Source organism: Balaenoptera ricei, chromosome 7 (genome assembly GCF_028023285.1).
Source record: "Balaenoptera ricei isolate mBalRic1 chromosome 7, mBalRic1.hap2, whole genome shotgun sequence".
Lineage (NCBI taxonomy): Eukaryota > Metazoa > Chordata > Mammalia > Artiodactyla > Balaenopteridae > Balaenoptera > Balaenoptera ricei.
The window spans coordinates 27011441-27083529 of record NC_082645.1 but is presented as its reverse complement, the minus strand read 5'-3'; positions in this window follow the sequence as shown (position 1 = coordinate 27083529).

Sequence of the window (72089 nt, the reverse complement as noted above, 5' to 3'; positions counted from 1 at the left end):
TATCACTTAGAGAGGGAATGTAAAAACCGCTACACTTGAACTGAATTACAAAACAGAACAGCGTCACACGTTTAGAAGACACACTATGGCTGCTTAACGGGAAAGGTGAGGTGGGTGATGCATAAAACAAGGGTTTCAAATTAGCTCAGATACCGTTCCATAAACCCAATATGTAATAGACAAGACCTACTCCTTGCTCAGTGAACTGGACTCAACACCCCCTGTTCACCGCCCAAGAATATATCTGACTAGTAAGAATCTTAAAACCAATGTATTGATATCCCTCTGTAAGTGAGACAAGTGGGTGTAAAGCGGCATAAACACAGCAGTGAAAAGCAGCTAAACCCCATTATAAAAATCAATTACTTTTAAAAACCCGTGAAACAAAGACAGTGAAAGAGAGAGAAATTCTTACAAAATTCGTTCAGGGGCTGTGATGCCACCTGGATTGACCATCTCTAGACCCACAGCTGATTGAGACATAAGGGTGGACACTCTTGGGGCTGAGAGGTTTGGTGAGGTTGGGTGAGCAAACGCAGACCCTTTAAAGTAATACTGCGTGGTATCCATCCCATGGGTCCAAAATCTCCAGGTTCAAGGGCATCTTCCTACATCGAAAACATGCATGAGAAACCCAGAAGATGGTACACCGTGTGATTGGGAAAGGTTTCTAAAACGCACCTCATTTCTCATCTCCTTGTGCTCGGGTTGGCCATTACAGCCGCTTTACTAGCAATCTCCCTCCTTCGAGAATCAGCACCTTTAACCTCCTGTTCCGTACAGGTTGCAATTTGTCCTGAGGATGAACGGGAAGAGGGGGAACCAGTGAGAGACTAGCTCTAGGTGTTGGGACAGGCACAGGTCACTCTATGTTCCCATCAGGAAGAAGAATTAACCACAGGCTCAGCCTGCCGCCCGGAAGCAGAACAGGGCCTGAAGCAATCCTGCGCTTTTGCGGCCAGCTCCCAAGAACGCGAGTTGAAAAATGGAGCTCAGGGGCCCTGCAATTCACAAACCTGCAGAGTTATAAATGATAACTCTCGTCCACAAATATATTGAGGGAAGGCAACGAAGAGGATTTGAAAGCAAGGCAAAATTGCAGGAAACAGATTTCAGGAGGTAGATTCGAATCGCCTTTAAAGCACAGGAAAAGCGGCAAAACCTCGACCATGATGCCCTTGGCCAAAAAGGGCGTATGCGTTTTTTCCTGAATATATTCAGGAAAAAACGCATACGCCCTTTTTGGCCAACCAAGCAACCTGGAAAGGCAAATCAGCGCTACAAAGAAGTCTCGCTTCCCATCGGTCAAAAGGGCCATGCTGAATAAAGTGTCAAAACCAGAAATGCAGGACAGGCCATGGAGAAACGGGAGCCTTACTACGCTGATGGGCGGGATGTAAATGGCCAACAGCCACTCTGGAGAAGTGTACGGTGTTTCCTGAAACATCTAAAAAACTCAGCATAGAGAGCATAAGGCACTTCCACTCATGGGCGTATAAATTGGGAAAACTAAAAATCAGCAAGACACAGGCACCCCAAAGTTTAGGGCTGCTCTGTTGACAAGAACCTCCACTTCGTTACACCTTCAATATCCCAGGAAAGAGAAAAATGGATAAGGAAGTTGTGGTCCTTATGTACAATGGCATATCACTCAGCCATGAAATTAACGTCATAAGGCTAGTAGCAGCATGATGAGAGGATTTAGGTACGACGATTCTAAGTGAAATAAGTCACACAGAAAAAGACACTTATCATAAGATATCACTTAGAGAGGGAATGTAAAAACCGCTACACTTGAACTGAATTACAAAACAGAACAGCGTCACACGTTTAGAAGACACACTATGGCTGCTTAACGGGAAAGGTGAGGTGGGTGATGCATAAAACAAGGGTTTCAAATTAGCTCAGATACCGTTCCATAAACCCAATATGTAATAGACAAGACCTACTCCTTGCTCAGTGAACTGGACTCAACACCCCCTGTTCACCGCCCAAGAATATATCTGACTAGTAAGAACCTTAAAACCAATGTATTGATATCCCTCTGTAAGTGAGACAAGTGGGTGTAAAGCGGCATAAACACAGCAGTGAAAAGCAGCTAAACCCCATTATAAAAATCAATTACTTTTAAAAACCCGTGAAACAAAGACAGTGAAAGAGAGAGAAATTCTTACAAAATTCGTTCAGGGGCTGTGATGCCACCTGGATTGACCATCTCTAGACCCACAGCTGATTGAGACATAAGGGTGGACACTCTTGGGGCTGAGAGGTTTGGTGAGGTTGGGTGAGCAAACGCAGACCCTTTAAAGTAATACTGCGTGGTATCCATCCCATGGGTCCAAAATCTCCAGGTTCAAGGGCATCTTCCTACATCGAAAACATGCATGAGAAACCCAGAAGATGGTACACCGTGTGATTGGGAAAGGTTTCTAAAACGCACCTCATTTCTCATCTCCTTGTGCTCGGGTTGGCCATTACAGCCGCTTTACTAGCAATCTCCCTCCTTCGAGAATCAGCACCTTTAACCTCCTGTTCCGTACAGGTTGCAATTTGTCCTGAGGATGAACGGGAAGAGGGGGAACCAGTGAGAGACTAGCTCTAGGTGTTGGGACAGGCACAGGTCACTCTATGTTCCCATCAGGAAGAAGAATTAACCACAGGCTCAGCCTGCCGCCGGGAAGCAGAACAGGGCCTGAAGCAATCCTGCGCTTTTGCGGCCAGCTCCCAAGAACGCGACTTGAAAAATGGAGCTCAGGGGCCCTGCAATTCACAAACCTGCAGAGTTATAAATGATAACTCTCGTCCACAAATATATTGAGGGAAGGCAACGAAGAGGATTTGAAAGCAAGGCAAAATTGCAGGAAACAGATTTCAGGAGGTAGATTCGAATCGCCTTTAAAGCACAGGAAAAGCGGCAAAACCTCGACCATGATGCCCTTGGCCAAAAAGGGCGTATGCGTTTTTTCCTGAATATATTCAGGAAAAAACGCATACGCCCTTTTTGGCCAACCAAGCAACCTGGAAAGGCAAATCAGCGCTACAAAGAAGTCTCGCTTCCCATCGGTCAAAAGGGCCATGCTGAATAAAGTGTCAAAACCAGAAATGCAGGACAGGCCATGGAGAAACGGGAGCCTTACTACGCTGATGGGCGGGATGTAAATGGCCAACAGCCACTCTGGAGAAGTGTACGGTGTTTCCTGAAACATCTAAAAAACTCAGCATAGAGAGCATAAGGCACTTCCACTCATGGGCGTATAAATTGGGAAAACTAAAAATCAGCAAGACACAGGCACCCCAAAGTTTAGGGCTGCTCTGTTGACAAGAACCTCCACTTCGTTACACCTTCAATATCCCAGGAAAGAGAAAAATGGATAAGGAAGTTGTGGTCCTTATGTACAATGGCATATCACTCAGCCATGAAATTAACGTCATAAGGCTAGTAGCAGCATGATGAGAGGATTTAGGTACGACGATTCTAAGTGAAATAAGTCACACAGAAAAAGACACTTATCATAAGATATCACTTAAAGAGGGAATGTAAAAACCGCTACACTTGAACTGAATTACAAAACAGAACAGCGACACACGTTTAGAAGACACACTATGGCTGCTTAACGGGAAAGGTGAGGTGGGTGATGCATAAAACAAGGGTTTCAAATTAGCTCAGATACCGTTCCATAAACCCAATATGTAATAGACAAGACCTACTCCTTGCTCAGTGAACTGGACTCAACACCCCCTGTTCACCGCCCAAGAATATATCTGACTAGTAAGAATCTTAAAACCAATGTATTGATATCCCTCTGTAAGTGAGTCAAGTGGGTGTAAAGCGGCATAAACACAGCAGTGAAAAGCAGCTAAACCCCATTATAAAAATCAATTACTTTTAAAAACCCGTGAAACAAAGACAGTGAAAGAGAGAGAAATTCTTACAAAATTCGTTCAGGGGCTGTGATGCCACCTGGATTGACCATCTCTAGACCCACAGCTGATTGAGACATAAGGGTGGACACTCTTGGGGCTGAGAGGTTTGGTGAGGTTGGGTGAGCAAACGCAGACCCTTTAAAGTAATACTGCGTGGTATCCATCCCATGGGTCCAAAATCTCCAGGTTCAAGGGCATCTTCCTACATCGAAAACATGCATGAGAAACCCAGAAGATGGTACACCGTGTGATCGGGAAAGGTTTCTAAAACGCACCTCATTTCTCATCTCCTTGTGCTCGGGTTGGCCATTACAGCCGCTTTACTAGCAATCTCCCTCCTTCGAGAATCAGCACCTTTAACCTCCTGTTCCGTACAGGTTGCAATTTGTCCTGAGGATGAACGGGAAGAGGGGGAACCAGTGAGAGACTAGCTCTAGGTGTTGGGACAGGCACAGGTCACTCTATTTTCCCATCAGGAAGAAGAATTAACCACAGGCTCAGCCTGCCGCCCGGAAGCAGAACAGGGCCTGAAGCAATCCTGCGCTTTTGCGGCCAGCTCCCAAAAAAGCGAGTTGAAAAATCGAGCTCAGGGGCACTGCAATTCACAAACCTGCAGAGTTATAAATGATAACTCTCGTCCACAAATATATTGAGGGAAGGCAACGAGGAGGATTTGAAAGCAAGGCAGAATTGCAGGAAACAGATTTCAGGAGGTAGATTCGAATCGCCTTTAAAGCACAGGAAAAGCGGCAAAACCTCGACCATGATGCCCTTGGCCAAAAAGGGCGTATGCGTTTTTTCCTGAATATATTCAGGAAAAAACGCATACGCCCTTTTTGGCCAACCAAGCAACCTGGAAAGGCAAATCAGCGCTACAAAGAAGTCTCGCTTCCCATCGGTCAAAAGGGCCATGCTGAATAAAGTGTCAAAACCAGAAATGCAGGACAGGCCATGGAGAAACGGGAGCCTTACTACGCTGATGGGCGGGATGTAAATGGCCAACAGCCACTCTGGAGAAGTGTACGGTGTTTCCTGAAACATCTAAAAAACTCAGCATAGAGAGCATAAGGCACTTCCACTCATGGGCGTATAAATTGGGAAAACTAAAAATCAGCAAGACACAGGCACCCCAAAGTTTAGGGCTGCTCTGTTGACAAGAACCTCCACTTCGTTACACCTTCAATATCCCAGGAAAGAGAAAAATGGATAAGGAAGTTGTGGTCCTTATGTACAATGGCATATCACTCAGCCATGAAATTAACGTCATAAGGCTAGTAGCAGCATGATGAGAGGATTTAGGTACGACGATTCTAAGTGAAATAAGTCACACAGAAAAAGACACTTATCATAAGATATCACTTAAAGAGGGAATGTAAAAACCGCTACACTTGAACTGAATTACAAAACAGAACAGCGACACACGTTTAGAAGACACACTATGGCTGCTTAACGGGAAAGGTGAGGTGGGTGATGCATAAAACAAGGGTTTCAAATTAGCTCAGATACCGTTCCATAAACCCAATATGTAATAGACAAGACCTACTCCTTGCTCAGTGAACTGGACTCAACACCCCCTGTTCACCGCCCAAGAATATATCTGACTAGTAAGAATCTTAAAACCAATGTATTGATATCCCTCTGTAAGTGAGTCAAGTGGGTGTAAAGCGGCATAAACACAGCAGTGAAAAGCAGCTAAACCCCATTATAAAAATCAATTACTTTTAAAAACCCGTGAAACAAAGACAGTGAAAGAGAGAGAAATTCTTACAAAATTCGTTCAGGGGCTGTGATGCCACCTGGATTGACCATCTCTAGACCCACAGCTGATTGAGACATAAGGGTGGACACTCTTGGGGCTGAGAGGTTTGGTGAGGTTGGGTGAGCAAACGCAGACCCTTTAAAGTAATACTGCGTGGTATCCATCCCATGGGTCCAAAATCTCCAGGTTCAAGGGCATCTTCCTACATCGAAAACATGCATGAGAAACCCAGAAGATGGTACACCGTGTGATCGGGAAAGGTTTCTAAAACGCACCTCATTTCTCATCTCCTTGTGCTCGGGTTGGCCATTACAGCCGCTTTACTAGCAATCTCCCTCCTTCGAGAATCAGCACCTTTAACCTCCTGTTCCGTACAGGTTGCAATTTGTCCTGAGGATGAACGGGAAGAGGGGGAACCAGTGAGAGACTAGCTCTAGGTGTTGGGACAGGCACAGGTCACTCTATGTTCCCATCAGGAAGAAGAATTAACCACAGGCTCAGCCTGCCGCCCGGAAGCAGAACAGGGCCTGAAGCAATCCTGCGCTTTTGCGGCCAGCTCCCAAAAAAGCGAGTTGAAAAATCGAGCTCAGGGGCACTGCAATTCACAAACCTGCAGAGTTATAAATGATAACTCTCGTCCACAAATATATTGAGGGAAGGCAACGAGGAGGATTTGAAAGCAAGGCAGAATTGCAGGAAACAGATTTCAGGAGGTAGATTCGAATCGCCTTTAAAGCACAGGAAAAGCGGCAAAACCTCGACCATGATGCCCTTGGCCAAAAAGGGCGTATGCGTTTTTTCCTGAATATATTCAGGAAAAAACGCATACGCCCTTTTTGGCCAACCAAGCAACCTGGAAAGGCAAATCAGCGCTACAAAGAAGTCTCGCTTCCCATCGGTCAAAAGGGCCATGCTGAATAAAGTGTCAAAACCAGAAATGCAGGACAGGCCATGGAGAAACGGGAGCCTTACTACGCTGATGGGCGGGATGTAAATGGCCAACAGCCACTCTGGAGAAGTGTACGGTGTTTCCTGAAACATCTAAAAAACTCAGCATAGAGAGCATAAGGCACTTCCACTCATGGGCGTATAAATTGGGAAAACTAAAAATCAGCAAGACACAGGCACCCCAAAGTTTAGGGCTGCTCTGTTGACAAGAACCTCCACTTCGTTACACCTTCAATATCCCAGGAAAGAGAAAAATGGATAAGGAAGTTGTGGTCCTTATGTACAATGGCATATCACTCAGCCATGAAATTAAAGTCATAAGGCTAGTAGCAGCATGATGAGAGGATTTAGGTACGACGATTCTAAGTGAAATAAGTCACACAGAAAAAGACACTTATCATAAGATATCACTTAGAGAGGGAATGTAAAAACCGCTACACTTGAACTGAATTACAAAACAGAACAGCGTCACACGTTTAGAAGACACACTATGGCTGCTTAACGGGAAAGGTGAGGTGGGTGATGCATAAAACAAGGGTTTCAAATTAGCTCAGATACCGTTCCATAAACCCAATATGTAATAGACAAGACCTACTCCTTGCTCAGTGAACTGGACTCAACACCCCCTGTTCACCGCCCAAGAATATATCTGACTAGTAAGAATCTTAAAACCAATGTATTGATATCCCTCTGTAAGTGAGACAAGTGGGTGTAAAGCGGCATAAACACAGCAGTGAAAAGCAGCTAAACCCCATTATAAAAATCAATTACTTTTAAAAACCCGTGAAACAAAGACAGTGAAAGAGAGAGAAATTCTTACAAAATTCGTTCAGGGGCTGTGATGCCACCTGGATTGACCATCTCTAGACCCACAGCTGATTGAGACATAAGGGTGGACACTCGTGGGGCTGAGAGGTTTGGTGAGGTTGGGTGAGCAAACGCAGACCCTTTAAAGTAATACTGCGTGGTATCCATCCCATGGGTCCAAAATCTCCAGGTTCAAGGGCATCTTCCTACATCGAAAACATGCATGAGAAACCCAGAAGATGGTACACCGTGTGATTGGGAAAGGTTTCTAAAACGCACCTCATTTCTCATCTCCTTGTGCTCGGGTTGGCCATTACAGCCGCTTTACTAGCAATCTCCCTCCTTCGAGAATCAGCACCTTTAACCTCCTGTTCCGTACAGGTTGCAATTTGTCCTGAGGATGAACGGGAAGAGGGGGAACCAGTGAGAGACTAGCTCTAGGTGTTGGGACAGGCACAGGTCACTCTATGTTCCCATCAGGAAGAAGAATTAACCACAGGCTCAGCCTGCCGCCCGGAAGCAGAACAGGGCCTGAAGCAATCCTGCGCTTTTGCGGCCAGCTCCCAAGAACGCGACTTGAAAAATCGAGCTCAGGGGCCCTGCAATTCACAAACCTGCAGAGTTATAAATGATAACTCTCGTCCACAAATATATTGAGGGAAGGCAACGAAGAGGATTTGAAAGCAAGGCAAAATTGCAGGAAACAGATTTCAGGAGGTAGATTCGAATCGCCTTTAAAGCACAGGAAAAGCGGCAAAACCTCGACCATGATGCCCTTGGCCAAAAAGGGCGTATGCGTTTTTTCCTGAATATATTCAGGAAAAAACGCATACGCCCTTTTTGGCCAACCAAGCAACCTGGAAAGGCAAATCAGCGCTACAAAGAAGTCTCGCTTCCCATCGGTCAAAAGGGCCATGCTGAATAAAGTGTCAAAACCAGAAATGCAGGACAGGCCATGGAGAAACGGGAGCCTTACTACGCTGATGGGCGGGATGTAAATGGCCAACAGCCACTCTGGAGAAGTGTACGGTGTTTCCTGAAACATCTAAAAAACTCAGCATAGAGAGCATAAGGCACTTCCACTCATGGGCGTATAAATTGGGAAAACTAAAAATCAGCAAGACACAGGCACCCCAAAGTTTAGGGCTGCTCTGTTGACAAGAACCTCCACTTCGTTACACCTTCAATATCCCAGGAAAGAGAAAAATGGATAAGGAAGTTGTGGTCCTTATGTACAATGGCATATCACTCAGCCATGAAATTAACGTCATAAGGCTAGTAGCAGCATGATGAGAGGATTTAGGTACGACGATTCTAAGTGAAATAAGTCACACAGAAAAAGACACTTATCATAAGATATCACTTAGAGAGGGAATGTAAAAACCGCTACACTTGAACTGAATTACAAAACAGAACAGCGTCACACGTTTAGAAGACACACTATGGCTGCTTAACGGGAAAGGTGAGGTGGGTGATGCATAAAACAAGGGTTTCAAATTAGCTCAGATACCGTTCCATAAACCCAATATGTAATAGACAAGACCTACTCCTTGCTCAGTGAACTGGACTCAACACCCCCTGTTCACCGCCCAAGAATATATCTGACTAGTAAGAACCTTAAAACCAATGTATTGATATCCCTCTGTAAGTGAGACAAGTGGGTGTAAAGCGGCATAAACACAGCAGTGAAAAGCAGCTAAACCCCATTATAAAAATCAATTACTTTTAAAAACCCGTGAAACAAAGACAGTGAAAGAGAGAGAAATTCTTACAAAATTCGTTCAGGGGCTGTGATGCCACCTGGATTGACCATCTCTAGACCCACAGCTGATTGAGACATAAGGGTGGACACTCTTGGGGCTGAGAGGTTTGGTGAGGTTGGGTGAGCAAACGCAGACCCTTTAAAGTAATACTGCGTGGTATCCATCCCATGGGTCCAAAATCTCCAGGTTCAAGGGCATCTTCCTACATCGAAAACATGCATGAGAAACCCAGAAGATGGTACACCGTGTGATTGGGAAAGGTTTCTAAAACGCACCTCATTTCTCATCTCCTTGTGCTCGGGTTGGCCATTACAGCCGCTTTACTAGCAATCTCCCTCCTTCGAGAATCAGCACCTTTAACCTCCTGTTCCGTACAGGTTGCAATTTGTCCTGAGGATGAACGGGAAGAGGGGGAACCAGTGAGAGACTAGCTCTAGGTGTTGGGACAGGCACAGGTCACTCTATGTTCCCATCAGGAAGAAGAATTAACCACAGGCTCAGCCTGCCGCCCGGAAGCAGAACAGGGCCTGAAGCAATCCTGCGCTTTTGCGGCCAGCTCCCAAAAAAGCGAGTTGAAAAATCGAGCTCAGGGGCACTGCAATTCACAAACCTGCAGAGTTATAAATGATAACTCTCGTCCACAAATATATTGAGGGAAGGCAACGAAGAGGATTTGAAAGCAAGGCAAAATTGCAGGAAACAGATTTCAGGAGGTAGATTCGAATCGCCTTTAAAGCACAGGAAAAGCGGCAAAACCTCGACCATGATGCCCTTGGCCAAAAAGGGCGTATGCGTTTTTTCCTGAATATATTCAGGAAAAAACGCATACGCCCTTTTTGGCCAACCAAGCAACCTGGAAAGGCAAATCAGCGCTACAAAGAAGTCTCGCTTCCCATCGGTCAAAAGGGCCATGCTGAATAAAGTGTCAAAACCAGAAATGCAGGACAGGCCATGGAGAAACGGGAGCCTTACTACGCTGATGGGCGGGATGTAAATGGCCAACAGCCACTCTGGAGAAGTGTACGGTGTTTCCTGAAACATCTAAAAAACTCAGCATAGAGAGCATAAGGCACTTCCACTCATGGGCGTATAAATTGGGAAAACTAAAAATCAGCAAGACACAGGCACCCCAAAGTTTAGGGCTGCTCTGTTGACAAGAACCTCCACTTCGTTACACCTTCAATATCCCAGGAAAGAGAAAAATGGATAAGGAAGTTGTGGTCCTTATGTACAATGGCATATCACTCAGCCATGAAATTAACGTCATAAGGCTAGTAGCAGCATGATGAGAGGATTTAGGTACGAGGATTCTAAGTGAAATAAGTCACACAGAAAAAGACACTTATCATAAGATATCACTTAGAGAGGGAATGTAAAAACCGCTACACTTGAACTGAATTACAAAACAGAACAGCGTCACACGTTTAGAAGACACACTATGGCTGCTTAACGGGAAAGGTGAGGTGGGTGATGCATAAAACAAGGGTTTCAAATTAGCTCAGATACCGTTCCATAAACCCAATATGTAATAGACAAGACCTACTCCTTGCTCAGTGAACTGGACTCAACACCCCCTGTTCACCGCCCAAGAATATATCTGACTAGTAAGAACCTTAAAACCAATGTATTGATATCCCTCTGTAAGTGAGACAAGTGGGTGTAAAGCGGCATAAACACAGCAGTGAAAAGCAGCTAAACCCCATTATAAAAATCAATTACTTTTAAAAACCCGTGAAACAAAGACAGTGAAAGAGAGAGAAATTCTTACAAAATTCGTTCAGGGGCTGTGATGCCACCTGGATTGACCATCTCTAGACCCACAGCTGATTGAGACATAAGGGTGGACACTCTTGGGGCTGAGAGGTTTGGTGAGGTTGGGTGAGCAAACGCAGACCCTTTAAAGTAATACTGCGTGGTATCCATCCCATGGGTCCAAAATCTCCAGGTTCAAGGGCATCTTCCTACATCGAAAACATGCATGAGAAACCCAGAAGATGGTACACCGTGTGATTGGGAAAGGTTTCTAAAACGCACCTCATTTCTCATCTCCTTGTGCTCGGGTTGGCCATTACAGCCGCTTTACTAGCAATCTCCCTCCTTCGAGAATCAGCACCTTTAACCTCCTGTTCCGTACAGGTTGCAATTTGTCCTGAGGATGAACGGGAAGAGGGGGAACCAGTGAGAGACTAGCTCTAGGTGTTGGGACAGGCACAGGTCACTCTATGTTCCCATCAGGAAGAAGAATTAACCACAGGCTCAGCCTGCCGCCCGGAAGCAGAACAGGGCCTGAAGCAATCCTGCGCTTTTGCGGCCAGCTCCCAAAAAAGCGAGTTGAAAAATCGAGCTCAGGGGCACTGCAATTCACAAACCTGCAGAGTTATAAATGATAACTCTCGTCCACAAATATATTGAGGGAAGGCAACGAAGAGGATTTGAAAGCAAGGCAAAATTGCAGGAAACAGATTTCAGGAGGTAGATTCGAATCGCCTTTAAAGCACAGGAAAAGCGGCAAAACCTCGACCATGATGCCCTTGGCCAAAAAGGGCGTATGCGTTTTTTCCTGAATATATTCAGGAAAAAACGCATACGCCCTTTTTGGCCAACCAAGCAACCTGGAAAGGCAAATCAGCGCTACAAAGAAGTCTCGCTTCCCATCGGTCAAAAGGGCCATGCTGAATAAAGTGTCAAAACCAGAAATGCAGGACAGGCCATGGAGAAACGGGAGCCTTACTACGCTGATGGGCGGGATGTAAATGGCCAACAGCCACTCTGGAGAAGTGTACGGTGTTTCCTGAAACATCTAAAAAACTCAGCATAGAGAGCATAAGGCACTTCCACTCATGGGCGTATAAATTGGGAAAACTAAAAATCAGCAAGACACAGGCACCCCAAAGTTTAGGGCTGCTCTGTTGACAAGAACCTCCACTTCGTTACACCTTCAATATCCCAGGAAAGAGAAAAATGGATAAGGAAGTTGTGGTCCTTATGTACAATGGCATATCACTCAGCCATGAAATTAACGTCATAAGGCTAGTAGCAGCATGATGAGAGGATTTAGGTACGACGATTCTAAGTGAAATAAGTCACACAGAAAAAGACACTTATCATAAGATATCACTTAGAGAGGGAATGTAAAAACCGCTACACTTGAACTGAATTACAAAACAGAACAGCGTCACACGTTTAGAAGACACACTATGGCTGCTTAACGGGAAAGGTGAGGTGGGTGATGCATAAAACAAGGGTTTCAAATTAGCTCAGATACCGTTCCATAAACCCAATATGTAATAGACAAGACCTACTCCTTGCTCAGTGAACTGGACTCAACACCCCCTGTTCACCGCCCAAGAATATATCTGACTAGTAAGAACCTTAAAACCAATGTATTGATATCCCTCTGTAAGTGAGACAAGTGGGTGTAAAGCGGCATAAACACAGCAGTGAAAAGCAGCTAAACCCCATTATAAAAATCAATTACTTTTAAAAACCCGTGAAACAAAGACAGTGAAAGAGAGAGAAATTCTTACAAAATTCGTTCAGGGGCTGTGATGCCACCTGGATTGACCATCTCTAGACCCACAGCTGATTGAGACATAAGGGTGGACACTCTTGGGGCTGAGAGGTTTGGTGAGGTTGGGTGAGCAAACGCAGACCCTTTAAAGTAATACTGCGTGGTATCCATCCCATGGGTCCAAAATCTCCAGGTTCAAGGGCATCTTCCTACATCGAAAACATGCATGAGAAACCCAGAAGATGGTACACCGTGTGATTGGGAAAGGTTTCTAAAACGCACCTCATTTCTCATCTCCTTGTGCTCGGGTTGGCCATTACAGCCGCTTTACTAGCAATCTCCCTCCTTCGAGAATCAGCACCTTTAACCTCCTGTTCCGTACAGGTTGCAATTTGTCCTGAGGATGAACGGGAAGAGGGGGAACCAGTGAGAGACTAGCTCTAGGTGTTGGGACAGGCACAGGTCACTCTATGTTCCCATCAGGAAGAAGAATTAACCACAGGCTCAGCCTGCCGCCCGGAAGCAGAACAGGGCCTGAAGCAATCCTGCGCTTTTGCGGCCAGCTCCCAAAAAAGCGAGTTGAAAAATCGAGCTCAGGGGCACTGCAATTCACAAACCTGCAGAGTTATAAATGATAACTCTCGTCCACAAATATATTGAGGGAAGGCAACGAAGAGGATTTGAAAGCAAGGCAAAATTGCAGGAAACAGATTTCAGGAGGTAGATTCGAATCGCCTTTAAAGCACAGGAAAAGCGGCAAAACCTCGACCATGATGCCCTTGGCCAAAAAGGGCGTATGCGTTTTTTCCTGAATATATTCAGGAAAAAACGCATACGCCCTTTTTGGCCAACCAAGCAACCTGGAAAGGCAAATCAGCGCTACAAAGAAGTCTCGCTTCCCATCGGTCAAAAGGGCCATGCTGAATAAAGTGTCAAAACCAGAAATGCAGGACAGGCCATGGAGAAACGGGAGCCTTACTACGCTGATGGGCGGGATGTAAATGGCCAACAGCCACTCTGGAGAAGTGTACGGTGTTTCCTGAAACATCTAAAAAACTCAGCATAGAGAGCATAAGGCACTTCCACTCATGGGCGTATAAATTGGGAAAACTAAAAATCAGCAAGACACAGGCACCCCAAAGTTTAGGGCTGCTCTGTTGACAAGAACCTCCACTTCGTTACACCTTCAATATCCCAGGAAAGAGAAAAATGGATAAGGAAGTTGTGGTCCTTATGTACAATGGCATATCACTCAGCCATGAAATTAACGTCATAAGGCTAGTAGCAGCATGATGAGAGGATTTAGGTACGACGATTCTAAGTGAAATAAGTCACACAGAAAAAGACACTTATCATAAGATATCACTTAGAGAGGGAATGTAAAAACCGCTACACTTGAACTGAATTACAAAACAGAACAGCGTCACACGTTTAGAAGACACACTATGGCTGCTTAACGGGAAAGGTGAGGTGGGTGATGCATAAAACAAGGGTTTCAAATTAGCTCAGATACCGTTCCATAAACCCAATATGTAATAGACAAGACCTACTCCTTGCTCAGTGAACTGGACTCAACACCCCCTGTTCACCGCCCAAGAATATATCTGACTAGTAAGAACCTTAAAACCAATGTATTGATATCCCTCTGTAAGTGAGACAAGTGGGTGTAAAGCGGCATAAACACAGCAGTGAAAAGCAGCTAAACCCCATTATAAAAATCAATTACTTTTAAAAACCCGTGAAACAAAGACAGTGAAAGAGAGAGAAATTCTTACAAAATTCGTTCAGGGGCTGTGATGCCACCTGGATTGACCATCTCTAGACCCACAGCTGATTGAGACATAAGGGTGGACACTCTTGGGGCTGAGAGGTTTGGTGAGGTTGGGTGAGCAAACGCAGACCCTTTAAAGTAATACTGCGTGGTATCCATCCCATGGGTCCAAAATCTCCAGGTTCAAGGGCATCTTCCTACATCGAAAACATGCATGAGAAACCCAGAAGATGGTACACCGTGTGATTGGGAAAGGTTTCTAAAACGCACCTCATTTCTCATCTCCTTGTGCTCGGGTTGGCCATTACAGCCGCTTTACTAGCAATCTCCCTCCTTCGAGAATCAGCACCTTTAACCTCCTGTTCCGTACAGGTTGCAATTTGTCCTGAGGATGAACGGGAAGAGGGGGAACCAGTGAGAGACTAGCTCTAGGTGTTGGGACAGGCACAGGTCACTCTATGTTCCCATCAGGAAGAAGAATTAACCACAGGCTCAGCCTGCCGCCCGGAAGCAGAACAGGGCCTGAAGCAATCCTGCGCTTTTGCGGCCAGCTCCCAAAAAAGCGAGTTGAAAAATCGAGCTCAGGGGCACTGCAATTCACAAACCTGCAGAGTTATAAATGATAACTCTCGTCCACAAATATATTGAGGGAAGGCAACGAAGAGGATTTGAAAGCAAGGCAAAATTGCAGGAAACAGATTTCAGGAGGTAGATTCGAATCGCCTTTAAAGCACAGGAAAAGCGGCAAAACCTCGACCATGATGCCCTTGGCCAAAAAGGGCGTATGCGTTTTTTCCTGAATATATTCAGGAAAAAACGCATACGCCCTTTTTGGCCAACCAAGCAACCTGGAAAGGCAAATCAGCGCTACAAAGAAGTCTCGCTTCCCATCGGTCAAAAGGGCCATGCTGAATAAAGTGTCAAAACCAGAAATGCAGGACAGGCCATGGAGAAACGGGAGCCTTACTACGCTGATGGGCGGGATGTAAATGGCCAACAGCCACTCTGGAGAAGTGTACGGTGTTTCCTGAAACATCTAAAAAACTCAGCATAGAGAGCATAAGGCACTTCCACTCATGGGCGTATAAATTGGGAAAACTAAAAATCAGCAAGACACAGGCACCCCAAAGTTTAGGGCTGCTCTGTTGACAAGAACCTCCACTTCGTTACACCTTCAATATCCCAGGAAAGAGAAAAATGGATAAGGAAGTTGTGGTCCTTATGTACAATGGCATATCACTCAGCCATGAAATTAACGTCATAAGGCTAGTAGCAGCATGATGAGAGGATTTAGGTACGACGATTCTAAGTGAAATAAGTCACACAGAAAAAGACACTTATCATAAGATATCACTTAGAGAGGGAATGTAAAAACCGCTACACTTGAACTGAATTACAAAACAGAACAGCGTCACACGTTTAGAAGACACACTATGGCTGCTTAACGGGAAAGGTGAGGTGGGTGATGCATAAAACAAGGGTTTCAAATTAGCTCAGATACCGTTCCATAAACCCAATATGTAATAGACAAGACCTACTCCTTGCTCAGTGAACTGGACTCAACACCCCCTGTTCACCGCCCAAGAATATATCTGACTAGTAAGAACCTTAAAACCAATGTATTGATATCCCTCTGTAAGTGAGACAAGTGGGTGTAAAGCGGCATAAACACAGCAGTGAAAAGCAGCTAAACCCCATTATAAAAATCAATTACTTTTAAAAACCCGTGAAACAAAGACAGTGAAAGAGAGAGAAATTCTTACAAAATTCGTTCAGGGGCTGTGATGCCACCTGGATTGACCATCTCTAGACCCACAGCTGATTGAGACATAAGGGTGGACACTCTTGGGGCTGAGAGGTTTGGTGAGGTTGGGTGAGCAAACGCAGACCCTTTAAAGTAATACTGCGTGGTATCCATCCCATGGGTCCAAAATCTCCAGGTTCAAGGGCATCTTCCTACATCGAAAACATGCATGAGAAACCCAGAAGATGGTACACCGTGTGATTGGGAAAGGTTTCTAAAACGCACCTCATTTCTCATCTCCTTGTGCTCGGGTTGGCCATTACAGCCGCTTTACTAGCAATCTCCCTCCTTCGAGAATCAGCACCTTTAACCTCCTGTTCCGTACAGGTTGCAATTTGTCCTGAGGATGAACGGGAAGAGGGGGAACCAGTGAGAGACTAGCTCTAGGTGTTGGGACAGGCACAGGTCACTCTATGTTCCCATCAGGAAGAAGAATTAACCACAGGCTCAGCCTGCCGCCCGGAAGCAGAACAGGGCCTGAAGCAATCCTGCGCTTTTGCGGCCAGCTCCCAAAAAAGCGAGTTGAAAAATCGAGCTCAGGGGCACTGCAATTCACAAACCTGCAGAGTTATAAATGATAACTCTCGTCCACAAATATATTGAGGGAAGGCAACGAAGAGGATTTGAAAGCAAGGCAAAATTGCAGGAAACAGATTTCAGGAGGTAGATTCGAATCGCCTTTAAAGCACAGGAAAAGCGGCAAAACCTCGACCATGATGCCCTTGGCCAAAAAGGGCGTATGCGTTTTTTCCTGAATATATTCAGGAAAAAACGCATACGCCCTTTTTGGCCAACCAAGCAACCTGGAAAGGCAAATCAGCGCTACAAAGAAGTCTCGCTTCCCATCGGTCAAAAGGGCCATGCTGAATAAAGTGTCAAAACCAGAAATGCAGGACAGGCCATGGAGAAACGGGAGCCTTACTACGCTGATGGGCGGGATGTAAATGGCCAACAGCCACTCTGGAGAAGTGTACGGTGTTTCCTGAAACATCTAAAAAACTCAGCATAGAGAGCATAAGGCACTTCCACTCATGGGCGTATAAATTGGGAAAACTAAAAATCAGCAAGACACAGGCACCCCAAAGTTTAGGGCTGCTCTGTTGACAAGAACCTCCACTTCGTTACACCTTCAATATCCCAGGAAAGAGAAAAATGGATAAGGAAGTTGTGGTCCTTATGTACAATGGCATATCACTCAGCCATGAAATTAACGTCATAAGGCTAGTAGCAGCATGATGAGAGGATTTAGGTACGACGATTCTAAGTGAAATAAGTCACACAGAAAAAGACACTTATCATAAGATATCACTTAGAGAGGGAATGTAAAAACCGCTACACTTGAACTGAATTACAAAACAGAACAGCGTCACACGTTTAGAAGACACACTATGGCTGCTTAACGGGAAAGGTGAGGTGGGTGATGCATAAAACAAGGGTTTCAAATTAGCTCAGATACCGTTCCATAAACCCAATATGTAATAGACAAGACCTACTCCTTGCTCAGTGAACTGGACTCAACACCCCCTGTTCACCGCCCAAGAATATATCTGACTAGTAAGAACCTTAAAACCAATGTATTGATATCCCTCTGTAAGTGAGACAAGTGGGTGTAAAGCGGCATAAACACAGCAGTGAAAAGCAGCTAAACCCCATTATAAAAATCAATTACTTTTAAAAACCCGTGAAACAAAGACAGTGAAAGAGAGAGAAATTCTTACAAAATTCGTTCAGGGGCTGTGATGCCACCTGGATTGACCATCTCTAGACCCACAGCTGATTGAGACATAAGGGTGGACACTCTTGGGGCTGAGAGGTTTGGTGAGGTTGGGTGAGCAAACGCAGACCCTTTAAAGTAATACTGCGTGGTATCCATCCCATGGGTCCAAAATCTCCAGGTTCAAGGGCATCTTCCTACATCGAAAACATGCATGAGAAACCCAGAAGATGGTACACCGTGTGATTGGGAAAGGTTTCTAAAACGCACCTCATTTCTCATCTCCTTGTGCTCGGGTTGGCCATTACAGCCGCTTTACTAGCAATCTCCCTCCTTCGAGAATCAGCACCTTTAACCTCCTGTTCCGTACAGGTTGCAATTTGTCCTGAGGATGAACGGGAAGAGGGGGAACCAGTGAGAGACTAGCTCTAGGTGTTGGGACAGGCACAGGTCACTCTATGTTCCCATCAGGAAGAAGAATTAACCACAGGCTCAGCCTGCCGCCCGGAAGCAGAACAGGGCCTGAAGCAATCCTGCGCTTTTGCGGCCAGCTCCCAAAAAAGCGAGTTGAAAAATCGAGCTCAGGGGCACTGCAATTCACAAACCTGCAGAGTTATAAATGATAACTCTCGTCCACAAATATATTGAGGGAAGGCAACGAAGAGGATTTGAAAGCAAGGCAAAATTGCAGGAAACAGATTTCAGGAGGTAGATTCGAATCGCCTTTAAAGCACAGGAAAAGCGGCAAAACCTCGACCATGATGCCCTTGGCCAAAAAGGGCGTATGCGTTTTTTCCTGAATATATTCAGGAAAAAACGCATACGCCCTTTTTGGCCAACCAAGCAACCTGGAAAGGCAAATCAGCGCTACAAAGAAGTCTCGCTTCCCATCGGTCAAAAGGGCCATGCTGAATAAAGTGTCAAAACCAGAAATGCAGGACAGGCCATGGAGAAACGGGAGCCTTACTACGCTGATGGGCGGGATGTAAATGGCCAACAGCCACTCTGGAGAAGTGTACGGTGTTTCCTGAAACATCTAAAAAACTCAGCATAGAGAGCATAAGGCACTTCCACTCATGGGCGTATAAATTGGGAAAACTAAAAATCAGCAAGACACAGGCACCCCAAAGTTTAGGGCTGCTCTGTTGACAAGAACCTCCACTTCGTTACACCTTCAATATCCCAGGAAAGAGAAAAATGGATAAGGAAGTTGTGGTCCTTATGTACAATGGCATATCACTCAGCCATGAAATTAACGTCATAAGGCTAGTAGCAGCATGATGAGAGGATTTAGGTACGACGATTCTAAGTGAAATAAGTCACACAGAAAAAGACACTTATCATAAGATATCACTTAGAGAGGGAATGTAAAAACCGCTACACTTGAACTGAATTACAAAACAGAACAGCGTCACACGTTTAGAAGACACACTATGGCTGCTTAACGGGAAAGGTGAGGTGGGTGATGCATAAAACAAGGGTTTCAAATTAGCTCAGATACCGTTCCATAAACCCAATATGTAATAGACAAGACCTACTCCTTGCTCAGTGAACTGGACTCAACACCCCCTGTTCACCGCCCAAGAATATATCTGACTAGTAAGAACCTTAAAACCAATGTATTGATATCCCTCTGTAAGTGAGACAAGTGGGTGTAAAGCGGCATAAACACAGCAGTGAAAAGCAGCTAAACCCCATTATAAAAATCAATTACTTTTAAAAACCCGTGAAACAAAGACAGTGAAAGAGAGAGAAATTCTTACAAAATTCGTTCAGGGGCTGTGATGCCACCTGGATTGACCATCTCTAGACCCACAGCTGATTGAGACATAAGGGTGGACACTCTTGGGGCTGAGAGGTTTGGTGAGGTTGGGTGAGCAAACGCAGACCCTTTAAAGTAATACTGCGTGGTATCCATCCCATGGGTCCAAAATCTCCAGGTTCAAGGGCATCTTCCTACATCGAAAACATGCATGAGAAACCCAGAAGATGGTACACCGTGTGATTGGGAAAGGTTTCTAAAACGCACCTCATTTCTCATCTCCTTGTGCTCGGGTTGGCCATTACAGCCGCTTTACTAGCAATCTCCCTCCTTCGAGAATCAGCACCTTTAACCTCCTGTTCCGTACAGGTTGCAATTTGTCCTGAGGATGAACGGGAAGAGGGGGAACCAGTGAGAGACTAGCTCTAGGTGTTGGGACAGGCACAGGTCACTCTATGTTCCCATCAGGAAGAAGAATTAACCACAGGCTCAGCCTGCCGCCCGGAAGCAGAACAGGGCCTGAAGCAATCCTGCGCTTTTGCGGCCAGCTCCCAAAAAAGCGAGTTGAAAAATCGAGCTCAGGGGCACTGCAATTCACAAACCTGCAGAGTTATAAATGATAACTCTCGTCCACAAATATATTGAGGGAAGGCAACGAAGAGGATTTGAAAGCAAGGCAAAATTGCAGGAAACAGATTTCAGGAGGTAGATTCGAATCGCCTTTAAAGCACAGGAAAAGCGGCAAAACCTCGACCATGATGCCCTTGGCCAAAAAGGGCGTATGCGTTTTTTCCTGAATATATTCAGGAAAAAACGCATACGCCCTTTTTGGCCAACCAAGCAACCTGGAAAGGCAAATCAGCGCTACAAAGAAGTCTCGCTTCCCATCGGTCAAAAGGGCCATGCTGAATAAAGTGTCAAAACCAGAAATGCAGGACAGGCCATGGAGAAACGGGAGCCTTACTACGCTGATGGGCGGGATGTAAATGGCCAACAGCCACTCTGGAGAAGTGTACGGTGTTTCCTGAAACATCTAAAAAACTCAGCATAGAGAGCATAAGGCACTTCCACTCATGGGCGTATAAATTGGGAAAACTAAAAATCAGCAAGACACAGGCACCCCAAAGTTTAGGGCTGCTCTGTTGACAAGAACCTCCACTTCGTTACACCTTCAATATCCCAGGAAAGAGAAAAATGGATAAGGAAGTTGTGGTCCTTATGTACAATGGCATATCACTCAGCCATGAAATTAACGTCATAAGGCTAGTAGCAGCATGATGAGAGGATTTAGGTACGACGATTCTAAGTGAAATAAGTCACACAGAAAAAGACACTTATCATAAGATATCACTTAGAGAGGGAATGTAAAAACCGCTACACTTGAACTGAATTACAAAACAGAACAGCGTCACACGTTTAGAAGACACACTATGGCTGCTTAACGGGAAAGGTGAGGTGGGTGATGCATAAAACAAGGGTTTCAAATTAGCTCAGATACCGTTCCATAAACCCAATATGTAATAGACAAGACCTACTCCTTGCTCAGTGAACTGGACTCAACACCCCCTGTTCACCGCCCAAGAATATATCTGACTAGTAAGAACCTTAAAACCAATGTATTGATATCCCTCTGTAAGTGAGACAAGTGGGTGTAAAGCGGCATAAACACAGCAGTGAAAAGCAGCTAAACCCCATTATAAAAATCAATTACTTTTAAAAACCCGTGAAACAAAGACAGTGAAAGAGAGAGAAATTCTTACAAAATTCGTTCAGGGGCTGTGATGCCACCTGGATTGACCATCTCTAGACCCACAGCTGATTGAGACATAAGGGTGGACACTCTTGGGGCTGAGAGGTTTGGTGAGGTTGGGTGAGCAAACGCACACCCTTTAAAGTAATACTGCGTGGTATCCATCCCATGGGTCCAAAATCTCCAGGTTCAAGGGCATCTTCCTACATCGAAAACATGCATGAGAAACCCAGAAGATGGTACACCGTGTGATTGGGAAAGGTTTCTAAAACGCACCTCATTTCTCATCTCCTTGTGCTCGGGTTGGCCATTACAGCCGCTTTACTAGCAATCTCCCTCCTTCGAGAATCAGCACCTTTAACCTCCTGTTCCGTACAGGTTGCAATTTGTCCTGAGGATGAACGGGAAGAGGGGGAACCAGTGAGAGACTAGCTCTAGGTGTTGGGACAGGCACAGGTCACTCTATGTTCCCATCAGGAAGAAGAATTAACCACAGGCTCAGCCTGCCGCCGGGAAGCAGAACAGGGCCTGAAGCAATCCTGCGCTTTTGCGGCCAGCTCCCAAGAACGCGAGTTGAAAAATGGAGCTCAGGGGCCCTGCAATTCACAAACCTGCAGAGTTATAAATGATAACTCTCGTCCACAAATATATTGAGGGAAGGCAACGAAGAGGATTTGAAAGCAAGGCAAAATTGCAGGAAACAGATTTCAGGAGGTAGATTCGAATCGCCTTTAAAGCACAGGAAAAGCGGCAAAACCTCGACCATGATGCCCTTGGCCAAAAAGGGCGTATGCGTTTTTTCCTGAATATATTCAGGAAAAAACGCATACGCCCTTTTTGGCCAACCAAGCAACCTGGAAAGGCAAATCAGCGCTACAAAGAAGTCTCGCTTCCCATCGGTCAAAAGGGCCATGCTGAATAAAGTGTCAAAACCAGAAATGCAGGACAGGCCATGGAGAAACGGGAGCCTTACTACGCTGATGGGCGGGATGTAAATGGCCAACAGCCACTCTGGAGAAGTGTACGGTGTTTCCTGAAACATCTAAAAAACTCAGCATAGAGAGCATAAGGCACTTCCACTCATGGGCGTATAAATTGGGAAAACTAAAAATCAGCAAGACACAGGCACCCCAAAGTTTAGGGCTGCTCTGTTGACAAGAACCTCCACTTCGTTACACCTTCAATATCCCAGGAAAGAGAAAAATGGATAAGGAAGTTGTGGTCCTTATGTACAATGGCATATCACTCAGCCATGAAATTAACGTCATAAGGCTAGTAGCAGCATGATGAGAGGATTTAGGTACGACGATTCTAAGTGAAATAAGTCACACAGAAAAATACACTTATCATAAGATATCACTTAGAGAGGGAATGTAAAAACCGCTACACTTGAACTGAATTACAAAACAGAACAGCGTCACACGTTTAGAAGACACACTATGGCTGCTTAACGGGAAAGGTGAGGTGGGTGATGCATAAAACAAGGGTTTCAAATTAGCTCAGATACCGTTCCATAAACCCAATATGTAATAGACAAGACCTACTCCTTGCTCAGTGAACTGGACTCAACACCCCCTGTTCACCGCCCAAGAATATATCTGACTAGTAAGAACCTTAAAACCAATGTATTGATATCCCTCTGTAAGTGAGACAAGTGGGTGTAAAGCGGCATAAACACAGCAGTGAAAAGCAGCTAAACCCCATTATAAAAATCAATTACTTTTAAAAACCCGTGAAACAAAGACAGTGAAAGAGAGAGAAATTCTTACAAAATTCGTTCAGGGGCTGTGATGCCACCTGGATTGACCATCTCTAGACCCACAGCTGATTGAGACATAAGGGTGGACACTCTTGGGGCTGAGAGGTTTGGTGAGGTTGGGTGAGCAAACGCAGACCCTTTAAAGTAATACTGCGTGGTATCCATCCCATGGGTCCAAAATCTCCAGGTTCAAGGGCATCTTCCTACATCGAAAACATGCATGAGAAACCCAGAAGATGGTACACCGTGTGATTGGGAAAGGTTTCTAAAACGCACCTCATTTCTCATCTCCTTGTGCTCGGGTTGGCCATTACAGCCGCTTTACTAGCAATCTCCCTCCTTCGAGAATCAGCACCTTTAACCTCCTGTTCCGTACAGGTTGCAATTTGTCCTGAGGATGAACGGGAAGAGGGGGAACCAGTGAGAGACTAGCTCTAGGTGTTGGGACAGGCACAGGTCACTCTATGTTCCCATCAGGAAGAAGAATTAACCACAGGCTCAGCCTGCCGCCGGGAAGCAGAACAGGGCCTGAAGCAATCCTGCGCTTTTGCGGCCAGCTCCCAAGAACGCGAGTTGAAAAATGGAGCTCAGGGGCCCTGCAATTCACAAACCTGCAGAGTTATAAATGATAACTCTCGTCCACAAATATATTGAGGGAAGGCAACGAAGAGGATTTGAAAGCAAGGCAAAATTGCAGGAAACAGATTTCAGGAGGTAGATTCGAATCGCCTTTAAAGCACAGGAAAAGCGGCAAAACCTCGACCATGATGCCCTTGGCCAAAAAGGGCGTATGCGTTTTTTCCTGAATATATTCAGGAAAAAACGCATACGCCCTTTTTGGCCAACCAAGCAACCTGGAAAGGCAAATCAGCGCTACAAAGAAGTCTCGCTTCCCATCGGTCAAAAGGGCCATGCTGAATAAAGTGTCAAAACCAGAAATGCAGGACAGGCCATGGAGAAATGGGAGCCTTACTACGCTGATGGGCGGGATGTAAATGGCCAACAGCCACTCTGGAGAAGTGTACGGTGTTTCCTGAAACATCTAAAAAACTCAGCATAGAGAGCATAAGGCACTTCCACTCATGGGCGTATAAATTGGGAAAACTAAAAATCAGCAAGACACAGGCACCCCAAAGTTTAGGGCTGCTCTGTTGACAAGAACCTCCACTTCGTTACACCTTCAATATCCCAGGAAAGAGAAAAATGGATAAGGAAGTTGTGGTCCTTATGTACAATGGCATATCACTCAGCCATGAAATTAACGTCATAAGGCTAGTAGCAGCATGATGAGAGGATTTAGGTACGAGGATTCTAAGTGAAATAAGTCACACAGAAAAAGACACTTATCATAAGATATCACTTAAAGAGGGAATGTAAAAACCGCTACACTTGAACTGAATTACAAAACAGAACAGCGACACACGTTTAGAAGACACACTATGGCTGCTTAACGGGAAAGGTGAGGTGGGTGATGCATAAAACAAGGGTTTCAAATTAGCTCAGATACCGTTCCATAAACCCAATATGTAATAGACAAGACCTACTCCTTGCTCAGTGAACTGGACTCAACACCCCCTGTTCACCGCCCAAGAATATATCTGACTAGTAAGAATCTTAAAACCAATGTATTGATATCCCTCTGTAAGTGAGTCAAGTGGGTGTAAAGCGGCATAAACACAGCAGTGAAAAGCAGCTAAACCCCATTATAAAAATCAATTACTTTTAAAAACCCGTGAAACAAAGACAGTGAAAGAGAGAGAAATTCTTACAAAATTCGTTCAGGGGCTGTGATGCCACCTGGATTGACCATCTCTAGACCCACAGCTGATTGAGACATAAGGGTGGACACTCTTGGGGCTGAGAGGTTTGGTGAGGTTGGGTGAGTAAACGCACACCCTTTAAAGTAATACTGCGTGGTATCCATCCCATGGGTCCAAAATCTCCAGGTTCAAGGGCATCTTCCTACATCGAAAACATGCATGAGAAACCCAGAAGATGGTACACCGTGTGATTGGGAAAGGTTTCTAAAACGCACCTCATTTCTCATCTCCTTGTGCTCGGGTTGGCCATTACAGCCGCTTTACTAGCAATCTCCCTCCTTCGAGAATCAGCACCTTTAACCTCCTGTTCCGTACAGGTTGCAATTTGTCCTGAGGATGAACGGGAAGAGGGGGAACCAGTGAGAGACTAGCTCTAGGTGTTGGGACAGGCACAGGTCACTCTATGTTCCCATCAGGAAGAAGAATTAACCACAGGCTCAGCCTGCCGCCCGGAAGCAGAACAGGGCCTGAAGCAATCCTGCGCTTTTGCGGCCAGCTCCCAAAAAAGCGAGTTGAAAAATCGAGCTCAGGGGCACTGCAATTCACAAACCTGCAGAGTTATAAATGATAACTCTCGTCCACAAATATATTGAGGGAAGGCAACGAAGAGGATTTGAAAGCAAGGCAAAATTGCAGGAAACAGATTTCAGGAGGTAGATTCGAATCGCCTTTAAAGCACAGGAAAAGCGGCAAAACCTCGACCATGATGCCCTTGGCCAAAAAGGGCGTATGCGTTTTTTCCTGAATATATTCAGGAAAAAACGCATACGCCCTTTTTGGCCAACCAAGCAACCTGGAAAGGCAAATCAGCGCTACAAAGAAGTCTCGCTTCCCATCGGTCAAAAGGGCCATGCTGAATAAAGTGTCAAAACCAGAAATGCAGGACAGGCCATGGAGAAACGGGAGCCTTACTACGCTGATGGGCGGGATGTAAATGGCCAACAGCCACTCTGGAGAAGTGTACGGTGTTTCCTGAAACATCTAAAAAACTCAGCATAGAGAGCATAAGGCACTTCCACTCATGGGCGTATAAATTGGGAAAACTAAAAATCAGCAAGACACAGGCACCCCAAAGTTTAGGGCTGCTCTGTTGACAAGAACCTCCACTTCGTTACACCTTCAATATCCCAGGAAAGAGAAAAATGGATAAGGAAGTTGTGGTCCTTATGTACAATGGCATATCACTCAGCCATGAAATTAACGTCATAAGGCTAGTAGCAGCATGATGAGAGGATTTAGGTACGACGATTCTAAGTGAAATAAGTCACACAGAAAAAGACACTTATCATAAGATATCACTTAGAGAGGGAATGTAAAAACCGCTACACTTGAACTGAATTACAAAACAGAACAGCGTCACACGTTTAGAAGACACACTATGGCTGCTTAACGGGAAAGGTGAGGTGGGTGATGCATAAAACAAGGGTTTCAAATTAGCTCAGATACCGTTCCATAAACCCAATATGTAATAGACAAGACCTACTCCTTGCTCAGTGAACTGGACTCAACACCCCCTGTTCACCGCCCAAGAATATATCTGACTAGTAAGAACCTTAAAACCAATGTATTGATATCCCTCTGTAAGTGAGACAAGTGGGTGTAAAGCGGCATAAACACAGCAGTGAAAAGCAGCTAAACCCCATTATAAAAATCAATTACTTTTAAAAACCCGTGAAACAAAGACAGTGAAAGAGAGAGAAATTCTTACAAAATTCGTTCAGGGGCTGTGATGCCACCTGGATTGACCATCTCTAGACCCACAGCTGATTGAGACATAAGGGTGGACACTCTTGGGGCTGAGAGGTTTGGTGAGGTTGGGTGAGCAAACGCAGACCCTTTAAAGTAATACTGCGTGGTATCCATCCCATGGGTCCAAAATCTCCAGGTTCAAGGGCATCTTCCTACATCGAAAACATGCATGAGAAACCCAGAAGATGGTACACCGTGTGATTGGGAAAGGTTTCTAAAACGCACCTCATTTCTCATCTCCTTGTGCTCGGGTTGGCCATTACAGCCGCTTTACTAGCAATCTCCCTCCTTCGAGAATCAGCACCTTTAACCTCCTGTTCCGTACAGGTTGCAATTTGTCCTGAGGATGAACGGGAAGAGGGGGAACCAGTGAGAGACTAGCTCTAGGTGTTGGGACAGGCACAGGTCACTCTATGTTCCCATCAGGAAGAAGAATTAACCACAGGCTCAGCCTGCCGCCCGGAAGCAGAACAGGGCCTGAAGCAATCCTGCGCTTTTGCGGCCAGCTCCCAAGAACGCGAGTTGAAAAATGGAGCTCAGGGGCCCTGCAATTCACAAACCTGCAGAGTTATAAATGATAACTCTCGTCCACAAATATATTGAGGGAAGGCAACGAAGAGGATTTGAAAGCAAGGCAAAATTGCAGGAAACAGATTTCAGGAGGTAGATTCGAATCGCCTTTAAAGCACAGGAAAAGCGGCAAAACCTCGACCATGATGCCCTTGGCCAAAAAGGGCGTATGCGTTTTTTCCTGAATATATTCAGGAAAAAACGCATACGCCCTTTTTGGCCAACCAAGCAACCTGGAAAGGCAAATCAGCGCTACAAAGAAGTCTCGCTTCCCATCGGTCAAAAGGGCCATGCTGAATAAAGTGTCAAAACCAGAAATGCAGGACAGGCCATGGAGAAACGGGAGCCTTACTACGCTGATGGGCGGGATGTAAATGGCCAACAGCCACTCTGGAGAAGTGTACGGTGTTTCCTGAAACATCTAAAAAACTCAGCATAGAGAGCATAAGGCACTTCCACTCATGGGCGTATAAATTGGGAAAACTAAAAATCAGCAAGACACAGGCACCCCAAAGTTTAGGGCTGCTCTGTTGACAAGAACCTCCACTTCGTTACACCTTCAATATCCCAGGAAAGAGAAAAATGGATAAGGAAGTTGTGGTCCTTATGTACAATGGCATATCACTCAGCCATGAAATTAACGTCATAAGGCTAGTAGCAGCATGATGAGAGGATTTAGGTACGACGATTCTAAGTGAAATAAGTCACACAGAAAAAGACACTTATCATAAGATATCACTTAGAGAGGGAATGTAAAAACCGCTACACTTGAACTGAATTACAAAACAGAACAGCGTCACACGTTTAGAAGACACACTATGGCTGCTTAACGGGAAAGGTGAGGTGGGTGATGCATAAAACAAGGGTTTCAAATTAGCTCAGATACCGTTCCATAAACCCAATATGTAATAGACAAGACCTACTCCTTGCTCAGTGAACTGGACTCAACACCCCCTGTTCACCGCCCAAGAATATATCTGACTAGTAAGAACCTTAAAACCAATGTATTGATATCCCTCTGTAAGTGAGACAAGTGGGTGTAAAGCGGCATAAACACAGCAGTGAAAAGCAGCTAAACCCCATTATAAAAATCAATTACTTTTAAAAACCCGTGAAACAAAGACAGTGAAAGAGAGAGAAATTCTTACAAAATTCGTTCAGGGGCTGTGATGCCACCTGGATTGACCATCTCTAGACCCACAGCTGATTGAGACATAAGGGTGGACACTCTTGGGGCTGAGAGGTTTGGTGAGGTTGGGTGAGCAAACGCACACCCTTTAAAGTAATACTGCGTGGTATCCATCCCATGGGTCCAAAATCTCCAGGTTCAAGGGCATCTTCCTACATCGAAAACATGCATGAGAAACCCAGAAGATGGTACACCGTGTGATTGGGAAAGGTTTCTAAAACGCACCTCATTTCTCATCTCCTTGTGCTCGGGTTGGCCATTACAGCCGCTTTACTAGCAATCTCCCTCCTTCGAGAATCAGCACCTTTAACCTCCTGTTCCGTACAGGTTGCAATTTGTCCTGAGGATGAACGGGAAGAGGGGGAACCAGTGAGAGACTAGCTCTAGGTGTTGGGACAGGCACAGGTCACTCTATGTTCCCATCAGGAAGAAGAATTAACCACAGGCTCAGCCTGCCGCCGGGAAGCAGAACAGGGCCTGAAGCAATCCTGCGCTTTTGCGGCCAGCTCCCAAGAACGCGAGTTGAAAAATGGAGCTCAGGGGCCCTGCAATTCACAAACCTGCAGAGTTATAAATGATAACTCTCGTCCACAAATATATTGAGGGAAGGCAACGAAGAGGATTTGAAAGCAAGGCAAAATTGCAGGAAACAGATTTCAGGAGGTAGATTCGAATCGCCTTTAAAGCACAGGAAAAGCGGCAAAACCTCGACCATGATGCCCTTGGCCAAAAAGGGCGTATGCGTTTTTTCCTGAATATATTCAGGAAAAAACGCATACGCCCTTTTTGGCCAACCAAGCAACCTGGAAAGGCAAATCAGCGCTACAAAGAAGTCTCGCTTCCCATCGGTCAAAAGGGCCATGCTGAATAAAGTGTCAAAACCAGAAATGCAGGACAGGCCATGGAGAAACGGGAGCCTTACTACGCTGATGGGCGGGATGTAAATGGCCAACAGCCACTCTGGAGAAGTGTACGGTGTTTCCTGAAACATCTAAAAAACTCAGCATAGAGAGCATAAGGCACTTCCACTCATGGGCGTATAAATTGGGAAAACTAAAAATCAGCAAGACACAGGCACCCCAAAGTTTAGGGCTGCTCTGTTGACAAGAACCTCCACTTCGTTACACCTTCAATATCCCAGGAAAGAGAAAAATGGATAAGGAAGTTGTGGTCCTTATGTACAATGGCATATCACTCAGCCATGAAATTAACGTCATAAGGCTAGTAGCAGCATGATGAGAGGATTTAGGTACGACGATTCTAAGTGAAATAAGTCACACAGAAAAATACACTTATCATAAGATATCACTTAGAGAGGGAATGTAAAAACCGCTACACTTGAACTGAATTACAAAACAGAACAGCGTCACACGTTTAGAAGACACACTATGGCTGCTTAACGGGAAAGGTGAGGTGGGTGATGCATAAAACAAGGGTTTCAAATTAGCTCAGATACCGTTCCATAAACCCAATATGTAATAGACAAGACCTACTCCTTGCTCAGTGAACTGGACTCAACACCCCCTGTTCACCGCCCAAGAATATATCTGACTAGTAAGAACCTTAAAACCAATGTATTGATATCCCTCTGTAAGTGAGACAAGTGGGTGTAAAGCGGCATAAACACAGCAGTGAAAAGCAGCTAAACCCCATTATAAAAATCAATTACTTTTAAAAACCCGTGAAACAAAGACAGTGAAAGAGAGAGAAATTCTTACAAAATTCGTTCAGGGGCTGTGATGCCACCTGGATTGACCATCTCTAGACCCACAGCTGATTGAGACATAAGGGTGGACACTCTTGGGGCTGAGAGGTTTGGTGAGGTTGGGTGAGCAAACGCAGACCCTTTAAAGTAATACTGCGTGGTATCCATCCCATGGGTCCAAAATCTCCAGGTTCAAGGGCATCTTCCTACATCGAAAACATGCATGAGAAACCCAGAAGATGGTACACCGTGTGATTGGGAAAGGTTTCTAAAACGCACCTCATTTCTCATCTCCTTGTGCTCGGGTTGGCCATTACAGCCGCTTTACTAGCAATCTCCCTCCTTCGAGAATCAGCACCTTTAACCTCCTGTTCCGTACAGGTTGCAATTTGTCCTGAGGATGAACGGGAAGAGGGGGAACCAGTGAGAGACTAGCTCTAGGTGTTGGGACAGGCACAGGTCACTCTATGTTCCCATCAGGAAGAAGAATTAACCACAGGCTCAGCCTGCCGCCGGGAAGCAGAACAGGGCCTGAAGCAATCCTGCGCTTTTGCGGCCAGCTCCCAAGAACGCGAGTTGAAAAATGGAGCTCAGGGGCCCTGCAATTCACAAACCTGCAGAGTTATAAATGATAACTCTCGTCCACAAATATATTGAGGGAAGGCAACGAAGAGGATTTGAAAGCAAGGCAAAATTGCAGGAAACAGATTTCAGGAGGTAGATTCGAATCGCCTTTAAAGCACAGGAAAAGCGGCAAAACCTCGACCATGATGCCCTTGGCCAAAAAGGGCGTATGCGTTTTTTCCTGAATATATTCAGGAAAAAACGCATACGCCCTTTTTGGCCAACCAAGCAACCTGGAAAGGCAAATCAGCGCTACAAAGAAGTCTCGCTTCCCATCGGTCAAAAGGGCCATGCTGAATAAAGTGTCAAAACCAGAAATGCAGGACAGGCCATGGAGAAATGGGAGCCTTACTACGCTGATGGGCGGGATGTAAATGGCCAACAGCCACTCTGGAGAAGTGTACGGTGTTTCCTGAAACATCTAAAAAACTCAGCATAGAGAGCATAAGGCACTTCCACTCATGGGCGTATAAATTGGGAAAACTAAAAATCAGCAAGACACAGGCACCCCAAAGTTTAGGGCTGCTCTGTTGACAAGAACCTCCACTTCGTTACACCTTCAATATCCCAGGAAAGAGAAAAATGGATAAGGAAGTTGTGGTCCTTATGTACAATGGCATATCACTCAGCCATGAAATTAACGTCATAAGGCTAGTAGCAGCATGATGAGAGGATTTAGGTACGAGGATTCTAAGTGAAATAAGTCACACAGAAAAAGACACTTATCATAAGATATCACTTAAAGAGGGAATGTAAAAACCGCTACACTTGAACTGAATTACAAAACAGAACAGCGACACACGTTTAGAAGACACACTATGGCTGCTTAACGGGAAAGGTGAGGTGGGTGATGCATAAAACAAGGGTTTCAAATTAGCTCAGATACCGTTCCATAAACCCAATATGTAATAGACAAGACCTACTCCTTGCTCAGTGAACTGGACTCAACACCCCCTGTTCACCGCCCAAGAATATATCTGACTAGTAAGAATCTTAAAACCAATGTATTGATATCCCTCTGTAAGTGAGTCAAGTGGGTGTAAAGCGGCATAAACACAGCAGTGAAAAGCAGCTAAACCCCATTATAAAAATCAATTACTTTTAAAAACCCGTGAAACAAAGACAGTGAAAGAGAGAGAAATTCTTACAAAATTCGTTCAGGGGCTGTGATGCCACCTGGATTGACCATCTCTAGACCCACAGCTGATTGAGACATAAGGGTGGACACTCTTGGGGCTGAGAGGTTTGGTGAGGTTGGGTGAGTAAACGCACACCCTTTAAAGTAATACTGCGTGGTATCCATCCCATGGGTCCAAAATCTCCAGGTTCAAGGGCATCTTCCTACATCGAAAACATGCATGAGAAACCCAGAAGATGGTACACCGTGTGATTGGGAAAGGTTTCTAAAACGCACCTCATTTCTCATCTCCTTGTGCTCGGGTTGGCCATTACAGCCGCTTTACTAGCAATCTCCCTCCTTCGAGAATCAGCACCTTTAACCTCCTGTTCCGTACAGGTTGCAATTTGTCCTGAGGATGAACGGGAAGAGGGGGAACCAGTGAGAGACTAGCTCTAGGTGTTGGGACAGGCACAGGTCACTCTATGTTCCCATCAGGAAGAAGAATTAACCACAGGCTCAGCCTGCCGCCCGGAAGCAGAACAGGGCCTGAAGCAATCCTGCGCTTTTGCGGCCAGCTCCCAAAAAAGCGAGTTGAAAAATCGAGCTCAGGGGCACTGCAATTCACAAACCTGCAGAGTTATAAATGATAACTCTCGTCCACAAATATATTGAGGGAAGGCAACGAAGAGGATTTGAAAGCAAGGCAAAATTGCAGGAAACAGATTTCAGGAGGTAGATTCGAATCGCCTTTAAAGCACAGGAAAAGCGGCAAAACCTCGACCATGATGCCCTTGGCCAAAAAGGGCGTATGCGTTTTTTCCTGAATATATTCAGGAAAAAACGCATACGCCCTTTTTGGCCAACCAAGCAACCTGGAAAGGCAAATCAGCGCTACAAAGAAGTCTCGCTTCCCATCGGTCAAAAGGGCCATGCTGAATAAAGTGTCAAAACCAGAAATGCAGGACAGGCCATGGAGAAACGGGAGCCTTACTACGCTGATGGGCGGGATGTAAATGGCCAACAGCCACTCTGGAGAAGTGTACGGTGTTTCCTGAAACATCTAAAAAACTCAGCATAGAGAGCATAAGGCACTTCCACTCATGGGCGTATAAATTGGGAAAACTAAAAATCAGCAAGACACAGGCACCCCAAAGTTTAGGGCTGCTCTGTTGACAAGAACCTCCACTTCGTTACACCTTCAATATCCCAGGAAAGAGAAAAATGGATAAGGAAGTTGTGGTCCTTATGTACAATGGCATATCACTCAGCCATGAAATTAACGTCATAAGGCTAGTAGCAGCATGATGAGAGGATTTAGGTACGACGATTCTAAGTGAAATAAGTCACACAGAAAAAGACACTTATCATAAGATATCACTTAGAGAGGGAATGTAAAAACCGCTACACTTGAACTGAATTACAAAACAGAACAGCGTCACACGTTTAGAAGACACACTATGGCTGCTTAACGGGAAAGGTGAGGTGGGTGATGCATAAAACAAGGGTTTCAAATTAGCTCAGATACCGTTCCATAAACCCAATATGTAATAGACAAGACCTACTCCTTGCTCAGTGAACTGGACTCAACACCCCCTGTTCACCGCCCAAGAATATATCTGACTAGTAAGAACCTTAAAACCAATGTATTGATATCCCTCTGTAAGTGAGACAAGTGGGTGTAAAGCGGCATAAACACAGCAGTGAAAAGCAGCTAAACCCCATTATAAAAATCAATTACTTTTAAAAACCCGTGAAACAAAGACAGTGAAAGAGAGAGAAATTCTTACAAAATTCGTTCAGGGGCTGTGATGCCACCTGGATTGACCATCTCTAGACCCACAGCTGATTGAGACATAAGGGTGGACACTCTTGGGGCTGAGAGGTTTGGTGAGGTTGGGTGAGCAAACGCAGACCCTTTAAAGTAATACTGCGTGGTATCCATCCCATGGGTCCAAAATCTCCAGGTTCAAGGGCATCTTCCTACATCGAAAACATGCATGAGAAACCCAGAAGATGGTACACCGTGTGATTGGGAAAGGTTTCTAAAACGCACCTCATTTCTCATCTCCTTGTGCTCGGGTTGGCCATTACAGCCGCTTTACTAGCAATCTCCCTCCTTCGAGAATCAGCACCTTTAACCTCCTGTTCCGTACAGGTTGCAATTTGTCCTGAGGATGAACGGGAAGAGGGGGAACCAGTGAGAGACTAGCTCTAGGTGTTGGGACAGGCACAGGTCACTCTATGTTCCCATCAGGAAGAAGAATTAACCACAGGCTCAGCCTGCCGCCCGGAAGCAGAACAGGGCCTGAAGCAATCCTGCGCTTTTGCGGCCAGCTCCCAAGAACGCGAGTTGAAAAATGGAGCTCAGGGGCCCTGCAATTCACAAACCTGCAGAGTTATAAATGATAACTCTCGTCCACAAATATATTGAGGGAAGGCAACGAAGAGGATTTGAAAGCAAGGCAAAATTGCAGGAAACAGATTTCAGGAGGTAGATTCGAATCGCCTTTAAAGCACAGGAAAAGCGGCAAAACCTCGACCATGATGCCCTTGGCCAAAAAGGGCGTATGCGTTTTTTCCTGAATATATTCAGGAAAAAACGCATACGCCCTTTTTGGCCAACCAAGCAACCTGGAAAGGCAAATCAGCGCTACAAAGAAGTCTCGCTTCCCATCGGTCAAAAGGGCCATGCTGAATAAAGTGTCAAAACCAGAAATGCAGGACAGGCCATGGAGAAACGGGAGCCTTACTACGCTGATGGGCGGGATGTAAATGGCCAACAGCCACTCTGGAGAAGTGTACGGTGTTTCCTGAAACATCTAAAAAACTCAGCATAGAGAGCATAAGGCACTTCCACTCATGGGCGTATAAATTGGGAAAACTAAAAATCAGCAAGACACAGGCACCCCAAAGTTTAGGGCTGCTCTGTTGACAAGAACCTCCACTTCGTTACACCTTCAATATCCCAGGAAAGAGAAAAATGGATAAGGAAGTTGTGGTCCTTATGTACAATGGCATATCACTCAGCCATGAAATTAACGTCATAAGGCTAGTAGCAGCATGATGAGAGGATTTAGGTACGAGGATTCTAAGTGAAATAAGTCACACAGAAAAAGACACTTATCATAAGATATCACTTAAAGAGGGAATGTAAAAACCGCTACACTTGAACTGAATTACAAAACAGAACAGCGACACACGTTTAGAAGACACACTATGGCTGCTTAACGGGAAAGGTGAGGTGGGTGATGCATAAAACAAGGGTTTCAAATTAGCTCAGATACCGTTCCATAAACCCAATATGTAATAGACAAGACCTACTCCTTGCTCAGTGAACTGGACTCAACACCCCCTGTTCACCGCCCAAGAATATATCTGACTAGTAAGAATCTTAAAACCAATGTATTGATATCCCTCTGTAAGTGAGTCAAGTGGGTGTAAAGCGGCATAAACACAGCAGTGAAAAGCAGCTAAACCCCATTATAAAAATCAATTACTTTTAAAAACCCGTGAAACAAAGACAGTGAAAGAGAGAGAAATTCTTACAAAATTCGTTCAGGGGCTGTGATGCCACCTGGATTGACCATCTCTAGACCCACAGCTGATTGAGACATAAGGGTGGACACTCTTGGGGCTGAGAGGTTTGGTGAGGTTGGGTGAGCAAACGCACACCCTTTAAAGTAATACTGCGTGGTATCCATCCCATGGGTCCAAAATCTCCAGGTTCAAGGGCATCTTCCTACATCGAAAACATGCATGAGAAACCCAGAAGATGGTACACCGTGTGATCGGGAAAGGTTTCTGAAACGCACCTCATTTCTCATCTCCTTGTGCTCGGGTTGGCCATTACAGCCGCTTTACTAGCAATCTCCCTCCTTCGAGAATCAGCACCTTTAACCTCCTGTTCCGTACAGGTTGCAATTTGTCCTGAGGATGAACGGGAAGAGGGGGAACCAGTGAGAGACTAGCTCTAGGTGTTGGGACAGGCACAGGTCACTCTATTTTCCCATCAGGAAGAAGAATTAACCACAGGCTCAGCCTGCCGCCCGGAAGCAGAACAGGGCCTGAAGCAATCGTGCGCTTTTGCGGCCAGCTCCCAAAAAAGCGAGTTGAAAAATCGAGCTCAGGGGCACTGCAATTCACAAACCTGCAGAGTTATAAATGATAACTCTCGTCCACAAATATATTGAGGGAAGGCAACGAGGAGGATTTGAAAGCAAGGCAGAATTGCAGGAAACAGATTTCAGGAGGTAGAGTCGAATCGCCTTTAAAGCACAGGAAAAGCGGCAAAACCTCGACCATGATGCCCTTGGCCAAAAAGGGCGTATGCGTTTTTTCCTGAATATATTCAGGAAAAAACGCATACGCCCTTTTTGGCCAACCAAGCAACCTGGAAAGGCAAATCAGCGCTACAAAGAAGTCTCGCTTCCCATCGGTCAAAAGGGCCATGCTGAATAAAGTGTCAAAACCAGAAATGCAGGACAGGCCATGGAGAAACGGGAGCCTTACTACGCTGATGGGCGGGATGTAAATGGCCAACAGCCACTCTGGAGAAGTGTACGGTGTTTCCTGAAACATCTAAAAAACTCAGCATAGAGAGCATAAGGCACTTCCACTCATGGGCGTATAAATTGGGAAAACTAAAAATCAGCAAGACACAGGCACCCCAAAGTTTAGGGCTGCTCTGTTGACAAGAACCTCCACTTCGTTACACCTTCAATATCCCAGGAAAGAGAAAAATGGATAAGGAAGTTGTGGTCATTATGTACAATGGCATATCACTCAGCCATGAAATTAACGTCATAAGGCTAGTAGCAGCATGATGAGAGGATTTAGGTACGACGATTCTAAGTGAAATAAGTCACACAGAAAAAGACACTTATCATAAGATATCACTTAGAGAGGGAATGTAAAAACCGCTACACTTGAACTGAATTACAAAACAGAACAGCGACACACGTTTAGAAGACACACTATGGCTGCTTAACGGGAAAGGTGAGGTGGGTGATGCATAAAACAAGGGTTTCAAATTAGCTCAGATACCGTTCCATAAACCCAATATGTAATAGACAAGACCTACTCCTTGCTCAGTGAACTGGACTCAACACCCCCTGTTCACCGCCCAAGAATATATCTGACTAGTAAGAATCTTAAAACCAATGTATTGATATCCCTCTGTAAGTGAGTCAAGTGGGTGTAAAGCGGCATAAACACAGCAGTGAAAAGCAGCTAAACCCCATTATAAAAATCAATTACTTTTAAAAACCCGTGAAACAAAGACAGTGAAAGAGAGAGAAATTCTTACAAAATTCGTTCAGGGGCTGTGATGCCACCTGGATTGACCATCTCTAGACCCACAGCTGATTGAGACATAAGGGTGGACACTCTTGGGGCTGAGAGGTTTGGTGAGGTTGGGTGAGCAAACGCACACCCTTTAAAGTAATACTGCGTGGTATCCATCCCATGGGTCCAAAATCTCCAGGTTCAAGGGCATCTTCCTACATCGAAAACATGCATGAGAAACCCAGAAGATGGTACACCGTGTGATCGGGAAAGGTTTCTAAAACGCACCTCATTTCTCATCTCCTTGTGCTCGGGTTGGCCATTACAGCCGCTTTACTAGCAATCTCCCTCCTTCGAGAATCAGCACCTTTAACCTCCTGTTCCGTACAGGTTGCAATTTGTCCTGAGGATGAACGGGAAGAGGGGGAACCAGTGAGAGACTAGCTCTAGGTGTTGGGACAGGCACAGGTCACTCTATTTTCCCATCAGGAAGAAGAATTAACCACAGGCTCAGCCTGCCGCCGGGAAGCAGAACAGGGCCTGAAGCAATCCTGCGCTTTTGCGGCCAGCTCCCAAGAACGCGAGTTGAAAAATGGAGCTCAGGGGCCCTGCAATTCACAAACCTGCAGAGTTATAAATGATAACTCTCGTCCACAAATATATTGAGGGAAGGCAACGAAGAGGATTTGAAAGCAAGGCAAAATTGCAGGAAACAGATTTCAGGAGGTAGATTCGAATCGCCTTTAAAGCACAGGAAAAGCGGCAAAACCTCGACCATGATGCCCTTGGCCAAAAAGGGCGTATGCGTTTTTTCCTGAATATATTCAGGAAAAAACGCATACGCCCTTTTTGGCCAACCAAGCAACCTGGAAAGGCAAATCAGCGCTACAAAGAAGTCTCGCTTCCCATCGGTCAAAAGGGCCATGCTGAATAAAGTGTCAAAACCAGAAATGCAGGACAGGCCATGGAGAAACGGGAGCCTTACTACGCTGATGGGCGGGATGTAAATGGCCAACAGCCACTCTGGAGAAGTGTACGGTGTTTCCTGAAACATCTAAAAAACTCAGCATAGAGAGCATAAGGCACTTCCACTCATGGGCGTATAAATTGGGAAAACTAAAAATCAGCAAGACACAGGCACCCCAAAGTTTAGGGCTGCTCTGTTGACAAGAACCTCCACTTCGTTACACCTTCAATATCCCAGGAAAGAGAAAAATGGATAAGGAAGTTGTGGTCCTTATGTACAATGGCATATCACTCAGCCATGAAATTAACGTCATAAGGCTAGTAGCAGCATGATGAGAGGATTTAGGTACGAGGATTCTAAGTGAAATAAGTCACACAGAAAAAGACACTTATCATAAGATATCACTTAAAGAGGGAATGTAAAAACCGCTACACTTGAACTGAATTACAAAACAGAACAGCGACACACGTTTAGAAGACACACTATGGCTGCTTAACGGGAAAGGTGAGGTGGGTGATGCATAAAACAAGGGTTTCAAATTAGCTCAGATACCGTTCCATAAACCCAATATGTAATAGACAAGACCTACTCCTTGCTCAGTGAACTGGACTCAACACCCCCTGTTCACCGCCCAAGAATATATCTGACTAGTAAGAATCTTAAAACCAATGTATTGATATCCCTCTGTAAGTGAGTCAAGTGGGTGTAAAGCGGCATAAACACAGCAGTGAAAAGCAGCTAAACCCCATTATAAAAATCAATTACTTTTAAAAACCCGTGAAACAAAGACAGTGAAAGAGAGAGAAATTCTTACAAAATTCGTTCAGGGGCTGTGATGCCACCTGGATTGACCATCTCTAGACCCACAGCTGATTGAGACATAAGGGTGGACACTCTTGGGGCTGAGAGGTTTGGTGAGGTTGGGTGAGCAAACGCACACCCTTTAAAGTAATACTGCGTGGTATCCATCCCATGGGTCCAAAATCTCCAGGTTCAAGGGCATCTTCCTACATCGAAAACATGCATGAGAAACCCAGAAGATGGTACACCGTGTGATCGGGAAAGGTTTCTGAAACGCACCTCATTTCTCATCTCCTTGTGCTCGGGTTGGCCATTACAGCCGCTTTACTAGCAATCTCCCTCCTTCGAGAATCAGCACCTTTAACCTCCTGTTCCGTACAGGTTGCAATTTGTCCTGAGGATGAACGGGAAGAGGGGGAACCAGTGAGAGACTAGCTCTAGGTGTTGGGACAGGCACAGGTCACTCTATTTTCCCATCAGGAAGAAGAATTAACCACAGGCTCAGCCTGCCGCCCGGAAGCAGAACAGGGCCTGAAGCAATCGTGCGCTTTTGCGGCCAGCTCCCAAAAAAGCGAGTTGAAAAATCGAGCTCAGGGGCACTGCAATTCACAAACCTGCAGAGTTATAAATGATAACTCTCGTCCACAAATATATTGAGGGAAGGCAACGAGGAGGATTTGAAAGCAAGGCAGAATTGCAGGAAACAGATTTCAGGAGGTAGAGTCGAATCGCCTTTAAAGCACAGGAAAAGCGGCAAAACCTCGACCATGATGCCCTTGGCCAAAAAGGGCGTATGCGTTTTTTCCTGAATATATTCAGGAAAAAACGCATACGCCCTTTTTGGCCAACCAAGCAACCTGGAAAGGCAAATCAGCGCTACAAAGAAGTCTCGCTTCCCATCGGTCAAAAGGGCCATGCTGAATAAAGTGTCAAAACCAGAAATGCAGGACAGGCCATGGAGAAACGGGAGCCTTACTACGCTGATGGGCGGGATGTAAATGGCCAACAGCCACTCTGGAGAAGTGTACGGTGTTTCCTGAAACATCTAAAAAACTCAGCATAGAGAGCATAAGGCACTTCCACTCATGGGCGTATAAATTGGGAAAACTAAAAATCAGCAAGACACAGGCACCCCAAAGTTTAGGGCTGCTCTGTTGACAAGAACCTCCACTTCGTTACACCTTCAATATCCCAGGAAAGAGAAAAATGGATAAGGAAGTTGTGGTCCTTATGTACAATGGCATATCACTCAGCCATGAAATTAACGTCATAAGGCTAGTAGCAGCATGATGAGAGGATTTAGGTACGACGATTCTAAGTGAAATAAGTCACACAGAAAAAGACACTTATCATAAGATATCACTTAGAGAGGGAATGTAAAAACCGCTACACTTGAACTGAATTACAAAACAGAACAGCGTCACACGTTTAGAAGACACACTATGGCTGCTTAACGGGAAAGGTGAGGTGGGTGATGCATAAAACAAGGGTTTCAAATTAGCTCAGATACCGTCCCATAAACCCAATATGTAATAGACAAGACCTACTCCTTGCTCAGTGAACTGGACTCAACACCCCCTGTTCACCGCCCAAGAATATATCTGACTAGTAAGAATCTTAAAACCAATGTATTGATATCCCTCTGTAAGTGAGTCAAGTGGGTGTAAAGCGGCATAAACACAGCAGTGAAAAGCAGCTAAACCCCATTATAAAAATCAATTACTTTTAAAAACCCGTGAAACAAAGACAGTGAAAGAGAGAGAAATTCTTACAAAATTCGTTCAGGGGCTGTGATGCCACCTGGATTGACCATCTCTAGACCCACAGCTGATTGAGACATAAGGGTGGACACTCTTGGGGCTGAGAGGTTTGGTGAGGTTGGGTGAGCAAACGCAGACCCTTTAAAGTAATACTGCGTGGTATCCATCCCATGGGTCCAAAATCTCCAGGTTCAAGGGCATCTTCCTACATCGAAAACATGCATGAGAAACCCAGAAGATGGTACACCGTGTGATCGGGAAAGGTTTCTAAAACGCACCTCATTTCTCATCTCCTTGTGCTCGGGTTGGCCATTACAGCCGCTTTACTAGCAATCTCCCTCCTTCGAGAATCAGCACCTTTAACCTCCTGTTCCGTACAGGTTGCAATTTGTCCTGAGGATGAACGGGAAGAGGGGGAACCAGTGAGAGACTAGCTCTAGGTGTTGGGACAGGCACAGGTCACTCTATTTTCCCATCAGGAAGAAGAATTAACCACAGGCTCAGCCTGCTGCCCGGAAGCAGAACAGGGCCTGAAGCAATCCTGCGCTTTTGCGGCCAGCTCCCAAAAAAGCGAGTTGAAAAATCGAGCTCAGGGGCACTGCAATTCACAAACCTGCAGAGTTAGAAATGATAACTCTCGTCCACAAATATATTGAGGGAAGGCAAGGAGGAGGATTTGAAAGCAAGGCACAATTGTAGGAAACAGAATTCAGGAGGTAGAGTCGAATCGCCTTTAAAGCACAGGAAAAGCGGCAAAACCTCGACAATGATGCCCTTGGCCAAAAAGGGCGTATGCGTTTTTTCCTGAATATATTCAGGAAAAAACGCAAACGCCCTTTTTGGCCAACCAAGCAACCTGGAAAGGCAAATCAGCGCTACAAAGAAGTCTCGCTTCCCATCGGTCAAAAGGACCATGCTGAATAAAGTGTCAAAACCAGAAATGCAGGACAGGCCATGGAGAAACGGGAGCCTTGCTACGCTGATGCGCGTGATGTAAATTGCCAACAGCCACTCTGGAGAAGTGTACGGTGTGTCCTGAAACATCTAAAAAACTCAGCTTAGAGAGCCTAGGGCACTTCCACTCATGGGCGTATAAATTGGGAAAACTAAAAATCAGCAAGACACAGGCACCCCAAAGCTTAGGGCTGCTCTGTTGACAAGAACCTCCACTTCGTTACACCTTAAATATCCCAGGAAAGAGAAAAATGGATAAGGAAGTTGTGGTCCTTATGTACAATGGCATATCACTCAGCCATGAAATTAACGTCATAAGGCTAGTAGCAGCATGATGAGAAGATTTAGGTATGACGATTCTAAGTGAAATAAGTCACACAGAAAAAGACACTTATCACAAGATATCACTTATAGAGGAAATGTAAAAACCGCGACACTTGAACTGAATTACAAAACAGAACAGCGTCACACGTTTAGAAGACACACTATGGCTGCTTAACGGGAAAGGTGAGGTGGGGTGATGCATAAAACAAGGGTTTCAAATTAGCTCAGATACCGTTCCATAAACCCAATATGTAATAGACAAGACCTACTCCTTGCTCAGTGAACTGGACTCAACACCCCCTGTTCACCGCCCAAGAATATATCTGACTAGTAAGAATCTTAAAACCAATGTATTGATATCCCTCTGTAAGTGAGTCAAGTGGGTGTAAAGCGGCATAAACACAGCAGTGAAAAGCAGCTAAACCCCATTATAAAAATCAATTACTTTTAAAAACCCGTGAAACAAAGACAGTGAAAGAGAGAGAAATTCTTACAAAATTCGTTCAGGGGCGGTGATGCCACCTGGATTGACCATCTCTAGACCCACAGCTGATTGAGACATAAGGGTGGACACTCTTGGGGCTGAGAGGTTTGGTGAGGTTGGGTGAGCAAACGCAGACCCTTTAAAGTAATACTGCGTGGTATCCACCCCATGGGTCCAAAATCTCCAGGTTCAAGGGCATCTTCCTACATCGAAAACATGCATGAGAAACCCAGAAGATGGTACACCGTGTGATCGGGAAAGGTTTCTAAAACGCACCTCATTTCTCATCTCCTTGTGCTCGGGTTGGCCATTACAGCCGCTTTACTAGCAATCTCCCTCCTTCGAGAATCAGCACCTTTAACCTCCTGTTCCGTACAGGTTGCAATTTGTCCTGAGGATGAACAGGAAGAGGGGGAACCAGTGAGAGACTAGCTCTAGGTGTTGGGACAGGCACAGGTCACTCTATTTTCCCATCAGGAAGAAGAATTAACCACAGGCTCAGCCTGCCGCCCGGAAGCAGAACAGGGCCTGAAGCAATCCTGTGCTTTTGCGGCCAGCTCCCAAAAAAGCGAGTTGAAAAATCGAGCTCAGGGGCACTGCAATTCACAAACCTGCAGAGTTAGAAATGATAACTCTCGTCCACAAATATATTGAGGGAAGGCAACGAGGAGGATTTGAAAGCAAGGCAGAATTGTAGGAAACTGAATTCAGGAGGTAGAGTCGAATCGCCTTTAAAGCACAGGAAAAGCGGCAAAACCTCGACAACGATGCCCTTGGCCAAAAAGGGCGTATGCGTTTTTTCCTGAATATATTCAGGAAAAAACGCATACGCCCTTTTTGGCCAACCAAGCAACCTGGAAAGGCAAATCAGCGCTACAAAGAAGTCTCGCTTCCCATCGGTCAAAAGGGCCATGCTGAATAAAGTGTCAAAACCAGAAATGCAGGACAGGCCATGGAGAAACGGGAGCCTTGCTACGCTGATGGGCGGGATGTAAATGGCCAACAGCCACTCTGGAGAAGTGTACGGTGTTTCCTGAAACATCTAAAAAACTCAGCATAGAGAGCATAAGGCACTTCCACTCATGGGCGTATAAATTGGGAAAACTAAAAATCAGCAAGACACAGGCACCCCAAAGTTTAGGGCTGCTCTGTTGACAAGAACCTCCACTTCGTTACACCTTCAATATCCCAGGAAAGAGAAAAATGGATAAGGAAGTTGTGGTCCTTATGTACAATGGCATATCACTCAGCCATGAAATTAACGTCATAAGGCTAGTAGCAGCATGATGAGAGGATTTAGGTACGAGGATTCTAAGTGAAATAAGTCACACAGAAAAAGACACTTATCATAAGATATCACTTAGAGAGGGAATGTAAAAACCGCTACACTTGAACTGAATTACAAAACAGAACAGCGTCACACGTTTAGAAGACACACTATGGCTGCTTAACGGGAAAGGTGAGGTGGGTGATGCATAAAACAAGGGTTTCAAATTAGCTCAGATACCGTTCCATAAACCCAATATGTAATAGACAAGACCTACTCCTTGCTCAGTGAACTGGACTCAACACCCCCTGTTCACCGCCCAAGAATATATCTGACTAGTAAGAATCTTAAAACCAATGTATTGATATCCCTCTGTAAGTGAGACAAGTGGGTGTAAAGCGGCATAAACACAGCAGTGAAAAGCAGCTAAACCCCATTATAAAAATCAATTACTTTTAAAAACCCGTGAAACAAAGACAGTGAAAGAGAGAGAAATTCTTACAAAATTCGTTCAGGGGCTGTGATGCCACCTGGATTGACCATCTCTAGACCCACAGCTGATTGAGACATAAGGGTGGACACTCTTGGGGCTGAGAGGTTTGGTGAGGTTGGGTGAGCAAACGCAGACCCTTTAAAGTAATACTGCGTGGTATCCATCCCATGGGTCCAAAATCTCCAGGTTCAAGGGCATCTTCCTACATCGAAAACATGCATGAGAAACCCAGAAGATGGTACACCGTGTGATTGGGAAAGGTTTCTAAAACGCACCTCATTTCTCATCTCCTTGTGCTCGGGTTGGCCATTACAGCCGCTTTACTAGCAATCTCCCTCCTTCGAGAATCAGCACCTTTAACCTCCTGTTCCGTACAGGTTGCAATTTGTCCTGAGGATGAACGGGAAGAGGGGGAACCAGTGAGAGACTAGCTCTAGGTGTTGGGACAGGCACAGGTCACTCTATGTTCCCATCAGGAAGAAGAATTAACCACAGGCTCAGCCTGCCGCCCGGAAGCAGAACAGGGCCTGAAGCAATCCTGCGCTTTTGCGGCCAGCTCCCAAAAAAGCGAGTTGAAAAATCGAGCTCAGGGGCACTGCAATTCACAAACCTGCAGAGTTATAAATGATAACTCTCGTCCACAAATATATTGAGGGAAGGCAACGAAGAGGATTTGAAAGCAAGGCAAAATTGCAGGAAACAGATTTCAGGAGGTAGATTCGAATCGCCTTTAAAGCACAGGAAAAGCGGCAAAACCTCGACCATGATGCCCTTGGCCAAAAAGGGCGTATGCGTTTTTTCCTGAATATATTCAGGAAAAAACGCATACGCCCTTTTTGGCCAACCAAGCAACCTGGAAAGGCAAATCAGCGCTACAAAGAAGTCTCGCTTCCCATCGGTCAAAAGGGCCATGCTGAATAAAGTGTCAAAACCAGAAATGCAGGACAGGCCATGGAGAAACGGGAGCCTTACTACGCTGATGGGCGGGATGTAAATGGCCAACAGCCACTCTGGAGAAGTGTACGGTGTTTCCTGAAACATCTAAAAAACTCAGCATAGAGAGCATAAGGCACTTCCACTCATGGGCGTATAAATTGGGAAAACTAAAAATCAGCAAGACACAGGCACCCCAAAGTTTAGGGCTGCTCTGTTGACAAGAACCTCCACTTCGTTACACCTTCAATATCCCAGGAAAGAGAAAAATGGATAAGGAAGTTGTGGTCCTTATGTACAATGGCATATCACTCAGCCATGAAATTAACGTCATAAGGCTAGTAGCAGCATGATGAGAGGATTTAGGTACGAGGATTCTAAGTGAAATAAGTCACACAGAAAAAGACACTTATCATAAGATATCACTTAGAGAGGGAATGTAAAAACCGCTACACTTGAACTGAATTACAAAACAGAACAGCGTCACACGTTTAGAAGACACACTATGGCTGCTTAACGGGAAAGGTGAGGTGGGTGATGCATAAAACAAGGGTTTCAAATTAGCTCAGATACCGTTCCATAAACCCAATATGTAATAGACAAGACCTACTCCTTGCTCAGTGAACTGGACTCAACACCCCCTGTTCACCGCCCAAGAATATATCTGACTAGTAAGAACCTTAAAACCAATGTATTGATATCCCTCTGTAAGTGAGACAAGTGGGTGTAAAGCGGCATAAACACAGCAGTGAAAAGCAGCTAAACCCCATTATAAAAATCAATTACTTTTAAAAACCCGTGAAACAAAGACAGTGAAAGAGAGAGAAATTCTTACAAAATTCGTTCAGGGGCTGTGATGCCACCTGGATTGACCATCTCTAGACCCACAGCTGATTGAGACATAAGGGTGGACACTCTTGGGGCTGAGAGGTTTGGTGAGGTTGGGTGAGCAAACGCAGACCCTTTAAAGTAATACTGCGTGGTATCCATCCCATGGGTCCAAAATCTCCAGGTTCAAGGGCATCTTCCTACATCGAAAACATGCATGAGAAACCCAGAAGATGGTACACCGTGTGATTGGGAAAGGTTTCTAAAACGCACCTCATTTCTCATCTCCTTGTGCTCGGGTTGGCCATTACAGCCGCTTTACTAGCAATCTCCCTCCTTCGAGAATCAGCACCTTTAACCTCCTGTTCCGTACAGGTTGCAATTTGTCCTGAGGATGAACGGGAAGAGGGGGAACCAGTGAGAGACTAGCTCTAGGTGTTGGGACAGGCACAGGTCACTCTATGTTCCCATCAGGAAGAAGAATTAACCACAGGCTCAGCCTGCCGCCCGGAAGCAGAACAGGGCCTGAAGCAATCCTGCGCTTTTGCGGCCAGCTCCCAAGAACGCGAGTTGAAAAATGGAGCTCAGGGGCCCTGCAATTCACAAACCTGCAGAGTTATAAATGATAACTCTCGTCCACAAATATATTGAGGGAAGGCAACGAAGAGGATTTGAAAGCAAGGCAAAATTGCAGGAAACAGATTTCAGGAGGTAGATTCGAATCGCCTTTAAAGCACAGGAAAAGCGGCAAAACCTCGACCATGATGCCCTTGGCCAAAAAGGGCGTATGCGTTTTTTCCTGAATATATTCAGGAAAAAACGCATACGCCCTTTTTGGCCAACCAAGCAACCTGGAAAGGCAAATCAGCGCTACAAAGAAGTCTCGCTTCCCATCGGTCAAAAGGGCCATGCTGAATAAAGTGTCAAAACCAGAAATGCAGGACAGGCCATGGAGAAACGGGAGCCTTACTACGCTGATGGGCGGGATGTAAATGGCCAACAGCCACTCTGGAGAAGTGTACGGTGTTTCCTGAAACATCTAAAAAACTCAGCATAGAGAGCATAAGGCACTTCCACTCATGGGCGTATAAATTGGGAAAACTAAAAATCAGCAAGACACAGGCACCCCAAAGTTTAGGGCTGCTCTGTTGACAAGAACCTCCACTTCGTTACACCTTCAATATCCCAGGAAAGAGAAAAATGGATAAGGAAGTTGTGGTCCTTATGTACAATGGCATATCACTCAGCCATGAAATTAACGTCATAAGGCTAGTAGCAGCATGATGAGAGGATTTAGGTACGACGATTCTAAGTGAAATAAGTCACACAGAAAAAGACACTTATCATAAGATATCACTTAGAGAGGGAATGTAAAAACCGCTACACTTGAACTGAATTACAAAACAGAACAGCGTCACACGTTTAGAAGACACACTATGGCTGCTTAACGGGAAAGGTGAGGTGGGTGATGCATAAAACAAGGGTTTCAAATTAGCTCAGATACCGTTCCATAAACCCAATATGTAATAGACAAGACCTACTCCTTGCTCAGTGAACTGGACTCAACACCCCCTGTTCACCGCCCAAGAATATATCTGACTAGTAAGAACCTTAAAACCAATGTATTGATATCCCTCTGTAAGTGAGACAAGTGGGTGTAAAGCGGCATAAACACAGCAGTGAAAAGCAGCTAAACCCCATTATAAAAATCAATTACTTTTAAAAACCCGTGAAACAAAGACAGTGAAAGAGAGAGAAATTCTTACAAAATTCGTTCAGGGGCTGTGATGCCACCTGGATTGACCATCTCTAGACCCACAGCTGATTGAGACATAAGGGTGGACACTCTTGGGGCTGAGAGGTTTGGTGAGGTTGGGTGAGCAAACGCAGACCCTTTAAAGTAATACTGCGTGGTATCCATCCCATGGGTCCAAAATCTCCAGGTTCAAGGGCATCTTCCTACATCGAAAACATGCATGAGAAACCCAGAAGATGGTACACCGTGTGATTGGGAAAGGTTTCTAAAACGCACCTCATTTCTCATCTCCTTGTGCTCGGGTTGGCCATTACAGCCGCTTTACTAGCAATCTCCCTCCTTCGAGAATCAGCACCTTTAACCTCCTGTTCCGTACAGGTTGCAATTTGTCCTGAGGATGAACGGGAAGAGGGGGAACCAGTGAGAGACTAGCTCTAGGTGTTGGGACAGGCACAGGTCACTCTATGTTCCCATCAGGAAGAAGAATTAACCACAGGCTCAGCCTGCCGCCCGGAAGCAGAACAGGGCCTGAAGCAATCCTGCGCTTTTGCGGCCAGCTCCCAAAAAAGCGAGTTGAAAAATCGAGCTCAGGGGCACTGCAATTCACAAACCTGCAGAGTTATAAATGATAACTCTCGTCCACAAATATATTGAGGGAAGGCAACGAAGAGGATTTGAAAGCAAGGCAAAATTGCAGGAAACAGATTTCAGGAGGTAGATTCGAATCGCCTTTAAAGCACAGGAAAAGCGGCAAAACCTCGACCATGATGCCCTTGGCCAAAAAGGGCGTATGCGTTTTTTCCTGAATATATTCAGGAAAAAACGCATACGCCCTTTTTGGCCAACCAAGCAACCTGGAAAGGCAAATCAGCGCTACAAAGAAGTCTCGCTTCCCATCGGTCAAAAGGGCCATGCTGAATAAAGTGTCAAAACCAGAAATGCAGGACAGGCCATGGAGAAACGGGAGCCTTACTACGCTGATGGGCGGGATGTAAATGGCCAACAGCCACTCTGGAGAAGTGTACGGTGTTTCCTGAAACATCTAAAAAACTCAGCATAGAGAGCATAAGGCACTTCCACTCATGGGCGTATAAATTGGGAAAACTAAAAATCAGCAAGACACAGGCACCCCAAAGTTTAGGGCTGCTCTGTTGACAAGAACCTCCACTTCGTTACACCTTCAATATCCCAGGAAAGAGAAAAATGGATAAGGAAGTTGTGGTCCTTATGTACAATGGCATATCACTCAGCCATGAAATTAACGTCATAAGGCTAGTAGCAGCATGATGAGAGGATTTAGGTACGAGGATTCTAAGTGAAATAAGTCACACAGAAAAAGACACTTATCATAAGATATCACTTAGAGAGGGAATGTAAAAACCGCTACACTTGAACTGAATTACAAAACAGAACAGCGTCACACGTTTAGAAGACACACTATGGCTGCTTAACGGGAAAGGTGAGGTGGGTGATGCATAAAACAAGGGTTTCAAATTAGCTCAGATACCGTTCCATAAACCCAATATGTAATAGACAAGACCTACTCCTTGCTCAGTGAACTGGACTCAACACCCCCTGTTCACCGCCCAAGAATATATCTGACTAGTAAGAACCTTAAAACCAATGTATTGATATCCCTCTGTAAGTGAGACAAGTGGGTGTAAAGCGGCATAAACACAGCAGTGAAAAGCAGCTAAACCCCATTATAAAAATCAATTACTTTTAAAAACCCGTGAAACAAAGACAGTGAAAGAGAGAGAAATTCTTACAAAATTCGTTCAGGGGCTGTGATGCCACCTGGATTGACCATCTCTAGACCCACAGCTGATTGAGACATAAGGGTGGACACTCTTGGGGCTGAGAGGTTTGGTGAGGTTGGGTGAGCAAACGCAGACCCTTTAAAGTAATACTGCGTGGTATCCATCCCATGGGTCCAAAATCTCCAGGTTCAAGGGCATCTTCCTACATCGAAAACATGCATGAGAAACCCAGAAGATGGTACACCGTGTGATTGGGAAAGGTTTCTAAAACGCACCTCATTTCTCATCTCCTTGTGCTCGGGTTGGCCATTACAGCCGCTTTACTAGCAATCTCCCTCCTTCGAGAATCAGCACCTTTAACCTCCTGTTCCGTACAGGTTGCAATTTGTCCTGAGGATGAACGGGAAGAGGGGGAACCAGTGAGAGACTAGCTCTAGGTGTTGGGACAGGCACAGGTCACTCTATGTTCCCATCAGGAAGAAGAATTAACCACAGGCTCAGCCTGCCGCCCGGAAGCAGAACAGGGCCTGAAGCAATCCTGCGCTTTTGCGGCCAGCTCCCAAGAACGCGAGTTGAAAAATGGAGCTCAGGGGCCCTGCAATTCACAAACCTGCAGAGTTATAAATGATAACTCTCGTCCACAAATATATTGAGGGAAGGCAACGAAGAGGATTTGAAAGCAAGGCAAAATTGCAGGAAACAGATTTCAGGAGGTAGATTCGAATCGCCTTTAAAGCACAGGAAAAGCGGCAAAACCTCGACCATGATGCCCTTGGCCAAAAAGGGCGTATGCGTTTTTTCCTGAATATATTCAGGAAAAAACGCATACGCCCTTTTTGGCCAACCAAGCAACCTGGAAAGGCAAATCAGCGCTACAAAGAAGTCTCGCTTCCCATCGGTCAAAAGGGCCATGCTGAATAAAGTGTCAAAACCAGAAATGCAGGACAGGCCATGGAGAAACGGGAGCCTTACTACGCTGATGGGCGGGATGTAAATGGCCAACAGCCACTCTGGAGAAGTGTACGGTGTTTCCTGAAACATCTAAAAAACTCAGCATAGAGAGCATAAGGCACTTCCACTCATGGGCGTATAAATTGGGAAAACTAAAAATCAGCAAGACACAGGCACCCCAAAGTTTAGGGCTGCTCTGTTGACAAGAACCTCCACTTCGTTACACCTTCAATATCCCAGGAAAGAGAAAAATGGATAAGGAAGTTGTGGTCCTTATGTACAATGGCATATCACTCAGCCATGAAATTAACGTCATAAGGCTAGTAGCAGCATGATGAGAGGATTTAGGTACGACGATTCTAAGTGAAATAAGTCACACAGAAAAAGACACTTATCATAAGATATCACTTAGAGAGGGAATGTAAAAACCGCTACACTTGAACTGAATTACAAAACAGAACAGCGTCACACGTTTAGAAGACACACTATGGCTGCTTAACGGGAAAGGTGAGGTGGGTGATGCATAAAACAAGGGTTTCAAATTAGCTCAGATACCGTTCCATAAACCCAATATGTAATAGACAAGACCTACTCCTTGCTCAGTGAACTGGACTCAACACCCCCTGTTCACCGCCCAAGAATATATCTGACTAGTAAGAACCTTAAAACCAATGTATTGATATCCCTCTGTAAGTGAGACAAGTGGGTGTAAAGCGGCATAAACACAGCAGTGAAAAGCAGCTAAACCCCATTATAAAAATCAATTACTTTTAAAAACCCGTGAAACAAAGACAGTGAAAGAGAGAGAAATTCTTACAAAATTCGTTCAGGGGCTGTGATGCCACCTGGATTGACCATCTCTAGACCCACAGCTGATTGAGACATAAGGGTGGACACTCTTGGGGCTGAGAGGTTTGGTGAGGTTGGGTGAGCAAACGCAGACCCTTTAAAGTAATACTGCGTGGTATCCATCCCATGGGTCCAAAATCTCCAGGTTCAAGGGCATCTTCCTACATCGAAAACATGCATGAGAAACCCAGAAGATGGTACACCGTGTGATTGGGAAAGGTTTCTAAAACGCACCTCATTTCTCATCTCCTTGTGCTCGGGTTGGCCATTACAGCCGCTTTACTAGCAATCTCCCTCCTTCGAGAATCAGCACCTTTAACCTCCTGTTCCGTACAGGTTGCAATTTGTCCTGAGGATGAACGGGAAGAGGGGGAACCAGTGAGAGACTAGCTCTAGGTGTTGGGACAGGCACAGGTCACTCTATGTTCCCATCAGGAAGAAGAATTAACCACAGGCTCAGCCTGCCGCCCGGAAGCAGAACAGGGCCTGAAGCAATCCTGCGCTTTTGCGGCCAGCTCCCAAAAAAGCGAGTTGAAAAATCGAGCTCAGGGGCACTGCAATTCACAAACCTGCAGAGTTATAAATGATAACTCTCGTCCACAAATATATTGAGGGAAGGCAACGAAGAGGATTTGAAAGCAAGGCAAAATTGCAGGAAACAGATTTCAGGAGGTAGATTCGAATCGCCTTTAAAGCACAGGAAAAGCGGCAAAACCTCGACCATGATGCCCTTGGCCAAAAAGGGCGTATGCGTTTTTTCCTGAATATATTCAGGAAAAAACGCATACGCCCTTTTTGGCCAACCAAGCAACCTGGAAAGGCAAATCAGCGCTACAAAGAAGTCTCGCTTCCCATCGGTCAAAAGGGCCATGCTGAATAAAGTGTCAAAACCAGAAATGCAGGACAGGCCATGGAGAAACGGGAGCCTTACTACGCTGATGGGCGGGATGTAAATGGCCAACAGCCACTCTGGAGAAGTGTACGGTGTTTCCTGAAACATCTAAAAAACTCAGCATAGAGAGCATAAGGCACTTCCACTCATGGGCGTATAAATTGGGAAAACTAAAAATCAGCAAGACACAGGCACCCCAAAGTTTAGGGCTGCTCTGTTGACAAGAACCTCCACTTCGTTACACCTTCAATATCCCAGGAAAGAGAAAAATGGATAAGGAAGTTGTGGTCCTTATGTACAATGGCATATCACTCAGCCATGAAATTAACGTCATAAGGCTAGTAGCAGCATGATGAGAGGATTTAGGTACGAGGATTCTAAGTGAAATAAGTCACACAGAAAAAGACACTTATCATAAGATATCACTTAGAGAGGGAATGTAAAAACCGCTACACTTGAACTGAATTACAAAACAGAACAGCGTCACACGTTTAGAAGACACACTATGGCTGCTTAACGGGAAAGGTGAGGTGGGTGATGCATAAAACAAGGGTTTCAAATTAGCTCAGATACCGTTCCATAAACCCAATATGTAATAGACAAGACCTACTCCTTGCTCAGTGAACTGGACTCAACACCCCCTGTTCACCGCCCAAGAATATATCTGACTAGTAAGAACCTTAAAACCAATGTATTGATATCCCTCTGTAAGTGAGACAAGTGGGTGTAAAGCGGCATAAACACAGCAGTGAAAAGCAGCTAAACCCCATTATAAAAATCAATTACTTTTAAAAACCCGTGAAACAAAGACAGTGAAAGAGAGAGAAATTCTTACAAAATTCGTTCAGGGGCTGTGATGCCACCTGGATTGACCATCTCTAGACCCACAGCTGATTGAGACATAAGGGTGGACACTCTTGGGGCTGAGAGGTTTGGTGAGGTTGGGTGAGCAAACGCAGACCCTTTAAAGTAATACTGCGTGGTATCCATCCCATGGGTCCAAAATCTCCAGGTTCAAGGGCATCTTCCTACATCGAAAACATGCATGAGAAACCCAGAAGATGGTACACCGTGTGATTGGGAAAGGTTTCTAAAACGCACCTCATTTCTCATCTCCTTGTGCTCGGGTTGGCCATTACAGCCGCTTTACTAGCAATCTCCCTCCTTCGAGAATCAGCACCTTTAACCTCCTGTTCCGTACAGGTTGCAATTTGTCCTGAGGATGAACGGGAAGAGGGGGAACCAGTGAGAGACTAGCTCTAGGTGTTGGGACAGGCACAGGTCACTCTATGTTCCCATCAGGAAGAAGAATTAACCACAGGCTCAGCCTGCCGCCGGGAAGCAGAACAGGGCCTGAAGCAATCCTGCGCTTTTGCGGCCAGCTCCCAAGAACGCGAGTTGAAAAATGGAGCTCAGGGGCCCTGCAATTCACAAACCTGCAGAGTTATAAATGATAACTCTCGTCCACAAATATATTGAGGGAAGGCAACGAAGAGGATTTGAAAGCAAGGCAAAATTGCAGGAAACAGATTTCAGGAGGTAGATTCGAATCGCCTTTAAAGCACAGGAAAAGCGGCAAAACCTCGACCATGATGCCCTTGGCCAAAAAGGGCGTATGCGTTTTTTCCTGAATATATTCAGGAAAAAACGCATACGCCCTTTTTGGCCAACCAAGCAACCTGGAAAGGCAAATCAGCGCTACAAAGAAGTCTCGCTTCCCATCGGTCAAAAGGGCCATGCTGAATAAAGTGTCAAAACCAGAAATGCAGGACAGGCCATGGAGAAACGGGAGCCTTACTACGCTGATGGGCGGGATGTAAATGGCCAACAGCCACTCTGGAGAAGTGTACGGTGTTTCCTGAAACATCTAAAAAACTCAGCATAGAGAGCATAAGGCACTTCCACTCATGGGCGTATAAATTGGGAAAACTAAAAATCAGCAAGACACAGGCACCCCAAAGTTTAGGGCTGCTCTGTTGACAAGAACCTCCACTTCGTTACACCTTCAATATCCCAGGAAAGAGAAAAATGGATAAGGAAGTTGTGGTCCTTATGTACAATGGCATATCACTCAGCCATGAAATTAACGTCATAAGGCTAGTAGCAGCATGATGAGAGGATTTAGGTACGACGATTCTAAGTGAAATAAGTCACACAGAAAAAGACACTTATCATAAGATATCACTTAGAGAGGGAATGTAAAAACCGCTACACTTGAACTGAATTACAAAACAGAACAGCGTCACACGTTTAGAAGACACACTATGGCTGCTTAACGGGAAAGGTGAGGTGGGTGATGCATAAAACAAGGGTTTCAAATTAGCTCAGATACCGTTCCATAAACCCAATATGTAATAGACAAGACCTACTCCTTGCTCAGTGAACTGGACTCAACACCCCCTGTTCACCGCCCAAGAATATATCTGACTAGTAAGAACCTTAAAACCAATGTATTGATATCCCTCTGTAAGTGAGACAAGTGGGTGTAAAGCGGCATAAACACAGCAGTGAAAAGCAGCTAAACCCCATTATAAAAATCAATTACTTTTAAAAACCCGTGAAACAAAGACAGTGAAAGAGAGAGAAATTCTTACAAAATTCGTTCAGGGGCTGTGATGCCACCTGGATTGACCATCTCTAGACCCACAGCTGATTGAGACATAAGGGTGGACACTCTTGGGGCTGAGAGGTTTGGTGAGGTTGGGTGAGCAAACGCAGACCCTTTAAAGTAATACTGCGTGGTATCCATCCCATGGGTCCAAAATCTCCAGGTTCAAGGGCATCTTCCTACATCGAAAACATGCATGAGAAACCCAGAAGATGGTACACCGTGTGATTGGGAAAGGTTTCTAAAACGCACCTCATTTCTCATCTCCTTGTGCTCGGGTTGGCCATTACAGCCGCTTTACTAGCAATCTCCCTCCTTCGAGAATCAGCACCTTTAACCTCCTGTTCCGTACAGGTTGCAATTTGTCCTGAGGATGAACGGGAAGAGGGGGAACCAGTGAGAGACTAGCTCTAGGTGTTGGGACAGGCACAGGTCACTCTATGTTCCCATCAGGAAGAAGAATTAACCACAGGCTCAGCCTGCCGCCCGGAAGCAGAACAGGGCCTGAAGCAATCCTGCGCTTTTGCGGCCAGCTCCCAAGAACGCGAGTTGATAAATGGAGCTCAGGGGCCCTGCAATTCACAAACCTGCAGAGTTATAAATGATAACTCTCGTCCACAAATATATTGAGGGAAGGCAACGAAGAGGATTTGAAAGCAAGGCAAAATTGCAGGAAACAGATTTCAGGAGGTAGATTCGAATCGCCTTTAAAGCACAGGAAAAGCGGCAAAACCTCGACCATGATGCCCTTGGCCAAAAAGGGCGTATGCGTTTTTTCCTGAATATATTCAGGAAAAAACGCATACGCCCTTTTTGGCCAACCAAGCAACCTGGAAAGGCAAATCAGCGCTACAAAGAAGTCTCGCTTCCCATCGGTCAAAAGGGCCATGCTGAATAAAGTGTCAAAACCAGAAATGCAGGACAGGCCATGGAGAAACGGGAGCCTTACTACGCTGATGGGCGGGATGTAAATGGCCAACAGCCACTCTGGAGAAGTGTACGGTGTTTCCTGAAACATCTAAAAAACTCAGCATAGAGAGCATAAGGCACTTCCACTCATGGGCGTATAAATTGGGAAAACTAAAAATCAGCAAGACACAGGCACCCCAAAGTTTAGGGCTGCTCTGTTGACAAGAACCTCCACTTCGTTACACCTTCAATATCCCAGGAAAGAGAAAAATGGATAAGGAAGTTGTGGTCCTTATGTACAATGGCATATCACTCAGCCATGAAATTAACGTCATAAGGCTAGTAGCAGCATGATGAGAGGATTTAGGTACGACGATTCTAAGTGAAATAAGTCACACAGAAAAAGACACTTATCATAAGATATCACTTAGAGAGGGAATGTAAAAACCGCTACACTTGAACTGAATTACAAAACAGAACAGCGACACACGTTTAGAAGACACACTATGGCTGCTTAACGGGAAAGGTGAGGTGGGTGATGCATAAAACAAGGGTTTCAAATTAGCTCAGATACCGTTCCATAAACCCAATATGTAATAGACAAGACCTACTCCTTGCTCAGTGAACTGGACTCAACACCCCCTGTTCACCGCCCAAGAATATATCTGACTAGTAAGACTCTTAAAACCAATGTATTGATATCCCTCTGTAAGTGAGTCAAGTGGGTGTAAAGCGGCATAAACACAGCAGTGAAAAGCAGCTAAACCCCATTATAAAAATCAATTACTTTTAAAAACCCGTGAAACAAAGACAGTGAAAGAGAGAGAAATTCTTACAAAATTCGTTCAGGGGCTGTGATGCCACCTGGATTGACCATCTCTAGACCCACAGCTGATTGAGACATAAGGGTGGACACTCTTGGGGCTGAGAGGTTTGGTGAGGTTGGGTGAGCAAACGCAGACCCTTTAAAGTAATACTGCGTGGTATCCATCCCATGGGTCCAAAATCTCCAGGTTCAAGGGCATCTTCCTACATCGAAAACATGCATGAGAAACCCAGAAGATGGTACACCGTGTGATCGGGAAAGGTTTCTAAAACGCACCTCATTTCTCATCTCCTTGTGCTCGGGTTGGCCATTACAGCCGCTTTACTAGCAATCTCCCTCCTTCGAGAATCAGCACCTTTAACCTCCTGTTCCGTACAGGTTGCAATTTGTCCTGAGGATGAACGGGAAGAGGGGGAACCAGTGAGAGACTAGCTCTAGGTGTTGGGACAGGCACAGGTCACTCTATTTTCCCATCAGGAAGAAGAATTAACCACAGGCTCAGCCTGCCGCCGGGAAGCAGAACAGGGCCTGAAGCAATCCTGCGCTTTTGCGGCCAGCTCCCAAGAACGCGAGTTGAAAAATGGAGCTCAGGGGCCCTGCAATTCACAAACCTGCAGAGTTATAAATGATAACTCTCGTCCACAAATATATTGAGGGAAGGCAACGAAGAGGATTTGAAAGCAAGGCAAAATTGCAGGAAACAGATTTCAGGAGGTAGATTCGAATCGCCTTTAAAGCACAGGAAAAGCGGCAAAACCTCGACCATGATGCCCTTGGCCAAAAAGGGCGTATGCGTTTTTTCCTGAATATATTCAGGAAAAAACGCATACGCCCTTTTTGGCCAACCAAGCAACCTGGAAAGGCAAATCAGCGCTACAAAGAAGTCTCGCTTCCCATCGGTCAAAAGGGCCATGCTGAATAAAGTGTCAAAACCAGAAATGCAGGACAGGCCATGGAGAAACGGGAGCCTTACTACGCTGATGGGCGGGATGTAAATGGCCAACAGCCACTCTGGAGAAGTGTACGGTGTTTCCTGAAACATCTAAAAAACTCAGCATAGAGAGCATAAGGCACTTCCACTCATGGGCGTATAAATTGGGAAAACTAAAAATCAGCAAGACACAGGCACCCCAAAGTTTAGGGCTGCTCTGTTGACAAGAACCTCCACTTCGTTACACCTTCAATATCCCAGGAAAGAGAAAAATGGATAAGGAAGTTGTGGTCCTTATGTACAATGGCATATCACTCAGCCATGAAATTAACGTCATAAGGCTAGTAGCAGCATGATGAGAGGATTTAGGTACGACGATTCTAAGTGAAATAAGTCACACAGAAAAAGACACTTATCATAAGATATCACTTAAAGAGGGAATGTAAAAACCGCTACACTTGAACTGAATTACAAAACAGAACAGCGACACACGTTTAGAAGACACACTATGGCTGCTTAACGGGAAAGGTGAGGTGGGGTGATGCATAAAACAAGGGTTTCAAATTAGCTCAGATACCGTTCCATAAACCCAATATGTAATAGACAAGACCTACTCCTTGCTCAGTGAACTGGACTCAACACCCCCTGTTCACCGCCCAAGAATATATCTGACTAGTAAGAATCTTAAAACCAATGTATTGATATCCCTCTGTAAGTGAGTCAAGTGGGTGTAAAGCGGCATAAACACAGCAGTGAAAAGCAGCTAAACCCCATTATAAAAATCAATTACTTTTAAAAACCCGTGAAACAAAGACAGTGAAAGAGAGAGAAATTCTTACAAAATTCGTTCAGGGGCGGTGATGCCACCTGGATTGACCATCTCTAGACCCACAGCTGATTGAGACATAAGGGTGGACACTCTTGGGGCTGAGAGGTTTGGTGAGGTTGGGTGAGCAAACGCAGACCCTTTAAAGTAATACTGCGTGGTATCCACCCCATGGGTCCAAAATCTCCAGGTTCAAGGGCATCTTCCTACATCGAAAACATGCATGAGAAACCCAGAAGATGGTACACCGTGTGATCGGGAAAGGTTTCTAAAACGCACCTCATTTCTCATCTCCTTGTGCTCGGGTTGGCCATTACAGCCGCTTTACTAGCAATCTCCCTCCTTCGAGAATCAGCACCTTTAACCTCCTGTTCCGTACAGGTTGCAATTTGTCCTGAGGATGAACGGGAAGAGGGGGAACCAGTGAGAGACTAGCTCTAGGTGTTGGGACAGGCACAGGTCACTCTATTTTCCCATCAGGAAGAAGAATTAACCACAGGCTCAGCCTGCCGCCGGGAAGCAGAACAGGGCCTGAAGCAATCCTGCGCTTTTGCGGCCAGCTCCCAAGAACGCGAGTTGAAAAATGGAGCTCAGGGGCCCTGCAATTCGCAAACCTGCAGAGTTATAAATGATAACTCTCGTCCACAAATATATTGAGGGAAGGCAACGAAGAGGATTTGAAAGCAAGGCAAAATTGCAGGAAACAGATTTCAGGAGGTAGATTCGAATCGCCTTTAAAGCACAGGAAAAGCGGCAAAACCTCGACCATGATGCCCTTGGCCAAAAAGGGCGTATGCGTTTTTTCCTGAATATATTCAGGAAAAAACGCATACGCCCTTTTTGGCCAACCAAGCAACCTGGAAAGGCAAATCAGCGCTACAAAGAAGTCTCGCTTCCCATCGGTCAAAAGGGCCATGCTGAATAAAGTGTCAAAACCAGAAATGCAGGACAGGCCATGGAGAAACGGGAGCCTTACTACGCTGATGGGCGGGATGTAAATGGCCAACAGCCACTCTGGAGAAGTGTACGGTGTTTCCTGAAACATCTAAAAAACTCAGCATAGAGAGCATAAGGCACTTCCACTCATGGGCGTATAAATTGGGAAAACTAAAAATCAGCAAGACACAGGCACCCCAAAGTTTAGGGCTGCTCTGTTGACAAGAACCTCCACTTCGTTACACCTTCAATATCCCAGGAAAGAGAAAAATGGATAAGGAAGTTGTGGTCCTTATGTACAATGGCATATCACTCAGCCATGAAATTAACGTCATAAGGCTAGTAGCAGCATGATGAGAGGATTTAGGTACGACGATTCTAAGTGAAATAAGTCACACAGAAAAAGACACTTATCATAAGATATCACTTAAAGAGGGAATGTAAAAACCGCTACACTTGAACTGAATTACAAAACAGAACAGCGACACACGTTTAGAAGACACACTATGGCTGCTTAACGGGAAAGGTGAGGTGGGGTGATGCATAAAACAAGGGTTTCAAATTAGCTCAGATACCGTTCCATAAACCCAATATGTAATAGACAAGACCTACTCCTTGCTCAGTGAACTGGACTCAACACCCCCTGTTCACCGCCCAAGAATATATCTGACTAGTAAGAATCTTAAAACCAATGTATTGATATCCCTCTGTAAGTGAGTCAAGTGGGTGTAAAGCGGCATAAACACAGCAGTGAAAAGCAGCTAAACCCCATTATAAAAATCAATTACTTTTAAAAACCCGTGAAACAAAGACAGTGAAAGAGAGAGAAATTCTTACAAAATTCGTTCAGGGGCGGTGATGCCACCTGGATTGACCATCTCTAGACCCACAGCTGATTGAGACATAAGGGTGGACACTCTTGGGGCTGAGAGGTTTGGTGAGGTTGGGTGAGCAAACGCAGACCCTTTAAAGTAATACTGCGTGGTATCCACCCCATGGGTCCAAAATCTCCAGGTTCAAGGGCATCTTCCTACATCGAAAACATGCATGAGAAACCCAGAAGATGGTACACCGTGTGATCGGGAAAGGTTTCTAAAACGCACCTCATTTCTCATCTCCTTGTGCTCGGGTTGGCCATTACAGCCGCTTTACTAGCAATCTCCCTCCTTCGAGAATCAGCACCTTTAACCTCCTGTTCCGTACAGGTTGCAATTTGTCCTGAGGATGAACGGGAAGAGGGGGAACCAGTGAGAGACTAGCTCTAGGTGTTGGGACAGGCACAGGTCACTCTATTTTCCCATCAGGAAGAAGAATTAACCACAGGCTCAGCCTGCTGCCCGGAAGCAGAACAGGGCCTGAAGCAATCCTGTGCTTTTGCGGCCAGCTCCCAAAAAAGCGAGTTGAAAAATCGAGCTCAGGGGCACTGCAATTCACAAACCTGCAGAGTTAGAAATGATAACTCTCGTCCACAAATATATTGAGGGAAGGCAACGAGGAGGATTTGAAAGCAAGGCAGAATTGTAGGAAACTGAATTCAGAAGGCAGAGTCGAATCGCCTTTAAAGCACAGGAAAAGCGGCAAAACCTCGACAACGATGCCCTTGGCCAAAAAGGGCGTATGCGTTTTTTCCTGAATATATTCAGGAAAAAACGCATACGCCCTTTTTGGCCAACCAAGCAACCTGGAAAGGCAAATCAGCGCTACAAAGAAGTCTCGCTTCCCATCGGTCAAAAGGGCCATGCTGAATAAAGTGTCAAAACCAGAAATGCAGGACAGGCCATGGAGAAACGGGAGCCTTACTACGCTGATGGGCGGGATGTAAATGGCCAACAGCCACTCTGGAGAAGTGTACGGTGTTTCCTGAAACATCTAAAAAACTCAGCATAGAGAGCATAAGGCACTTCCACTCATGGGCGTATAAATTGGGAAAACTAAAAATCAGCAAGACACAGGCACCCCAAAGTTTAGGGCTGCTGTGTTGACAAGAACCTCCACTTCGTTACACCTTAAATATCCCAGGAAAGAGAAAAATGGATAAGGAAGTTGTGGTCCTTATGTACAATGGCATATCACTCAGCCATGAAATTAACGTCATAAGGCTAGTAGCAGCATGATGAGAGGATTTAGGTACGAGGATTCTAAGTGAAATAAGTCACACAGAAAAAGACACTTATCATAAGATATCACTTAGAGAGGGAATGTAAAAACCGCTACACTTGAACTGAATTACAAAACAGAACAGCGTCACACGTTTAGAAGACACACTATGGCTGCTTAACGGGAAAGGTGAGGTGGGTGATGCATAAAACAAGGGTTTCAAATTAGCTCAGATACCGTTCCATAAACCCAATATGTAATAGACAAGACCTACTCCTTGCTCAGTGAACTGGACTCAACACCCCCTGTTCACCGCCCAAGAATATATCTGACTAGTAAGACTCTTAAAACCAATGTATTGATATCCCTCTGTAAGTGAGTCAAGTGGGTGTAAAGCAGCATAAACACAGCAGTGAAAAGCAGCTAAACCCCATTATAAAAATCAATTACTTTTAAAAACCCGTGAAACAAAGACAGTGAAAGAGAGAGAAATTCTTACAAAATTCGTTCAGGGGCTGTGATGCCACCTGGATTGACCATCTCTAGACCCACAGCTGATTGAGACATAAGGGTGGACACTCTTGGGGCTGAGAGGTTTGGTGAGGTTGGGTGAGCAAACGCAGACCCTTTAAAGTAATACTGCGTGGTATCCATCCCATGGGTCCAAAATCTCCAGGTTCAAGGGCATCTTCCTACATCGAAAACATGCATGAGAAACCCAGAAGATGGTACACCGTGTGATCGGGAAAGGTTTCTAAAACGCACCTCATTTCTCATCTCCTTGTGCTCGGGTTGGCCATTACAGCCGCTTTACTAGCAATCTCCCTCCTTCGAGAATCAGCACCTTTAACCTCCTGTTCCGTACAGGTTGCAATTTGTCCTGAGGATGAACGGGAAGAGGGGGAACCAGTGAGAGACTAGCTCTAGGTGTTGGGACAGGCACAGGTCACTCTATTTTCCCATCAGGAAGAAGAATTAACCACAGGCTCAGCCTGCCGCCCGGAAGCAGAACAGGGCCTGAAGCAATCGTGCGCTTTTGCGGCCAGCTCCCAAAAAAGCGAGTTGAAAAATCGAGCTCAGGGGCACTGCAATTCACAAACCTGCAGAGTTATAAATGATAACTCAAGTCCACAAATATATTGAGGGAAGGCAACGAGGAGGATTTGAAAGCAAGGCAGAATTGCAGGAAACAGATTTCAGGAGGTAGAGTCGAATCGCCTTTAAAGCACAGGAAAAGCGGCAAAACCTCGACAACGATGCCCTTGGCCAAAAAGGGTGTATGCGTTTTTTCCTGAATATATTCAGGAAAAAACGCATACGCCCTTTTTGGCCAACCAAGCAACCTGGAAAGGCAAATCAGCGCTACAAAGAAGTCTCGCTTCCCATCGGTCAAAAGGGCCATGCTGAATAAAGTGTCAAAACCAGAAATGCAGGACAGGCCATGGAGAAACGGGAGCCTTACTACGCTGATGGGCGGGATGTAAATGGCCAACAGCCACTCTGGAGAAGTGTACGGTGTTTCCTGAAACATCTAAAAAACTCAGCATAGAGAGCATAAGGCACTTCCACTCATGGGCGTATAAATTGGGAAAACTAAAAATCAGCAAGACACAGGCACCCCAAAGTTTAGGGCTGCTCTGTTGACAAGAACCTCCACTTCGTTACACCTTCAATATCCCAGGAAAGAGAAAAATGGATAAGGAAGTTGTGGTCCTTATGTACAATGGCATATCACTCAGCCATGAAATTAACGTCATAAGGCTAGTAGCAGCATGATGAGAGGATTTAGGTACGAGGATTCTAAGTGAAATAAGTCACACAGAAAAAGACACTTATCATAAGATATCACTTAGAGAGGGAATGTAAAAACCGCTACACTTGAACTGAATTACAAAACAGAACAGCGTCACACGTTTAGAAGACACACTATGGCTGCTTAACGGGAAAGGTGAGGTGGGTGATGCATAAAACAAGGGTTTCAAATTAGCTCAGATACCGTTCCATAAACCCAATATGTAATAGACAAGACCTACTCCTTGCTCAGTGAACTGGACTCAACACCCCCTGTTCACCGCCCAAGAATATATCTGACTAGTAAGAACCTTAAAACCAATGTATTGATATCCCTCTGTAAGTGAGACAAGTGGGTGTAAAGCGGCATAAACACAGCAGTGAAAAGCAGCTAAACCCCATTATAAAAATCAATTACTTTTAAAAACCCGTGAAACAAAGACAGTGAAAGAGAGAGAAATTCTTACAAAATTCGTTCAGGGGCTGTGATGCCACCTGGATTGACCATCTCTAGACCCACAGCTGATTGAGACATAAGGGTGGACACTCTTGGGGCTGAGAGGTTTGGTGAGGTTGGGTGAGCAAACGCAGACCCTTTAAAGTAATACTGCGTGGTATCCATCCCATGGGTCCAAAATCTCCAGGTTCAAGGGCATCTTCCTACATCGAAAACATGCATGAGAAACCCAGAAGATGGTACACCGTGTGATTGGGAAAGGTTTCTAAAACGCACCTCATTTCTCATCTCCTTGTGCTCGGGTTGGCCATTACAGCCGCTTTACTAGCAATCTCCCTCCTTCGAGAATCAGCACCTTTAACCTCCTGTTCCGTACAGGTTGCAATTTGTCCTGAGGATGAACGGGAAGAGGGGGAACCAGTGAGAGACTAGCTCTAGGTGTTGGGACAGGCACAGGTCACTCTATGTTCCCATCAGGAAGAAGAATTAACCACAGGCTCAGCCTGCCGCCCGGAAGCAGAACAGGGCCTGAAGCAATCCTGCGCTTTTGCGGCCAGCTCCCAAAAAAGCGAGTTGAAAAATCGAGCTCAGGGGCACTGCAATTCACAAACCTGCAGAGTTATAAATGATAACTCTCGTCCACAAATATATTGAGGGAAGGCAACGAAGAGGATTTGAAAGCAAGGCAAAATTGCAGGAAACAGATTTCAGGAGGTAGATTCGAATCGCCTTTAAAGCACAGGAAAAGCGGCAAAACCTCGACCATGATGCCCTTGGCCAAAAAGGGCGTATGCGTTTTTTCCTGAATATATTCAGGAAAAAACGCATACGCCCTTTTTGGCCAACCAAGCAACCTGGAAAGGCAAATCAGCGCTACAAAGAAGTCTCGCTTCCCATCGGTCAAAAGGGCCATGCTGAATAAAGTGTCAAAACCAGAAATGCAGGACAGGCCATGGAGAAACGGGAGCCTTACTACGCTGATGGGCGGGATGTAAATGGCCAACAGCCACTCTGGAGAAGTGTACGGTGTTTCCTGAAACATCTAAAAAACTCAGCATAGAGAGCATAAGGCACTTCCACTCATGGGCGTATAAATTGGGAAAACTAAAAATCAGCAAGACACAGGCACCCCAAAGTTTAGGGCTGCTCTGTTGACAAAAACCTCCACTTCGTTACACCTTCAATATCCCAGGAAAGAGAAAAATGGATAAGGAAGTTGTGGTCCTTATGTACAATGGCATATCACTCAGCCATGAAATTAACGTCATAAGGCTAGTAGCAGCATGATGAGAGGATTTAGGTACGACGATTCTAAGTGAAATAAGTCACACAGAAAAAGACACTTATCATAAGATATCACTTAGAGAGGGAATGTAAAAACCGCTACACTTGAACTGAATTACAAAACAGAACAGCGTCACACGTTTAGAAGACACACTATGGCTGCTTAACGGGAAAGGTGAGGTGGGTGATGCATAAAACAAGGGTTTCAAATTAGCTCAGATACCGTTCCATAAACCCAATATGTAATAGACAAGACCTACTCCTTGCTCAGTGAACTGGACTCAACACCCCCTGTTCACCGCCCAAGAATATATCTGACTAGTAAGAACCTTAAAACCAATGTATTGATATCCCTCTGTAAGTGAGACAAGTGGGTGTAAAGCGGCATAAACACAGCAGTGAAAAGCAGCTAAACCCCATTATAAAAATCAATTACTTTTAAAAACCCGTGAAACAAAGACAGTGAAAGAGAGAGAAATTCTTACAAAATTCGTTCAGGGGCTGTGATGCCACCTGGATTGACCATCTCTAGACCCACAGCTGATTGAGACATAAGGGTGGACACTCTTGGGGCTGAGAGGTTTGGTGAGGTTGGGTGAGCAAACGCAGACCCTTTAAAGTAATACTGCGTGGTATCCATCCCATGGGTCCAAAATCTCCAGGTTCAAGGGCATCTTCCTACATCGAAAACATGCATGAGAAACCCAGAAGATGGTACACCGTGTGATTGGGAAAGGTTTCTAAAACGCACCTCATTTCTCATCTCCTTGTGCTCGGGTTGGCCATTACAGCCGCTTTACTAGCAATCTCCCTCCTTCGAGAATCAGCACCTTTAACCTCCTGTTCCGTACAGGTTGCAATTTGTCCTGAGGATGAACGGGAAGAGGGGGAACCAGTGAGAGACTAGCTCTAGGTGTTGGGACAGGCACAGGTCACTCTATGTTCCCATCAGGAAGAAGAATTAACCACAGGCTCAGCCTGCCGCCCGGAAGCAGAACAGGGCCTGAAGCAATCCTGCGCTTTTGCGGCCAGCTCCCAAGAACGCGAGTTGAAAAATGGAGCTCAGGGGCCCTGCAATTCACAAACCTGCAGAGTTATAAATGATAACTCTCGTCCACAAATATATTGAGGGAAGGCAACGAAGAGGATTTGAAAGCAAGGCAAAATTGCAGGAAACAGATTTCAGGAGGTAGATTCGAATCGCCTTTAAAGCACAGGAAAAGCGGCAAAACCTCGACCATGATGCCCTTGGCCAAAAAGGGCGTATGCGTTTTTTCCTGAATATATTCAGGAAAAAACGCATACGCCCTTTTTGGCCAACCAAGCAACCTGGAAAGGCAAATCAGCGCTACAAAGAAGTCTCGCTTCCCATCGGTCAAAAGGGCCATGCTGAATAAAGTGTCAAAACCAGAAATGCAGGACAGGCCATGGAGAAACGGGAGCCTTACTACGCTGATGGGCGGGATGTAAATGGCCAACAGCCACTCTGGAGAAGTGTACGGTGTTTCCTGAAACATCTAAAAAACTCAGCATAGAGAGCATAAGGCACTTCCACTCATGGGCGTATAAATTGGGAAAACTAAAAATCAGCAAGACACAGGCACCCCAAAGTTTAGGGCTGCTCTGTTGACAAGAACCTCCACTTCGTTACACCTTCAATATCCCAGGAAAGAGAAAAATGGATAAGGAAGTTGTGGTCCTTATGTACAATGGCATATCACTCAGCCATGAAATTAACGTCATAAGGCTAGTAGCAGCATGATGAGAGGATTTAGGTACGACGATTCTAAGTGAAATAAGTCACACAGAAAAAGACACTTATCATAAGATATCACTTAGAGAGGGAATGTAAAAACCGCTACACTTGAACTGAATTACAAAACAGAACAGCGTCACACGTTTAGAAGACACACTATGGCTGCTTAACGGGAAAGGTGAGGTGGGTGATGCATAAAACAAGGGTTTCAAATTAGCTCAGATACCGTTCCATAAACCCAATATGTAATAGACAAGACCTACTCCTTGCTCAGTGAACTGGACTCAACACCCCCTGTTCACCGCCCAAGAATATATCTGACTAGTAAGAACCTTAAAACCAATGTATTGATATCCCTCTGTAAGTGAGACAAGTGGGTGTAAAGCGGCATAAACACAGCAGTGAAAAGCAGCTAAACCCCATTATAAAAATCAATTACTTTTAAAAACCCGTGAAACAAAGACAGTGAAAGAGAGAGAAATTCTTACAAAATTCGTTCAGGGGCTGTGATGCCACCTGGATTGACCATCTCTAGACCCACAGCTGATTGAGACATAAGGGTGGACACTCTTGGGGCTGAGAGGTTTGGTGAGGTTGGGTGAGCAAACGCAGACCCTTTAAAGTAATACTGCGTGGTATCCATCCCATGGGTCCAAAATCTCCAGGTTCAAGGGCATCTTCCTACATCGAAAACATGCATGAGAAACCCAGAAGATGGTACACCGTGTGATTGGGAAAGGTTTCTAAAACGCACCTCATTTCTCATCTCCTTGTGCTCGGGTTGGCCATTACAGCCGCTTTACTAGCAATCTCCCTCCTTCGAGAATCAGCACCTTTAACCTCCTGTTCCGTACAGGTTGCAATTTGTCCTGAGGATGAACGGGAAGAGGGGGAACCAGTGAGAGACTAGCTCTAGGTGTTGGGACAGGCACAGGTCACTCTATGTTCCCATCAGGAAGAAGAATTAACCACAGGCTCAGCCTGCCGCCCGGAAGCAGAACAGGGCCTGAAGCAATCCTGCGCTTTTGCGGCCAGCTCCCAAGAACGCGAGTTGAAAAATGGAGCTCAGGGGCCCTGCAATTCACAAACCTGCAGAGTTATAAATGATAACTCTCGTCCACAAATATATTGAGGGAAGGCAACGAGGAGGATTTGAAAGCAAGGCAGAATTGTAGGAAACTGAATTCAGAAGGCAGAGTCGAATCGCCTTTAAAGCACAGGAAAAGCGGCAAAACCTCGACAACGATGCCCTTGGCCAAAAAGGGCGTATGCGTTTTTTCCTGAATATATTCAGGAAAAAACGCATACGCCCTTTTTGGCCAACCAAGCAACCTGGAAAGGCAAATCAGCGCTACAAAGAAGTCTCGCTTCCCATCGGTCAAAAGGGCCATGCTGAATAAAGTGTCAAAACCAGAAATGCAGGACAGGCCATGGAGAAACGGGAGCCTTACTACGCTGATGGGCGGGATGTAAATGGCCAACAGCCACTCTGGAGAAGTGTACGGTGTTTCCTGAAACATCTAAAAAACTCAGCATAGAGAGCATAAGGCACTTCCACTCATGGGCGTATAAATTGGGAAAACTAAAAATCAGCAAGACACAGGCACCCCAAAGTTTAGGGCTGCTGTGTTGACAAGAACCTCCACTTCGTTACACCTTAAATATTCCAGGAAAGAGAAAAATGGATAAGGAAGTTGTGGTCCTTATGTACAATGGCATATCACTCAGCCATGAAATTAACGTCATAAGGCTAGTAGCAGCATGATGAGAGGATTTAGGTACGAGGATTCTAAGTGAAATAAGTCACACAGAAAAAGACACTTATCATAAGATATCACTTAGAGAGGGAATGTAAAAACCGCTACACTTGAACTGAATTACAAAACAGAACAGCGTCACACGTTTAGAAGACACACTATGGCTGCTTAACGGGAAAGGTGAGGTGGGTGATGCATAAAACAAGGGTTTCAAATTAGCTCAGATACCGTTCCATAAACCCAATATGTAATAGACAAGACCTACTCCTTGCTCAGTGAACTGGACTCAACACCCCCTGTTCACCGCCCAAGAATATATCTGACTAGTAAGACTCTTAAAACCAATGTATTGATATCCCTCTGTAAGTGAGTCAAGTGGGTGTAAAGCAGCATAAACACAGCAGTGAAAAGCAGCTAAACCCCATTATAAAAATCAATTACTTTTAAAAACCCGTGAAACAAAGACAGTGAAAGAGAGAGAAATTCTTACAAAATTCGTTCAGGGGCTGTGATGCCACCTGGATTGACCATCTCTAGACCCACAGCTGATTGAGACATAAGGGTGGACACTCTTGGGGCTGAGAGGTTTGGTGAGGTTGGGTGAGCAAACGCAGACCCTTTAAAGTAATACTGCGTGGTATCCATCCCATGGGTCCAAAATCTCCAGGTTCAAGGGCATCTTCCTACATCGAAAACATGCATGAGAAACCCAGAAGATGGTACACCGTGTGATCGGGAAAGGTTTCTAAAACGCACCTCATTTCTCATCTCCTTGTGCTCGGGTTGGCCATTACAGCCGCTTTACTAGCAATCTCCCTCCTTCGAGAATCAGCACCTTTAACCTCCTGTTCCGTACAGGTTGCAATTTGTCCTGAGGATGAACGGGAAGAGGGGGAACCAGTGAGAGACTAGCTCTAGGTGTTGGGACAGGCACAGGTCACTCTATTTTCCCATCAGGAAGAAGAATTAACCACAGGCTCAGCCTGCCGCCCGGAAGCAGAACAGGGCCTGAAGCAATCGTGCGCTTTTGCGGCCAGCTCCCAAAAAAGCGAGTTGAAAAATCGAGCTCAGGGGCACTGCAATTCACAAACCTGCAGAGTTATAAATGATAACTCAAGTCCACAAATATATTGAGGGAAGGCAACGAGGAGGATTTGAAAGCAAGGCAGAATTGCAGGAAACAGATTTCAGGAGGTAGAGTCGAATCGCCTTTAAAGCACAGGAAAAGCGGCAAAACCTCGACAACGATGCCCTTGGCCAAAAAGGGCGTATGCGTTTTTTCCTGAATATATTCAGGAAAAAACGCATACGCCCTTTTTGGCCAACCAAGCAACCTGGAAAGGCAAATCAGCGCTACAAAGAAGTCTCGCTTCCCATCGGTCAAAAGGGCCATGCTGAATAAAGTGTCAAAACCAGAAATGCAGGACAGGCCATGGAGAAACGGGAGCCTTACTACGCTGATGGGCGGGATGTAAATGGCCAACAGCCACTCTGGAGAAGTGTACGGTGTTTCCTGAAACATCTAAAAAACTCAGCATAGAGAGCATAAGGCACTTCCACTCATGGGCGTATAAATTGGGAAAACTAAAAATCAGCAAGACACAGGCACCCCAAAGTTTAGGGCTGCTCTGTTGACAAGAACCTCCACTTCGTTACACCTTCAATATCCCAGGAAAGAGAAAAATGGATAAGGAAGTTGTGGTCCTTATGTACAATGGCATATCACTCAGCCATGAAATTAACGTCATAAGGCTAGTAGCAGCATGATGAGAGGATTTAGGTACGACGATTCTAAGTGAAATAAGTCACACAGAAAAAGACACTTATCATAAGATATCACTTAGAGAGGGAATGTAAAAACCGCTACACTTGAACTGAATTACAAAACAGAACAGCGTCACACGTTTAGAAGACACACTATGGCTGCTTAACGGGAAAGGTGAGGTGGGTGATGCATAAAACAAGGGTTTCAAATTAGCTCAGATACCGTTCCATAAACCCAATATGTAATAGACAAGACCTACTCCTTGCTCAGTGAACTGGACTCAACACCCCCTGTTCACCGCCCAAGAATATATCTGACTAGTAAGAACCTTAAAACCAATGTATTGATATCCCTCTGTAAGTGAGACAAGTGGGTGTAAAGCGGCATAAACACAGCAGTGAAAAGCAGCTAAACCCCATTATAAAAATCAATTACTTTTAAAAACCCGTGAAACAAAGACAGTGAAAGAGAGAGAAATTCTTACAAAATTCGTTCAGGGGCTGTGATGCCACCTGGATTGACCATCTCTAGACCCACAGCTGATTGAGACATAAGGGTGGACACTCTTGGGGCTGAGAGGTTTGGTGAGGTTGGGTGAGCAAACGCAGACCCTTTAAAGTAATACTGCGTGGTATCCATCCCATGGGTCCAAAATCTCCAGGTTCAAGGGCATCTTCCTACATCGAAAACATGCATGAGAAACCCAGAAGATGGTACACCGTGTGATTGGGAAAGGTTTCTAAAACGCACCTCATTTCTCATCTCCTTGTGCTCGGGTTGGCCATTACAGCCGCTTTACTAGCAATCTCCCTCCTTCGAGAATCAGCACCTTTAACCTCCTGTTCCGTACAGGTTGCAATTTGTCCTGAGGATGAACGGGAAGAGGGGGAACCAGTGAGAGACTAGCTCTAGGTGTTGGGACAGGCACAGGTCACTCTATGTTCCCATCAGGAAGAAGAATTAACCACAGGCTCAGCCTGCCGCCCGGAAGCAGAACAGGGCCTGAAGCAATCCTGCGCTTTTGCGGCCAGCTCCCAAAAAAGCGAGTTGAAAAATCGAGCTCAGGGGCACTGCAATTCACAAACCTGCAGAGTTATAAATGATAACTCTCGTCCACAAATATATTGAGGGAAGGCAACGAAGAGGATTTGAAAGCAAGGCAAAATTGCAGGAAACAGATTTCAGGAGGTAGATTCGAATCGCCTTTAAAGCACAGGAAAAGCGGCAAAACCTCGACCATGATGCCCTTGGCCAAAAAGGGCGTATGCGTTTTTTCCTGAATATATTCAGGAAAAAACGCATACGCCCTTTTTGGCCAACCAAGCAACCTGGAAAGGCAAATCAGCGCTACAAAGAAGTCTCGCTTCCCATCGGTCAAAAGGGCCATGCTGAATAAAGTGTCAAAACCAGAAATGCAGGACAGGCCATGGAGAAACGGGAGCCTTACTACGCTGATGGGCGGGATGTAAATGGCCAACAGCCACTCTGGAGAAGTGTACGGTGTTTCCTGAAACATCTAAAAAACTCAGCATAGAGAGCATAAGGCACTTCCACTCATGGGCGTATAAATTGGGAAAACTAAAAATCAGCAAGACACAGGCACCCCAAAGTTTAGGGCTGCTCTGTTGACAAGAACCTCCACTTCGTTACACCTTCAATATCCCAGGAAAGAGAAAAATGGATAAGGAAGTTGTGGTCCTTATGTACAATGGCATATCACTCAGCCATGAAATTAACGTCATAAGGCTAGTAGCAGCATGATGAGAGGATTTAGGTACGACAATTCTAAGTGAAA